This window comes from Carettochelys insculpta, chromosome 2 (genome assembly GCF_033958435.1).
Source record: "Carettochelys insculpta isolate YL-2023 chromosome 2, ASM3395843v1, whole genome shotgun sequence".
Classification (NCBI taxonomy): domain Eukaryota; kingdom Metazoa; phylum Chordata; order Testudines; family Carettochelyidae; genus Carettochelys; species Carettochelys insculpta.
In genome coordinates this window covers 140,068,593-140,140,681 of record NC_134138.1, presented here as the reverse complement: position 1 = coordinate 140,140,681, position 72,089 = coordinate 140,068,593, and positions in this window count along the sequence as shown.

Below are 72,089 nucleotides of genomic sequence, written 5' to 3'. Positions count from 1 at the left end.
TCATACCAGAATGGGGAGAGGCATAACTCTGCCAGCTGAAGAGCTCACTTCTGCTGACAAACTCTTGGCAGAGTGTTTTAGCCGTGTCATCGCTTGGTGAGTTTTGTCAACAGAAGCCCCATTTTGTGAACAGAACTTGCATGCATAGACATGGTCTCTGATCACTACAATATGTATATACCTCCTATTTTGCTTTAAAACTATAATAGTGGGATAAACCAGTAAAATCGTCTCTCCAGAAGGTTTCTTTTCCTGCAATGTAGTTTATGTCAAAACTATGTATGGAGGATGTGACTTTACTCCATATCCAAAGAGGACTAAATGGTTGTGCTGCATATTAATGCTTTAACAAAGCTGAGTTAATTGAATACTATTTATTGTTTTTCATTACAGCCTTTTTTTCTGAAAGAGTGAGGTAACTCCTGTGGAAGTATAACATTGTATAAGTATAACGTTGTATGAGGGGACATGCTGGATACATTGTATATGAGAGGACATGCCAAAACATGTTACAAAGTATCTGAGGGAGCACACGTAGGGACAGTTAGCTTTTGAATGGAGAAGCAATTAAGATGGAGCCAGCACGTCTAAGAAGCAGGCATCAGAATGGAAGGTGTGAAGGGCAATTGGTTAACTTAACTGGAAGCTGTTAAAGGAGATTGTTAAGGGTGGCAGGTAATTGAAGATACGTGACTGGTCTCAGGGATCTCGAAGGGTGGTGACTAAAATCTTTTTCTTCTTTTGTCTGTAACTTGTCTGTAACTTGTTCTCCAAAAAACTGTATAAATTAAGAGACACAAGCCCCACTCGGGGGGCTCACTTCTAAATGTATTAGCAGAGCGGCTTTGCTAATAAAACAGAGTGGTCTGATAAATTGTGAGTCTGAGTTAAACTTTGACACTCCGAATCATAATGTGTGATTATTCTGTGAAACATGACAATGTGATGTACATATTTGACTTTTCCACCATTTAAGCAATAAGAAGTTCCAGGGTGTACTGTTGAAGAATAATATCAACATACCTCACCTGCACTGAGATTAGTATGCATGCTGATATTATATGACAGTGGGCACCCTGGAGTGTTCATGGGAGTATAAAATGTCAAATTAAACGTTGGAAAGGGTTTCTTAAGTCTGTGATCTTTGTCTGTTTCTGAACAGTTTTTATACGTGGTAGGAGTCAAATGTGAGAAGTACTTTTTGAATAATTCAAATGTGTCAGACCGCTTTCATTGTTTTGCTTACATTTCTGTGTGTTCATTGTTATCTAGCGAGAAGTGTCTTGGTAGTACTTTAGGTATTGTTTTCTTACACTTTTCTGCGTGGGATCAGAAAGACACACGCTTGGCATTTTCTGGTGTTTTACAGTGTCACAACTGTCATGCTTTAGCTTTAGATTCTAAGTCAATCATTTTTTCCCAAATGTGTGAATCAATATAGGCAGCTTGTTAATATGGCAATGTGATGTGCTAGGAGGCTCATCCAGAACATGTCACAGGAAAGCTTGCTACGTACGTTGGCATTTGAAATATGCCACCACATGGTATGGGAGATACCACTCAATACACTCTTTTCTTCTCAAGGAATATGGATGAAGATTGCATTTAAGGAGTATAGCAAATACAAAAAAAAAGTTTAATATAATGGCAAGGTACAAATATAGCACTGTGATAATGGTTATTGTGCAACACATTTTGTCTATAGTTTAAAAATGAAGTTAACTGATAACTTAGATGCATTGGTTGATACTCTCATCTAGGAAAGCTGAGCACTAAGGATTCATGAGGGATGTGCTCAGAAATATGATGAAAATTTTTGTGCCATAGATACATGTTATGCAGTTGCCAACATCTGTGATGCTACTGAAAAAAGCTATAGTTGGACTGTTTTTTTATAGGAACAAGTTAAATGGACTAACAAATACAAAAGTGTACAGAACAATAAACCATAGAGTAGACTTCCTGATGTGCAAGACTAGTTGTTTAAGCTCCGAGATGCTGCTTCTTTCTCTTTGGTCATTACTACATGGCACCACACAAGCACAGTATGTAAGACCCCTATACTACATGACCCTCTCACCTTTTCTGGGAAGGTCCTGTGTGCCGCAATCTAGCATCAGAGACTATGCCTCCTAAGAAGCATTGAGTAAAGAAGAGGGAAAACCAATCTCTTCCAGAAGTGCTCAGTGCAGCTGGTGGGCTCCAGTTTGATAGAGAGCAGCCAGACTGCAGATGGGGAACTCTGTCCAGACCAGGAGCTGCTGCTTGGAAGCTGAAGTCAGGGAGGGCTTTGATGAAATACAACCACCTATTAGGAGACTCAAACCTGCAGACTTCAGGAGCTCAGAGAAGGAGCCTCTACAGCTTGAGCTAAAAGCCAGGTGTCTCCCAGCTTAGGCTGTAGAGGACACTTATTTCTTCTCCATGAAGTGGTTTAGGTATCACACAGGTGTGTCAGTTACATGAGCGGGACACTTCAGAGGCAGTTGATAGTTTCCTGGAGAAAGACCTGTGAGTACTTGTGACTGCTGTTTGGGAGGGTGCATAGAAGAGAGACTCAATTGGATCTGAGGAGCGGCAGCGTGATCCTCCCTGTGAATCAGGGTCCAGACTTGCTGGTGTTTGGTGGGGCCAGCTCTAGTTTTCAGAGGGTTTGTTGTCTTGGCTGGACTGACACACACAACTTGCACAATGATTTTTCCACACCAGCTGCAGATTGTTTATTTTGTTTTTTAATATGGAGATATATCTATCTCATGGAGCTGGAAGGGATCTGGAGAGGTTATTGAGTCAAGTCCCCTGCACTCACAGCAGGACCTATCATCATCCCTGACCATTTAAAAAAAAAAAAATCTACATGCTCCAGACCCTGAAGTGGGCCTCTTCAGGGCTGAGTTTATAATCATGGGTTTTGGAAGCCATTGTTCCCCCCACAGATTTAGCCTGCCCTAGAACCTTGGCAGGCCCCCTCAAGGGCTGAGCTCACAACCCTGGCTTTACAAAGGTCAAAGCTCTGAGATAGTCTCCCCCCAGCACATAGACAGAGGCTTGTGGCACAGTCTCTCCCAGCTGGAAGAAACCATGCCACAAGCATCTGTGAGCCTGCCAGGCTTTCCCAGCTGGGGGAGCCAGGGGCTGGAGGTGGGGGAAGGGGGTTAGGTTCAATTTGCAAGTTACATACAAATTGAAATAGGGCTTCTCCAGGGTTTACTGTATGCAGTGCCACCTCTGGTTAGAGGCATCAAAGCGTATCAAGTATCATGGAGTATTAAGTCAGTATTAGCTGTCACATCATCACTGTTTCCTGGTTTAGCTCAATGCTTTAATTTCTTGCATTGAAACATTTGTGCAAATCAGGCTCGGTGGTCACAAATTGCACATGCAGAAAATAACAAAAACTTGCTCAGTGTATCTCAGGAATTCTGTGACGGGGCAGGGAGAGATTCCAGTTCTCTGGGGAAACATGACAGCCTTTAGTCAATAAACTTTGCTTTTCTGCAATATCCCGCCTCACTCAGAATGCAACTTCCAGCACATACAACAAAAGAAACAGTAACCTTCCAGACAGCAGTCTACTTCACCACATAGCCTTAAGTTATCATCAGAGCTGGTCAGTTCCATTTATTGACTTGGAAACATGGTCATATAATTGGAGACTATATCAAAACACATACACACAAGGGAGTGCCAATTCAGTGTGATACACAACCTTAATACTGACAGTTATGAGCTTTGGAGTGTTTCACATTGCAATCTTAACAATATTTTAACATAGTTTGTATGTGTGTAATAGAGAGAAATGTTGTGTTTAAAGAAAAAGAACAATAGAAATTGATAACTACACAATATCATCAGAAGTGTAGCTCCACCACACAGACCTTTGTTTCTGGAGCTACTGAAATAACGAATAAAAAATATTGGTTTGTCATTCTCTTTGCAGAAGGAGATGAGACGCATACTCTGACAGTGAATTTAATAGATATTAGCTAATGGCAGAGAAATGGTGTCATGAATGGGAAGGGTAATACGCTTTTCTGGACATTCAAGCCATTCAGTTAACTGAAGTCTTTTCACAGTGGTTAACTCTTGAAAGCTAACCCTAATTGTCCTGTCTGTCAGGGTTAAATTCATAGATATTAGGCACTAGACAGTCTCTATGAATGCTAGGGAAACAGGAACTGCGATGGCAGGAGGCGAGGAGAGCCAATGGAAAAAGAGTATGGGCTTGTGAATGGGAAGCAGTGACCTTCCTGTTCCTGTTGTTGTGTGACCAGAGCAGAGCTGCATTAATATGGAATAAACCAGGGAACCAGGCACAAAGATTTCAGTGGCAATCATAGAATACTAGAACTGGAAGGTGCCTTGAGAGTTCAAGTCTGTCCCCTACCTAGGGAAGGACTAAAACTTGGAACTACAGGTATATAACTAGAACAGGGGCTATTTAGTCAGATACCATCAGGTCATTTTCTTTATTTTTGAGTTTTTTGGACTTGTCTATAGTCAGCACCTGAATACCTTCCTCCACCCAACACACCCCGGGAAGCAAGTCTCTATTTTAATAGTTTTTTTTTCTTTTAATTTTTAAGTTTCTCTGTAACAGCTAGAAAGCAAGTAATGGTTCACCAAGTGTGTTTCCTTTTTTGTTAGCAAAAAATAAATCTCCTTGATAAGACCATAATCTGATTCCTGTGTCTTAGAAGACAGTAGGTCCTGTGTGCGTGTGCCTAAGACTACAAGCCATACTACTAGAACAAATTACAATTTTCCAAGCTCTCTTGAGAGGGAAGGTTAAAAGCTTTGAGGACACAACACCGGAAGGTATTACCAAATGCATCTTCCTGAGTTCTCAAAGGTATTTTTTGCAGCTGGGTGGTGGCAGCAATAACACTCCAATTCCAGGGCATCTGTAACCTTCAGTAATTTTTAAATTGAAGCCTTTATTGGCAAGGCATTTTAAAGTCTCTTGAGGGCCTCCATGTTCTGCACTCAGAGTGCCAAAGTGGGGAACAGCCTTGACAGTGGGTGAGGTTCAGGAGGTAAGTGCGCTCTAATTGTTAAAGACTCTTCTGTCCATTTTCCTCAAGCTTTTGATTCCTTCTTTACACTCACCTCCAACGTATCCCAGCCCCAGTCCTGTCTTTTCCCCACTCATGATCCTAGTTCTAGTCTCCTCTCTCCTTTCCTTTATCCCGGTCTAGCATTTGTCCCCTCTGCATTCAAATCAGCTTCTTCATCTATGCTTCCTGAGTGCCAGCAGAGGGTCTTTGAGAGCACATGAGTGACACACTGCCTGCTCTCTGTTGTGGTGCCAGCCTGGAACAAACATTGCTGCAGAGAATTTCAGAGAAAAGGCTTCCACTACTTGCCATTTTTTTAACAAGGGCAGTGCAAGGCATATTTCCTTAGTCTCATTCTAAGGAGCAGCTGAATTACTTCATCTGAAATTTTCCAGAACAAATCAGTACGAAGTAGATAACCAGTGTGGAAAATGTCAATCAAAATGATTAAAAGTTTGGCAAAGTTCTAAGCAACTGAAAATGGTATCTTATAATGAGAACTATCAGGCAACCTTAATAGGCTGTATAGACCAGGCTTAGAAAATATGTTTATATTGCAAGTAACAGGTTCTGCCATTGTTCCCTTGAAGCTTCAAGCTTCCATCTTTCTTCTTAACATTAGGAGGAGAGACTTCCTGGATGATTTTAATCAACCTCTTGGTTTGCTGTTGTAGTCAAGACTCTTTCTTATTATAATGGAAGGAAGGGGTCTGGGTTGGGATCGCCAAATCGCCGAGGTAAATGCATGGTTGTGTACATGGTGTAGCAGTGAAGGATTTGGTTTCTTTGACCATGGGATTCTGTTTCAGGAACAAGGATTGCTAGGAACAGATGGGATCCACCTAACAAAAAGAGGAAAGAGCATCTTTGCAGGCAGGCTTGCAAACCTAGTGAGGAGGGCTTTAAACAAGGTTTGTTGGGCGGCCAGGAGTGACACAAGCCCTGAGGTAAATGCGGAAAGAGTATGGTACAACAAATTAGGATTGCTAGGTGAAGAGGAGAAAGTGGGCCAGTCAGCCGCTTCTCTAAGGTGCTTGTGCACAAACACAAGAAGGCTGGGAAACAAACAGGAGGAACCTGAGGCCCTGGCATAATCTAAGTATGAAGTTATTGGAATAATGGAGACTTGGTGGGGTGACTTGGAACAAAGTCATGGAAGGGTATAAACTGTTTAGGAAGGACAGGAAGGTAAAAAAGGGAGAAGGAGCTGTGCTCTATGTGAAGGAGCATTATGATTGCTCAGAGCTCCGGTATCAGGAGGGACAAAAGCCAGCTGAGTGTCTTTGGATTAAGCTTAGAGGCGGAAGCAATAGAGCTGATGTTGTAGCTGGTGTCTGCTCTAGACCGCCAGATCAGTTATATGAGGTAAATGAGCATTTCTTCAGACAGCTAAGAGAAGCTTCCAAATCACAGTCCCTCGTTCTCATCTGAGACTTAACTATCCAGACATTTGTTGGGAGACCAATACAGCAGCACACAGACTATCCAGGAAGTTTGTGGAGAATGTTGGAGATAACTTCCTGGTAAAAGTGCTGATGGAACTGACCAGGGGCTGCACACAACTTGACTTGCTGCTCACAAACAGGGAAGAGCTAGTAGGAGAAATAGAAGAGGGGGGCAGCCTGGGCTGCAGCAATCATGAGATGGTGAATTTCAGGATCCTTACAAAAGGAAGAAAGTTGAGCAGTAATATACAGACCCTTGATTTTAAAAGATCAGAGTTTGATGCTCTGAGGGTAATGATGGGCAGAATCCCCTGGGAAATGAAGATGAAGGTGAAAAGAGTTCAAGAGAACTGGCAATATTTTGAAGAAGTTTTGCTGAAGACACAGGAACAATCCTGCTGCATAGTAAGAAACACAAATATGGTAGGCAGCCAGCTTGGTTAACAGGGAAATCCGTGATAAGCTTAACTCAAAACGAATGCATATAAGAAATGGAAACATGGACAGATGACTAGGGAGTAACATAAATATATGGCTAGAAAATGTTGGGAAGTAATCAGGACAGCAAAGGCACACAATTCGAACTGCAGCTGGCAAGGGATGTGAAGGGTAATAAGAAGAGTTACTACAGGCATGTTACAATAAGTGGGTTGACAGAGACCAAAAACTACAAGATCTTTGTCAAATCTGCTTTTTGTTTTGATAGTGTATAGACTAGCACGGCTTCCTCTCTGTTACTGTTGGGTTATCAGTGAAGGTGTGGGGCCATTACTGAATTGGAGAGGTAACCTAGTGACAGATAGTGTAAGAAAAACTGAAGTATTCGATGCTTTTTTTGCCTCAGTCTTCACAGGCACGGACAGCTCCCACTTTACAGTGCTAGACAATGCAGTATGGGAAGGTGGAGAGCAGGCTTTGGTGGGGAAGGAAAAAGGTAAGAGCTACTTAGAAAAACTAGACGTACACAAATGCATGGGTCTGTATTTAATGCACCCAAGGGTACTGAGGGAATCGGCAGGGCCTTTGGCCATTACATTTGAAGACTCTTGGAGATCGGGAGAGATTCCAGATGACTGGAAAAAGGCAAATGTAGTGCCCATCTTTAAAAATGGAAAGAAGGGTGATCCAGGAAACTATAGACTGGTCAGCCTCACCTCAGTATCTGGGAAAACAATGGAAGGGATCCTGAAGAAATCCATTTTGGAGCACTTTGAAGAGAGAAAAGTGATTAAAAGTAGTCAATGTGGATTCCCCAAGGGCAAATCCTGCCTGACCAATCTGATTAGCTTCTATGATGAGGTAATTGCCTCTGTGCACGTGGGGAAGTCAGTGGATGTGATATACCTTGACTTCAGTAAAGCTTTTGATATACTCTCCCACAACATTCTTGCCCATAAATTAAGGAGTTATGGATTGGATCTATGGTCTGTAAAATGGATAGAAAGCTGGCTAGAGGGTCAGGCCCAAGGAGTAGTGGAAAATGGCTCAATATTTGGATGGCAGTCAGTTTCAAGTGGAGTGCCCCCAGGCTCGGTTCTGGGGCTGGTGTTGTTCAACATCTTTATTAATGACCTGGATGAGGGACTGGACTGCACCCTCAGCAAGTTTGCAGAAGACAGTAAATTATGGGGGGAAGAGTTAGATACATTGGAGGGTAGAGATAGGATTCAGAGTGATCTGCATAAATTGGAGGACTGGGCCAAAAGAAATCTGATGCAGTTCAACAAGGTCAAGGGTGGAGTCCTGCACTTGGGGTGGAAGAATCCCAAGCATTGTTATAGGCTGGGGACCAAGTGGCTAATCAGCAGTACAGTGGAAAGGGAATTAGAGATTATATTGAATGAAAGGCTGGATATGAGGAAACATTGTGCCATTGTGGCCAAGAAGGACAATGGCATATTAGAGTGCATTAGGAGGAGCATTTTGAGCAGATCTAGAGAGCTTGTTGTTCTCCTCTCTTTGACACTGGTGAGGCCACATCTGGAGTATTGCGTCCAGTTTTGCGCCCCCCCTCCAGTATAGAAAGAGTGTGGATGTGCTGAAGTAAGGTCAGTGGAGGGCAATGAAAATGACAAAGGGGCTGGAGCACATAACCTATGAGGATAGGCTGAGGGATTTGGGCTTTTTTAGTTTGCAGAAAAGAACACTGAGGGGTGATTTAATAGCAGCCTTCAACTTCCTAGAGGGGTGTTCTGAAAAGGATGGAGAGAAGCTGTTCTCAGTGGTGACAGACAGCAGAACAAGGGGTGATGATATGAAATTACAGAAGGACAGGAATAGTTTAGATATTAGGAAAAACTACTTCACCAGGAGGGTGGTGAAGCACTGTAATGCGTTGCCTAGGGATGTGGTGGAATCTCCATCCTTGAAGGTTTTTATGTCCTGGCTTGACATAGTCGTGGCTGAGATGATTTAATTGGGTGCGATCCTGCTTTGGGCAGGGGGCTGGACTTGATAACCTCTTCAGGTCCCTTCCGGTTCTGTGATTCTATGATTGTAAGATTCTATAATAGGGAATACCTGAAGGATACAGGAGGTTAATTCTCTGTCAGAATCCCACATTTTTTCACCCAATATTTCTGACTTTTCTAAGCCAGAAAAGGGAATTATGTGGTGAATCACCAAGTCCTATGTGTATTATGTATGTATGAAAACAAATCTCTCTTTGTTCAGTTTAGTAAAGGAATTATATTTAAAAAATCTGAAGGGGAATAACAATCAAAAATCAAAAAAGATATTTGTCCTTATTTGTCTGTATGTGCACATAACTTTTCCTTCAGTCTCTGTGCATGCATATGGTTTTATGCACTCATGTATACTAAATGAAGATACAATTGATGAGGTAGAAGGTAAACTGAGATATCTAAGGAATATTTATTTATTTGGTCTGTTAGTAGACAATGGAAAACATTATGAAATTATGCTAAATTATGCTCCCATTTAGTCATTTATAACTTTCTTAACTCCAGTGGATTTGCATGTGGATAACTGAGAACAGAATTTGAATCTTTCTGCTGACAGAGATTCCAGTTTCTTTTCCACCCAAACAAAGCATTTCACAAGTTGAACTGAAGCGACATGTTGGCCACTGCTATTGATATAGTATTATGGAATTCCAGTAAGAATGTATTACATTGAGTCATAGTATCGCAGTGACAGAAAATGTAGGTATTAATTTCATAAGAAAATAAATTTAGTTCAGAAGAGCATAGTCTTATCTAGACCATGAGTAAGCAGAAGAGAAAAAAAAAGATAATTGACTGTTAAAAAAGAATGAAGGTCAAATTCAAAGCTAATAATTACAGGGACAAGACCTCTTCAAATGATAATGGGAAAAAAGATAAACATGAAATTTCATTATTAAGTGATGTCTTAACATTGATTTAGTTTTCATCACAGTTACACATTTCAAAATGTCATATTTATACTCAAATAACCTTTCAAGGGAAACAAGGATCAGTATAGATATATAAATATTTTTCTAAATGGTCTCATGCATCAGTGACTTCTCTCCATCTCAGGTTCAATATTTTGTTCATTTAAATGACATGTAATGCACTATTTCAGTGGTTCCCAACCTTTTCACTAGTGTGGATGCCAAGTTGCCCCCTCCCAAACCCTTCACAGACCCCTATCAAAGCCAATTCCAACTTCTATGTACTCTTCATTAAATGGAAAAGGTAACCACAACATAGATCTTTCAGACAGCAATTAATATCATTATAGGAAGACATTTAATTTAAAAATAATTGATTGTAACTTTGCAATTTATTTGAAACTCGATTTCTATGATCATTTTTATTTATTTTCTATTTTTTTCATGGAAAAACCCCCTCCCTTGGGGTCTGCGGATCCCAGGTTAGGGAACTACTGCACAGTTTTTTCTTTAAAATATGAGGATTGCTTCCTAGCTGGTGAGAAAAAAGTGCAAAATATCATCAGCCACAAATGAAATCCACAAAATCATGAGTCAAGTATGGGCTATGTTGAAATAAATTAAGTTTCTTATACAAGCAGATACGATGGAAGTCCATGAAGAGAACAGGAGAAAATCAACTGTCAAGTGTTTAAAATACATATATTGTATTTAATATTAAAATATCTTTTGACCTCTGTGCAACTTGCTGAGCCTCTCCTATTGACCTACTACGGGAAGGTCATGGAGTAATTTAGTGCTAATTTCCAAGACAATTGTTCAAAATATTCCATGCTGATATTTTCCTGCATCAGTTTTCATCTGCACTACGGGACACAATGATTAAAATGCCATGAAATAGTGTAGAAGAGTGAAAAAAAGCACTGGGGAAAGCAATAAGTAGTATATTCTTTTTCTGTTAATATGCTATTCAGTTGCTTATTAAACTGCAAACCAGGCATTTTGTCTGCTGAGAAGATTCTGTCTTACTCTAAAAACTGGTGGTATTTAGGCTACAGAGTGCAGGTGTACTAAGTCAGATGGAGAGAACTTTCTCATGAGCTTACTGTTGCCCCCACAACCAGCAGTAACCCTCCTAGCTCTGGGGGGGATACTTATCTTATCTTTTTGAAATAGGTTTTTTATCCCTTCTGTATGGGTCTTTCCTGTTTGAAATTGCAACTAATCAGGTTGTGAAATTTGAATTTTCTTTAAGAGCTTGCTCATGCCCTCTCCATGTAGGTGCCTGTGCTTGCCACATACCCCAGTTCCAGAAGTTTTTCATTATAGGTCCATAGAAAACTGGCTCAAGTACCCTCTGGAGTAGCATGCACGTGCATTGGAATAAGGGCACTTCTGGCTGCCCACCTCCCTCAGTTCCTTCTTACACCAGTGTGCATGCCAGAATGCTCTTCTACTCAAGCATGTGGTTCTTTGACGTTTTTGTGTAATTAGTTGCTAGTCTCAAAAGGATGGCTGTGTTACAACACAAACAAAACAAACAAACAAAAATGCAGCCGTCCTGTAGCACTGTAAAGACTAACAAATTCATTAGGTAATGAACTTTTGTGGGTAAAACCCACTTTAGATTTTCAAATTTGAAGTAGATAATTAGAATCCAGGATTTATGTAGCACAGGAAGGGGAAGTAGGAGGAGAAAAGGAAGGTGGGGAGGTGTCACCTATCACTGATAGTATCAGTGGAGGAAGTAAATTAAGTGAAGGGGTGACATTCCTGGTAATAACAAAGGTAGAGAATTACTCTGCATCTACACATACCCAATTTTTCAGAAGAAAGCCGGATTCTTCCAGAAGATCTGTGGAACATCTACACACGCAAGGCTGTCTCCCAGAAGGAATGCAGAAGAACTCATAGCTTGTTCTAGATCCCCAACTCTGGTCCGGGATCAGGAATAGCACATTCTTCGGGAAGATTCTTCCAGAAGAAAGCAAGTGTAGACACTCATGGACTCCTTCTTCTGGAAAAAGTGGTCTGCCATGGCAGCTCCCTGCTGGAGCCTGGACACACTCTAGCAAGCCCCTGTTGTCTCTGCGGTGCATGGTTCCAGCAGTTTTTAAAGCTGCAAGGACCCAGAAACCCCAGAGCAGGAAGCACAAGCCGTGGAGGCAGGCAGCACAAGCAGGGCTGCTGCACTTAGCCTCCTGACACCCCTGCAGCAATGCCCAGCAGCCTGATGGCCAGCAGCCAGCCCACTTGCACCCTCCAGGGACACATATGGGGGCAGCCCAGATGGAGAGCAACCGAGGAAGAGGAGGGCCCCGGCATGGACTGAGCCAGAGCTGCAGGACCCCCTTGCTCTCGGGTGTGATAAGGAGGTGCTCAGGGATGCCTTGGGGCACTGAAGGAAGGCTCCCATCTGTGTCCACCTGGCCAAGGCTTGGGCTGCCCCTGGCCACCCTGCATGGACCACAGAGCAGGTCTGGTGCAAGGTTAAAGAGCTCAGGCAGGTCTATATGGAGGGTCAGGGACAGCACCCACTGCTCCGGTGCCACCCCAGTGAGGTGTCCCTACTACAGGGAGCTACGGGACATCCTGAAGGGAGATGACACCTCCCCACCCTGCCACCTTGTTGACACAGTGGCAACAGAGACCCCTGCCACACCGGAGGGGGAGAACAAGGGATCCTCCGAGGAAGCTGGAGAGGAGGGTGAGCCCACGAACCAGGCCCAGGGCCTGAGGAGTCTGTGGTCATCGATGTACCTTGGCCTCAAGCAGCCAGATGACCTTCAGCCAGCTATCGCCAACCTATTCAAGGTCACCTCAGGTAAGCGCAGCAAGGTGCATTCCCCAGTGGGGCACACGCAGACCCCCATATCACGCCCCCTGATGCCCCACTCTGGAGTGCACAGGCACGCTGCAAGTCACACCTCACACCCCAGCTGAGACCCCCACCTCCTGCAAGTGTGTGCTGTGGGGAACCCAAAGTGCACAGCTGCACCCAGCCCACCCACTCTCTGTGCCCACTAGCATCCCACCTCTCCCGCTGGCCCATTCCCATGTGGGGCCCTCCAAAGGTGGCAGCAGCCCCAAGGGGAGGGGCTTCCCAGAACACTGTTCCAGAACCTTCGACCTCTGCTCTGGGGGGAGGTGCCTGGGGGGAACTGTGGAACTGCCACATTGGGCCTGGCTTGGGTCCTTACCCACTTTCTTTCTCCCCCACCTTTGTCTTGCCACAGCTCCATCAGGGGAGGTGCCGAGGTCTGCCTGCACCACCCAGGCTGGAGGTGCTGCAAGTTCCAAAGCCAGGCAATGACCCTCATGAGCAGCTGCAGCCCAGCAGCCATGGAGGTCCCATTGGTAGGGTCATGCAGAGGAGGCAGTGGTGTACACAGTCGCCCTCTGCCACCGAAACAGACTGAAGGAGTGGCACCTGGCCCTGGAGGAGGAGGAGCTCCACTGGCACCAGGACACGTGTGGGGAGATGGTGCGACTGCTTGTGGAGCTCCCCCCTGCTGCTGCTACTCCTGCCCTCCCTGCCACCCCTCATGCCCCCGCCCCCGAGGCCCTAGCTGCTCTCCTTCCCTGGGAACTTCCTGCAGTGGCCCTCTGAGACCCTCCCCCCTTCTGAGGCTAGGTGAGAGGTCACCCACCATGAACACCCCATGCTACATGCTCCATCGGTACCACAACAGGAACTGCACACATGGGGCGGGAGGGGCAGCTGTGGGCACTAGAGCTCACAGCCCTCCACCCCATCCCTGAGTAGGGACCCCTCCCATCCCCACCCAGGTTGTTATAACCCCACTGCCCAGACACCCACCTGTACATAGTTGACACCTGTTCTGCTTCAAGCAAGGTTATATTTTATTAGTATTCTCTGTTACGTTCCAAACTATTGTAACTGTTTACTGTTTAATAGAGTTCAGTTTTGAACCACCCCTACCCCCACCCCCACCCTCATGTCCCTGTTTATTGAAGTCAGAGGGCTGGAGGAGGACCCTTGTTTAGGGCTCGAATCAAAGGTCCCCATGGGTGAAAGCCTCCTTGAGGATCTCCGGGGTGCAGACCCCCTCCTGGTGGAGCTGCCAGTTGGAGGCCGCAGCAGGCTGTTCATACCCCTGCAGAGGTTTGGCCATCCAGCCCTAGTGATGTGTCCCCTCATATGCCTCCATGAGGTTGTGGAGCATGCAGCTCCACATGAGCTGTGCGACATTCTCCATCCCCACATGGAGGTGCATGAGGAGGCATCCGAATCTTCCCTTCAGACGCTCAAAGGCACACACTGCGGGGTTCTGGGTGAGTCTGAGCTGGGCACTAAAGAGCTTCTGGGATGGGGTCAGGTGTCCCTTGTACGGGCACATCAACAATGGCTGCAAAGGGTATGCTGAGTTGGTGATGAGGCACAGTGTGGATGACTTCTTCCCTCTGTGTGATGTACATGCTCGCCTCCATCCGGTGGCACAGGGAGGAGTTTCTGAAGATGCAGGCGTCATATACCCAGCCAGGCGAGCCCACACAGACATTGGTGAAGGGGCCGCGAGTGTCTACCACTGCCTGGAGCATGATGAAGTGGTACCCCTTGTGGTTCACATATCACCTGGCATGGTGATTCAGAGCCCTGATGGGAATATGGGTGCTGTCCATTACCCCAAAGCAGCGGGAGAACCCAAGCTCAGTGAAGCCTGCCATGACCATGCTGAGGTCCGCAAAGTGCATAAGCTGGAGCAAGAGCATGTTGTTGATGGCCCTCACAACCTGCAGGGGACAGAGAGCATGCACACTCATGGGTGTGCATGGGGGTACCCTGGCCCCCTCTCCAACCCACCCACCCCCTCCCTACAACTCCCCTAGCAGAGTGCCCCTCCAGGAGCACACCTGGGTATAGGTGGGGTGTCAGAGTAACCCATGGTGAGGTCTCCCTGCTTCCCTGGTCCGGGCCTTCTCCCCTGAGTCTCCAGGGTCCCCATTGCCTGACACCTCCCTCCCCGAGCCAAGCTGGGGCCTGGTGTGTGGCTTACCTTGAGTATGACAGCCCCAACGGTGGACTTGCACACCTCGAATTGCTGCATGACAGAGTGGTAGGTATCTGGGGTGGTCAGCTTCCAGATGACAATGACCAGGTGTTTCCCTACTGAGAGGGCTGGCCACATCCACATATCCTGGCAATGAAGCAGGGGAGCGAGCCGGGCACAGATCTCTAGGAATGTGCCCTTCAGCATGCATGGGTTCTGCTGCCATCGGTTGTCATCCCACTGGGCTATCACCACCTTGTCCCACCTGTTGCCGCTGGCAGCATGGGTCCAGTGAGGGAGGATGGCCTGTTGGGGCCCTGTCAGGTGTTGGGGTGGGTTGGGACCCTGAGAGACCATGCTGTGTTCCTGCAGGAGGCCAAGGAGGGTGGCCAGGAGACTCCCCAGCACGCTTTGTCAGGGTGACCCTGCACTGCTGCAGCTCCTCAGGGTCTGTGCCTGGCATGTGGACTGGTGCAGGAGCAGCAAGAGTGTGAGCTGTGTTGTGAGCAGCATGACAAGCCTCTGCAGCTTATGCAGGGAGGAGCTGTTGGGGAGTGGCCCTTTAATAGGCTGTGTGGCGGGTGCCCTGGAAGGGCTTTCCAGCCATTGACCCTGCCTGTGTTGTTTCCTGCCCTGTTCTTCCAGAAGAGCGTCTGCACATGTGCGCACTCAATCTTCCAGAGGAATGGGCAGCTCCTTCAGGAGATGATTTGTGTGTAGATGCTCTCTTCCGGAAAGCAATCTTCTGTAGGCTTGTGCATATGTAGACACAACCGTAAAGTGTAAGATAATTGCAATCAGTTAAATCTGAGGTTAAATTTGTCAAACTTGTAAATTGTATTCCAATGCAGATGTCTCCCTCTGTAATCTTCTGGTAAAATCCTTTTGTGGAAGAATTGCTACATTCTAATCCTTTATACAATGTCCAGGGAGGCTACAATTCTTAATAGTTAGCAACAACCCTCATGGATTTAGCTCAGGGACAGGACATGCCCCAATCCCTGGGCTTAAATCAGCAATCCACATCTAAGCTAGTTAAATTGCCTGGGGAGTCCCATGTTCATGAAAAGTGCTGTATTTGAAAGGGATTAAAACCCTGATTTGTGTATGGGAGAGAAAGCAAGAGATTAGACTTTCAGCGCTTCTTGTGGAATTAGTGCTGGCACCAGACTCAGACTGGATGTTGAATACATTAACATCAATGTGGAGTACATCCCCATCACTGATTTCCTCTTGGTGCTGATCCCTGGCCGCAGAACCATCTCATAAGTAAAAGAAACACATAAGAACAGGGTGCTCCCTGAGCACTTGGAAAACCATGAACAAGGCTCAGGCAGAACTCAAACTGACTCTGGCTATCTTGCCATCCCAGGTGGTGTCCTTGCTGGAAAGACCTAGTTCTCTCCATGATCTGACTTCCACTCTGAAAGGTGCATCAGCCACAGAACGCCACACAGTGCCTATACTCCAGAAACCTTCAAAGTATCAGAGGATATCTCCTCCTTCCTGGTGCTGATGACTCTGCAGGAAGACAGGCTAAAGGATCCCGCCTTCCCATCCACTACCAGGGGAATTGCCATTCCATTTCTTGCCTTGTTTGCTCACTTGGATCACCTTACCTATGGACTGCTGGATCCTCAGTATGATGGCAGCAATTTGTTCTATTCCTCCTTCCTATACTCCTGCATCCCTTTTCAAAGACCCTTCTTATGAGAACAACAAGAAGTCCTGTGGCACCTTATAGACTAACAGATATTTTGGAGCGTAAACTTTCATGGGCAAAGACCCGCTTCATCAGATGCATGAGATAATGTCCTTCTCATGAGTAATTGCTCACACAGGAGATACAAGCTTTCCTGAGGCTGGGGACCACGGTGGAAATTTCCACAGAAAGTACAGGGAAAATATTTTTCCATCCCAAATGCCAAAGGAGATCCACACCACAATATGAGCCTGTGCAACTTCAAGTATCTCAGGAAATAGTTCCTCATGGACTCCTTGGCCTCCATCATTCCCTCTCTAGATACTGCTGTGGCACGCTTGACTTAGTTTCACATCTATTTCATGGCCACAAGAGACTCATACATATTTTGGATAGCCAGGTCACATTTAGCCTAGCAGTAGGGCCGAGTGCTTACAAAGCACCTGACAATGGTGGCAGCTTACCTCAGTCAGTGCAGGAATCATATTTATCTCTATTAGGATTACTGGCTTGTCACAGGTTGCTTAAGAAAGCAGTGTGAATGCAGTATCAAAGTGTTATGAATAGCTTTTGATGCCCTCATCCTGATAAATGAACAAAAATCAGCACTGGTCCTCATTCAGAGGATACAGTTCATCAGGACAGTCCTCAACTCTAACCAAGCCATGACATTCAGGGCAATGTCACATCTGATTGCTTGAATGATTGCACACCTGCTCACTACAGCTCAGGTTTGTCTGAGATTCTTAGGGCACATGGCTCCATGTACCTATGTAGTCCAGCATGCAAGTCTATCTCTAAGATCCCTTTAAATGTGTCTGTTGTCCATCTATTCTGCAACCAGACACACCACTGGATAGGCTTATATCATCCCGCCCCAGGTACACCTCTGCCTCCAATGGTGGTGCAATCTAAATCCAGTGATGGAGGGTTGCCTTTGTGACTCCACAGCTTACAATGTTCCTTGTTTACGGTGTACCTGATCTCAGCTGAGAAGAGCTCCTCTGCGCCCCAGGGAACCAAGGGCTATGTTTAGAGAGGAGCTGTCACTTTACGTAGCTCAGAGAGCTTAGGGCCATCTGCCTGACATGGAAGCATTCCTCCCCCATCTACCTGGTCAGGGGATGGAGCTGCCGACTGACAAAACAGACTCCATGTCCTACATGAACAAAATGAGAAGCCTAATTGTCAGTCCTGTATCAGGAAGCCTTCCACCTGTGAGACTTATGCCTCTGGCATGCCATCCACTTAGAAGCCTCCTACCTCCCTACAATTCAGAATATACTGGTCGAGTGCCTCTGCAAATATCTTTCTCTCACCACAAATTGTCCCTCCACTTGGAATTCACCCAGGTAGTCCTCCAGAGGTGGAGAAGTACCAAGTGGACCTGTTTGCCATCACACAGAGCAGAAAATGCCACCAGTTCTGCTTGCTACAGGGCCTGAATTGTGGCTCACAGACCGATAATTTTCTTGTGTCATGGTCAGAGGGTCTCATGTATGCCTTTCTGCTAATTCTGCTAATCAGCAAAAACATTTTGCAAAATCAGAAAGGACAACATATGTGGCGTCAATAAGATCACCTGCAACAACCTGTGACCATGTCACCTGATACTAGAACACACCTTGTTTCCTGTAATTTTCCAAACTTTGTTGCCAGCATTAGTTTAGCACTCTCATGGACTTGGCAATGGCAGACACTTCTTGACTGTCCAGACTTCCTGTCTCAGAAACTTGGTCGGATACTGATCCTGAACCTCACCTACCTCTACTTCATGGCATGGATATTGCACAGCTAAGTACAGTTCCTTCCCCCAGTTCAGTGTTGGATGGTTTAGTAGCAATCTTAGTTGAGATGCTTGGGGAGAACTAACTACCTCAGTTAGTAGTTGGGGTACCACTCAACTACTTGCTCCCTACCCTTAAATAGGATTTGCATGAAGTTCAAGTCCTTTGTTCCAAGTTTGATCCCCTTTCCAGCTTCTCATAGAAAGTTACAGGAATCAAGGTGGGTTCCAGTATCAGGTGACATGGTCTCAGGTTGTTGCAGAGCCAGTAGCCATATTTTTTAGGTTGATTCTCGCACTTACAGGAAAACTAAGTTCATTGTCTCTTGAATATGTAATGCCCTGCAACACAGTCCCCCTGTAACACTGCACCATCTTCACCACTCTACACCAATGGGACAGGCAACACTTAAGCTGTTTGGAACAGAAATTCAGCAGCGAGAGATGGTTTTGTAGAATCTACAAGCCTAGATACTCTGTGCTCCAGCCAAAATAGAGTACTGATATATCTCTCAAAGGGCTCATCTACACTAGCTCCCTCCTTTGAAGCAGGCAGGTAAACAAGCCTGATCAGTGAATAGCAACAGGGTTCTGCCTTGCATGTGCAGCACCTCATTAGCATAATTCTTGCAGCACAACCTTGAAAGTTGCTAACTTTGAAGCTCTGGCAAGCACTCTACCCATAGGTACTCTGAGGTACCCACACAACTTCTAAGTGTCCTTACTCCCAAAACATTTTGGGAGTAAGGGAACTTTGGAGCTGTGCAGGGACTTCGAAATGCCCATGGCTAACTTCGAAGTACCCACAGTGAAAATTATGATAGTGAGGTGCTGCATAGGCAGCACAGCACCTCATTGCTATTCACTGATCATACTTGTTTACATGCCCCCTTTGAAGGAGGTGGGTAGTGTAGATGAGCTGAAAGTGAAGTCTAATGCAAATTAAATGATGCCATCGTTATGATTAAGTGCTTTTCCTAGTTGTGGAAGGGTTAAAACACAAAGAAGGCAAATAGAGATGTTCAATTGACAGATTTTTTTGTTTTGTCTAGGACTGAGAATAATTATTCCCTGTGGTGTTTAAAAAAATATGCACAGAATGATTCCAGAGGGACTGAGGTTCTCAAATTACTGACTCTGCTGTAGTGTGTAACTGCTACCAGGAAAAAAAAAGACATTTTAGTAGTAAGCTTAGAGAAGATTACTCCATAAATTTTAAAAATAGTTGTAATAAAAAATCTGAGAGTACCAAAACATCAAATCATTCTTCTTGTCTCCAGATCGCATAAAAAGAGCGTGTTGTAGAGTAGAGCACAAAGTGGAAGGAATATGCTACAGCTCTCCTAACATTAAGACCTGGAGGTTCAAGAAAGTTAGACTCAGACACAGGTAAGAAACTATGCTGATGGAACTCTAGTATAATCTGTTGGTGAGACAAAATGGGACTGCTGTCCTTTCAAGAGCAACATAAGCATGCAAATCTTAAAACCCCTTGATAGTCTTAGATATATGCACATTTTATACATATTAATAGGAAGTCACAACTAAAAATTGTCTTTATCCAAGATCTACATGCCTTTCCAATCACTCACCTATCTCAGAAGACTGAACCATTTAGTGAGTCCCAGTAATATTACACATAGAAAACAGTATGTCAAGAGAAATAATAGATGTTTTTATACCAAAGGCAAATATAGTGCCCATCTTTAAAAAAGGGAAGAAGGATGATCCAGGGAACTATAGGCCAGTCAGTCTTACATCAGTCCCTGGGAAAAAAAAAATCATGGAGGGGCTCCTCAAGGAAGTCATTTTGAGGCACTTGGAGAAGGGGAATGTGATGAGGAATAGGGTTGGCACGGGAATAGGGTTGGCACGGGAAACGTTATTATATTCTGATCTCATAGAGACATTGTTTTGTAAATGAATGCTTATTGATGTTCTCATAAGGTTCAATATTGAATTTAGCATTGTTAGTGAATCCTCCTTAATTTTCAGTATTGTTTTGTTAATGAGATCCTGTTCATGTTCTATACGACCGAATAACTCTACCTTCCTGTAATTTACTTTTTGTTAATAATCTATTGGTACTTGACCTCCTGCTCAATAGGGAATTACCAGAGCGGAATGGCATAAGACCAGTAAGACTTCAGTTTGAGCTGGGGGAGTGGATAAGGGAATTACGAGAAACTCTCCCCTGGTTTGTTGGGAGGGGGTGAACAAAGGAGGAGAGAGGTATAAGTATTGCACACTGCTTGTTGCAAGGTGTTCAGGCTTTGAGGAGAGATCCCCCTGTACCTTACTTGGCATGCCAAATAAAGATTCTTCTTCCACTCTCGGTGTGTTATTGGGCCAGCGTTGCATACCGGGCACGAACTGCCACTGTGCCACCTTAAGAAGGAGGCAACAGTCAACATGAGGTTCAATAAGGACAAGTGCAGGACTGGCTCAGTAGTAGTTTTGCAGAAAAGGACCTGGGAGTTGTAGTGGACGAGAAGATGGACATGAGTCAACAGTGTGCCATTGTAGCCAAGGAGGCTAATGGCATATTCGGTTGCACCAAGAGGAGCGTTGCCAGTAAATCCAGAGAAGTGATTATTCCTCTTTATTCGGCTTTGGTGAGGCCACATCTGGAGTACTGTGTCCAGTTCTGGGCCCCCAATTATAGGAAGGATGTGGATACACTGGAGAAGGTCCAGCGGAGGGCTACCAAAATAATTAGGGGGCTGGAGCACATGACCTATGAAGAAAGGTTGAGGGAATTGGGACTGTTTACTCTGCAGAAGAGAAGACTGAGGGGGAGACTTGATAACAGCCTTCAACTTACTGAAGGGAGGTTGCAAAGAGGCTGGAGAGAGGCTGCTCACAGTGGTCACGGATGGCAGAACATGGAACAATGGTCTCAAGTTGCAGTTGGGAAGGTCCAGGTTGAACATTAGGAAAAACTTTTTCACTAGGAGGGTGGTGAATCATTGGAATGGTCTACCCAGGGAAGTAGTGGAGTCTCCATCCCTGGAGGTGTTTTAGTGCGGCCTTGACAAAGCCCTAGCTGGGCTGATCTGATGGGTTTGGTCCTGCCTAGGGCAGGGGCTGGACTTGATGGCTTTTTTTGGTCTCTTCCAGCTGTATTGTTCTATGATTCTATGAAAATAAGTATGAGTGGTGCTGAATATAACCTGCTGCAGTGCAACACTTTTCAAAATAGGTAACGTAATTTTTATTTCTTTTTAAATGTTGGTAAAAAAAACTTCCTTACAGCTTTAATTCTTACAGACACTGGTGTTTGAATTTCTATTTGGCTTATCAACCAGTTGATCTTTCTAGTGTCTGAATGCCCAGACCTACAATCAATATTCTGCAGTTTAGGCTTTAGCATCATCTCCTTTGTCTTAGGTGCCATTATTTTACTTTTTGCCTTAACCAGTGAAAGTAGTAAGGGAGATTGAAGAATGTTATACCTCATGGTCTTTATTAGAAACTAACCTGCTGGCACAGGAAGTCTATGGCTACATAGCATCCCTGTTTCAAAATCAGATATTTCAAAACAGCATTCTTTGAAATATCTCATTTCAGAAAAACACAACCAGACACAAAGTCTACATCTACACTAGCATGTTTGTTTGAATAGTTTTCAAAAGTAGTGCCCCTTTTGAAAGATCCCATGGAGCATCTACACACAAAACGCTTTCTTTCTAAAATAATTTCAAAAGAATGTGGTGCTCCTTTAGAAACTGCTCTCCCATTCCCATTTCAGGAAAAGCCCCTTCTTTCCAAATCTTCTTTCAAAAGAGGGGGTGTGTAGATGGTCTGTGGGCCACTCTTTTGAAAGAGCAATCCTCCATGGCACTGGCCAGCTGGCATGCAGATGTGCCTCTGCCGGCACAAGAGAGATTCTATGGTCGGTGTACCTGGCTGCCTTTAAAATGCAGAGATCCAGAAATCCCGTGGCAGGAAGCTGAGAGTGTGTTGGCTGCAGGAACCCCAAGAGACTCCAGCAGCATGCTCACCCATTGACACCAGAGCCCAGCAAGGCACCCCACCAGCCCCATGTCCAGCTCACAGCACTCCTGTGCCGCACAGGGGTCCTCTACTAACCCATCAGAGGGATCCCAGGAAGCCAGTCAGGGGCTTAAGAAGAGGCCCTCCTCCTGGAGCAAGGGGGAGATTAAGGACTTGCTGGGACTGTGCAGGGACAAGAAGGTGCTCCTCCACATCAGTGGCCAGCACCAGAATGCACAGCCTTTGTCCAGCTGTCAGCTGGACTCATGACCTGGGGCCACTGCTCTTCCCCTGACAGCTGCCCAGGTTAGGTCAAAGGTAAAGGAGCTGCAGCAGGCCCACACACGGGCCTGGGAAGGGGCCAGCCACTGAGGGGCAATGCTCACAGGCTGCCCCCACTACAAGGCCCTCATTTGGCTACTGGGGCTGAAGGATGCAGCCAAGCTGGAGGCCGTGCTGGACATGATGGTGCCCGAGGCAGAGCCCCAGATGGTGCTGGTGACCAGTCAGGATCCACAGGCAGGAGCTGGAGCCATGAGCCAGAGGTATCCTGAGACAAGGAGGAGGCCCGGGTGATAGCCATAACCTCTGGCTCCTCAAGTCAGGCCACCTCCATCAGGGCCAACAGCAAAGTCCTCAAGGGACCCTCAAGTAGGTAACTTTTAATTCAGACACCCTGGGCTGGGGATGGGGCCACCCTGGCACAGATGGCAGTGGGTCACCCACGTGCTTGCTAGCCCCATCTTCACGCATCCCAGCCAGCCACGGCCCCTGGGCCATGGAGTGGCCTGCATGTGGCACTAAGCACCACAACCCACAAATACAGGGAGTGGGAGCAGAGGGTGACTGCACCCGGAGTGTGGCCCACCCATGCAGGGAATCTCAGCCACTGCCTCTGCAGCCTATCATGGCACAAGTTGCTCATGCTTACTTTCCACAATATTGTGGAGAGTGCAGCATGCCCCCACAACTGCAGGCACATTCTGGAGGCTGACCTACAGCCACATGAGGAGGCAGCAAAAGCATCCCTTCAAGTGGCTTAAAGCCCACTACACCATGCCCTGGGCCCAGTTCAAACACTTGTTGAACTGCTTCTGGGTGGGGTTGATTCATCCCACGTAGGGCTGCTTGAGCCCCTGGTGCAGGGGGTAACTGGCATCAACCATAATGCAGAGAGCTGTGGTGGTGTTCTTAATGGAGAGATCCTGCGGAGGGATATAGGTCCCCTCCTGCATCCTGTGGCTGACTCAGGAGTTCCAGAAAACCCAGGTGTCATGGGCTCGCCTGGACTATCCCATGCAGACATCCATGAGCTGGCCCTGGATGTCCATGAGGGCCTGGAGTATGACTGAGTGGTACCCCTTTTTACTGACACATTGCCCCATGATGTGGTCCGAGGGCTGGATGGGGATAGGAGTAGCTGGCCCATGCCCCATGCCAGAAGGTGTACCAGGACAGGGTGCAGGTCAGGAAAGCCCTCAGGGCTGCCTTCGTCAAGGGGCCCCCCAATGACACCTCAGTTATTTCAAAATAACTGCTGTTATTTTGGAATAACTAGTGTAGCTGTAGTTGAACAAAACCAAAAAAAAACAAAAACCACACACACACACACTACACACCTAGTTGGTATGCTTCTCCCCACCAAAAGAGAAAGCCAGGCTACGTCTACACGAGCCCCAAACTTCGAAATGGCCACACAAATGGCCATTTTGAAGTTTACTAATGAAGCGCTGAAGTGCATATTCAGTGCTTCATTAGCATGCGGGCAGCTGCGGCACTTCGACATTGACACGGCTTGCCACCGCGCATCTCGTCCAGACGGGGTTCCTTTTGAAAGGACCCTGCCTACTTCGAAGTCCCCTTATTCCCATGAGCTGATGGGAATAAGGGGACTTCGAAGCAGGAGGGGTCCTTTTGAAAAGGAGCCCCGTCTGGACGAGACGCGCAGTGGCAAGCCGTGTCAATTTCGAAGCGCTGCGGCCGCCCGCATGCTAATGAAGCACTGAATATGCACTTCAGCGCTTCATTAGTAAACTTTGAAATGGCCATTTGTGTGGCCATTTTGAAGTTTGGGGCTCATGTAGACACGGCCCCAGTCTCTCTTCCTGATGCATTTCTGTCTGCTACCATTTCTGATAAGTGATATGCATGATTAGGACTAAATAGAATTTCCTTTAGACTGTCTTCCAGTTTACTAGTGCAATTCAAGTTCCTTGAAAATTGTGACCCAATGTTACATTACATGCATTTTGAAACCTCAGAATGGCACTGAAATGGAAGAGATAGAAAAAAGTGGGATATAGTGGAGGGTGCATTGCCACAATCAAAATGAGAGAGAGAGAGAATGACACCTTGGGGGAAAAATGACCAGCCACCAAAGTGATGCTTATTAAAGATAATAAGAGAGGAGCTATCAGAATGTTGGACTGGAGGAGGGAGGTGTAAGGATCCTCAGACCATATTAATTTATTTAAAATAAACTGTTGAAGCTGTAGAAGTTTGTACAAAATTGATATAATTCTCCATGGTTGAATTTGTCCCTACATACTATTACTATTATGTTCTGTGTTCTGAGTCTCATCAGCAAGTTCTCCTTCCCTGGATAAGGTATACAACTATTGGAGCCATGTTTTTCAGCCCTTGTTGCTGTGTGTGTGTTTGTGCGTACATGTTTAGACATATGTATTTAAAGGCAGCTATGGAAGTTCGTTAATCAGGACAGACCACCTATTAAGATATATTAATGCAATTATCCAAAATAAAGATTTGATTCTCCTTTGGTTGATAAACCTTTGTTAAATGGAAGCATAATATAATTGTTACTATCTATAAAGACAAAATGAAAAGTAGTGTGGTGTGACATACCTTGTGTATCAGCACAGTTTTATGATGTTTGTGTTACCCCAAGTGAATTCTTTCACATCATCTGAATCAAGTTAAAAAAACAAAACAAAATAAAACTTTAAACTATTTGACACCACCACACATCCTATACATGCCATATAGTACAGGAAAAAAAAGATAATTCAGGAATATTTCAAAGATGTTTCATATTTTCTGACTTATTTTTTAGTTCTGTATCCTTCCACATGAAAAGCTTCATCCCTAAGTTACGAGTCCAAATGTTCAGAGCTTAGGGATAGCCATGAAAACTTACAAATGTGTCCTAAAATAACTTTAATATTCTGATGAGTGGAGATGGGCAATGGGTGTAGTATATCAGAATGTTCCAAAGCTAGGGGGCGAAAAAAGTTTCATGTTTCTAGCATTGCAAAATTCTGACATATCAGACTTTAAATCTGTCACTGGTCCAGGACTGAAGCTTGTCCATGCTGGACCATTGTCCAGTGCAACTATTCAGAAGAATTCCTTATCTAGGATGAAATCAGGAACTCTTGCTCTGAAAGGCGGATATTTTTAAGGTAGCGGTTTGAAGCTTATAGGCAGTTTATAGTTAAAATTAGTCCTGTGGAGAAGGATTTGTAACTAAAGAGCAGGTGAGGCAGTGGATGTTGCAGGAGGTAATAGTTATGTATTTTTCCATAATCACCACATAACAGGAAGTACGTGTGACTGTGCACATACATTAAAAGTATGAAGAGGGAAAACTGCCCTGAGTGGCTATTTGAGGGACCCATAAAATTGGTGATCACATGCAGATGTGATTTCCATGCATTAGAGGCTACTGTGAGAGAAGATAGAGAAGTCAGATGATTTTCAGGGTATTGAGTGTCAGACAAAAGAAGCATCTTCAGGAGTGGGAGTGAAGATACAGAATCTCGCATATTTCCTCCAGTGCTCTTTTTCTGTCTCTCCCTTTCTTTGACTTTCTGTGAAGCCCGGTGTTCCTCCAGGGAAATTTTCCACTCACATGGAGAAACATTGCTCAAGGTTATTTCCAAAAGAAGTTATCCAGTGAAGAATCTTAAAATGTATTACTTTCACTAGGAGAGCCATTGAATAGCTATGCATATTTCCAAGTGTGCAGTTGCTGTTTGTAGCAGAGATCTGTTTCTTGGAATAATTCATGTTTTCTTTGGGTCTCTACCACTTGTTCAAAACTTGCATTTTAAAATCATCTTGGAAGCTCAGTAAGAATGGTGATTGTTTTTATTGATGGTAGATGGTTAGAAGACTGAAAATAGATCTCATGAAACCAAAAATCCCACTGAAATCAGGGATGTTGTGACGTTGCCATGACTTCCCTCACATATCAGCCGAAGTTCACAGGCAGTTCACGAATCTGAGCTGATGGTGATTGCACCTGCCCAATATGTGCCTCCTCCTCAGCTTCCTGTATGACTACATATATCCCTAAGTGTGTGTCTACGCTAGCTCCCTGCTTTGAAGGGAGCATAGTAAATAGGGTGTTGGGAGATTATTAATGAAGTGCTGCACTGCATATGCAGCACTTCATTAGGCTAATTCTGCCCTATGGCAATTTCAAAGTGTTAAAACTTTGAAGTGCTGGCTCGCGTGTAGCCGCAGCTAACTCACAGGTACTTTGAAGTGCCTGGGCAACACAAGAGCTGGCACTTCAAAGTTTAACACTTTGAAGTTGCTGCGAGGGAGAATTAGCTGAAAGAAGTGCTGCATATGCACTGCAGCACTTCATTAATAATTTCCCAACACCCTACTTACCATGCTCCCTTGGTAATAGGGAGCTAATGTAGACACAGCCTAAGTCCCTAAAACATCTGTATATTTACTGCTTGGTGTTTTCAGGGAACATCTACCTCTCACAGCTGGCTTTGACTTAGTTGAGGTGTCCCCTTCTCCTTTGCTCAGGGTGACAACTCACCTCAGAAAGGTCTTTGGGGTGGGCAGCGTATTTGGGGTATTTACATCCTTCAGTCTTCACAATAATCTGGTAGCAAGTTACCACTGTACTCTCCAAAGAGAGTGAACACACTCCCTGTCCTGCTGTAGTGGCAAAATGTTGAAGTGCTGGTGCAAAACACCCCTAGTCCTTATATTAATAGCTAGGGAACCTTACAATCCAAATATTTAGTTGCTAGGAAACAAGTGAGGATCTCCAGCAACTATACTAGAAATTGTGGCATTTCTCAGGCTCAGTGTTGGAAATTCTGATTGTTTTACAGAGGATCTGTGCAGGATGAGTTAAGTGATGGACATGTCTTCTTCCCACCAGCAAAAATCCTTGTTAAGGTTGGAGAGACAATGATCCATGTGGGGAAATCCCCCAACGACTACTCAGGAAGATACCCTTTAGGTATTTCCAAAAACCTGAGAGGAGCTGTTCAGCTCCTATAACCTAGTGTATGGGGGTAAACTGCCTTAATGCTCCAAAGACAAACAGAGGTAAGGAGGGGTGCTTGGAATGAGTGTTCTCTTTGACAGTTTGTTTTTTGCAGTACCTGAGCCTTCCAGTTAAACCCATTGGGACTACTTGTTTCCATTGGGAACAAGATAGTACGGTGGACATGATCTCATGTCATTATAAGCACGTGTTGTGTTGTGGTAGATGATTTGAGCAGAAGATACCTGCACAATTTTATATATATATATATGCTCACATCTTTGCATTTCTACTTCATGCATCTAATGACGTGGGCTCCAGTCCATGGTAGTTTATGCCCAAATAAATGTGTTAGATTGCAAGGTGCCACAGCACTCTGCATTGGTTGTACCTTCAAGCGGTTCCCATATAGGAGGGACAGGTATTTCAAGTGCAATTTACCTTATGAGAATTAACTCTTTACTGCTTCTCTGCTAAGGTTGGCATAAGGAGTCTGCTATTTTTCTCCACCTGTCTGGTTTTCTGGGCTTGAAGGGTGGAACCTCTTCTGTTTCGCTGCTGTGCTTATGTGCTGAACTCTGTTGATGACTCTAAATGTTGAGTTTTAAAGGCATATTATTGGGCTCAGCTAGGGGCCAAGGTACTATGAGTCTTTCACCAGTTTGTAAATGGAGTCATGGGTGTACTATTTTTCTCTTTCTAGCTATAAAGTTCACATCCTGCTGCTAGGACAGAGACAGATGGAGAAGCCTCAGGTGGATCATACGGAAGGGATTCATTCCCTTTTGCCTCAGTCCTGGTGTCGAGGATTGATGTTTGCCTTTCCTCCTTGAAAATATCCAGGAGTTTTCTTTGGAAATCCATAAGCCCGGATAGTTATGTAGTTGGGTGTCATAGAATATGGAATTTCAGTTTTTACTTCAGTTTCACTGTAGTTTTTACAAGTGTCACAAATCAACAGAATATTGCAGCTAGACAATGTTGTACAATGTATGCCTTTTTCCATGTGCACTTCAGTATAGCTATCTGTAATGGCAGCTACACCTTTATGGACAAGCTTAGTGTAGTTTAAATTTTATTATTCTTTTATTCTTAATGTATAAATATTTATTTTATCTAATATGTAAAATAGTAGTAAAGCTGGGTACAGTGGTTTTCCAAAAACCTGCAGAAGGTTATGTGATCCAGTAGATGGTGCTCTTTGCATTTCTTCTGAATTTAGCCCGATATAGTTGCAATTTATATCCAATTCATCCTTTGATGGGTTATATATTATTGAGGATACCTTTGCAATATGAGCTGTTAATGCAGCCTTGCTCCTAAGGCTTTTGCATTTACAAATAATTTGCATAACATTTCCACATGAGAGATTAGAAAAAGTACTATTTCACCAGTAATCTCACATTAATGTAACTTGATATATTGAAATAATCACAGTTATCTTCTGCCATGAAAAGACTCAAATATGAATATATATATATATTAGATTAAAAAGACTTTAACTTTCTTGTTAGTGTATTAAAATAAAAATACACTATGAAATGTTAGCAAACCACAAATATAATTTACTACATGAGAGAGAATTGCATCCTGTATACAGAACTATTTAGCAAGGGTATTTGCAAATTTAGTTGATATTTTAATTTTTCACTTTATGTAGTATGGATATAATTGTGTAGACATATTTATATATAAAAACATATGCAAAATACTCATAAAGTATGCATTTAATATGTATAAAGTGAAGCATCAGACTTAGCATGTGAAAATAATATTTATTTGCAGCATTGTAGCCATGTCGTCCCCAGGATATGAAAGTGACCAAGTGGGTGAGTTAATATCTTATATTGGCCCAACTGTGTGGGTGAAAAAGACATGTTTTCAAGCTATACAAAGCTCTTTTTGCTCAGAGTTGAAGAAGAATTCTTTGTAACCTAGAAACTTGTCACTTTCACCAATAAGCTAGTGAAATGAATATTGTAATTCCTGGGTAGAAACTAATATTTGAATGTTATAAACCACTTACCATATTCTTAGTTGCATGTTCTGACTGAGCTTTTTTAATTAGCCTGTTTGTTGTTGCTCATGTAACACTGCATTTTTGTAGTTCCAACCACTGTATGCCTGATGATACTTCTCACTGAAAACCATTGTGAAATATCTAAGCATTATCTGAATTTTATTATTTGGGAAACTGAAGAGCATGAAAGGCATATGTCTTTTGCAAAAGGTCACACAGCGAGTTAGGGACCACATCAAATCTCAAAAGCACAACTTATAATTTCCTAAAATCACTCGATGAGAAACATACAGGAACATACAGCAAATTGCACATCAGCTAAGATATCAGTGCAGGTTTAAAAAGGCAATCCTCCTCATTCCCTGCTGCGCTCCTCCAGTACCTGGGTACCCTCCACCCTGGAGGTCTTCAAGGCAGCTCAAGACATCACTTTGCCAGCACCACCTGAGTCTCAATGTAAAGGGAAGCAGTCATTCACTTTTTAAATTGGATGGCTGTTAATCTGCACCTTCAAGCTGCAAAGGTGGAAGATGCCTCAGACCCGTTCTTCAGGGCACAGCATCCTGTTGCCCTGTCTGGGGTCACCCCACTATTATATGATAGAGTTGCCAAGATAGCCAGAGCCATAGAATCATAGAACAATAGAGCTGGAAGAGACCTAAAAAAGCCATGGAGTCCAGCCCCCTGCCCTAAGCAGGACCAAACCCATCAGATCAGCCCAGCCAGGGCTTTGTCAAGGCGAGACTTAAACACTACTTCTTCACTCCCACCAATTTTGAAAAGGGCAGAACAGAAATAATTCATCCTTGCAGAGGGCCATAAGTATGTGTATACTCACTCTGCACTGAACTACTTTTGTTCGAAACAGTGACCCACCTGTACCCTGAAAAATAAAGACCCTGAATACCTGGACCTGTTCAGAGATAAGCTTTATTCTTTGGCAGTTTTCAGCTAGTGGTGGCAAACCATCAGAAGATGCCCCCAGGGGAACCATACCTTTCGAACCAGAACCTGTCTGCTTGTGTTTGCCCCATCTTCAGTCCTTTCTTCTCTTTCTCTCCTGTTCCTCCCTTTGGGTTAGCCAAAGCCCCGAGGGTATTCACAAAGGCTATCCTTACACTGATCCGAAGTGCAAGCAGCAGTATGCAAATGGGCCGTCTCAAAAATGGAGTTAGATGCTTATTTGCATATTCGTTCACCAGCAGAGGCTGCTGCCAGGTTCTGCTGGCAACTCTGCCCCACCTTAGCAGCCTATTACGCCAGATTTTTTCCAGGCATTCTCCAGATACAGAGTAGTCTGCACATGACAGAAACTGTCATATAAATATAAAGGAGCTCAGGGCCATTTGGAAGGCATGCAGAGTTATGGATATTTAAACAAATATGATTTGTAACATATATATCATATTTGTATAGCTTAACTGGGACACTTACACATTTCTTTAAAGCAAGCAGACATATGTAAGTAGTATATGTTCTATGATCTCCAGAGATGGATTCCCAAGTATATACTGCCGGGGTGGGCAATAAGTGGCCCATGGGCTGGGTGCAGTTCACCAGGGTTAGGCCCTGGAGAGCCACTGGCACTTTATTTACCTATGTGTCCTCAGGTACAGCCTCCTGCAATTCCCATTGGCCCAGGATCACAGTTTCTGGCCAATAGGCGCTCCAGTTAACATTGCTTCCCACAGTTGGGGGAATCCCCAGAGATCTAGGCCTTAGTTATCAAAATGGTTTAAGCAAAAGAAAGATAAAAAAAAATCTCTTAGCAGCTCCCTCCATGATAGGGGCTTTTCTTCTTCAGAGAAGCCCTGGGAGTATCAGTGTCTTCTTCAGAATTCATTGGGCTCCAGTACAAGCCTCCATTCTATTTACCTTCAATGCAGTGGCTCTGTGCCCTGCTTTTGTGAGGACTGGGGAGCTGTAGGCTATGAATGGTCTCTCCTTGTTGGAGAAGCTCAACTGACTGTGCCTTTCATGGGGTTTCCCCGTCCATATGCAGTGCCCACATGCATGTGGATGCTCCTCAGGTTTGCCGAGAACAGGCCAATTTTGCTGGAAAAACTCTCTCATGTAGACATAGGCTTAGAGCTGATATTTTTGAGGTGTCTCCAGTGTCTCCATGATTTGGAACAAAAACTTCGTATTTGTCAGAGGTTTACCATTGTCATAAAGATGTGTCTTTTTAGCTTAACCAATTTATAAGACTTCAAAATTATTATAATACTTTTTGTGTGCAAAGCATAATTCGTCAGATTTTCTTCAGTTGCAGTTGAGTACTCGTGTCTCTTTTAAATTTAGCCCAGTTGTCTCCTGTTGTGCATCCAAAAATGAAGCTCACATACTTAGCTCTAGGTGGCAGCTGAGGAAGTATTGAGATTTTCCTTACTTTAAGTTGTTGGGTCTGCTGTCACAGTAGCCCCTGGCAGGCCCCACACATAAAGGCTGTGTCTACACTTGCATTCCTCTTTCAAAAGAGGCATGCAAATGAGGGAAATTAAAAATGCAGATGAGGTGCAGATTTACATATCTGGCATCTCATATGCATATTCTTATTTCAAAATAGCTTCTTTCAAAAGAAGACGACCAATGTAGACACGGCTCTTTTGAAAGTAAACCCCACCTTCGAACGAATCCTTCTCATAAAAAAGGGATGGAGGATTCTTTCTGAGAAGGGGTTTACTTTGAAAAGAGCCGTGTCTAAACTGGTTTTCTTCTTTCGAAAGAAGCTATTTCGAAATAAGAATATGCAAATGAGGTGTCAGATATGTAAATCTGCACCTCGTTTGCATTTTCAATTTCCCTCGTTTGCATGCCTCATTTGAAAGAGGAATGGAAGTGTAGACACAGCCAAAGTTTTATTGTAGCCCCTTGAGTTACCAGGCAGTTGTATTCCCACATACCCTCGCATAACTCAAATGTTGTGTATGTTCTTCCCTGGCAGAATGCACATTCTGCAGCCAGGGAAGCAGCAGGAGCACCTTAGCTCCTTTTGAATGGTACGTCCTGTGGTTGTGGGGGCAGTTCATCAGGATTAAGCCTGGTGGTGGGTTGAGGCCATGGGATGGGGGCAGGGCAGTTAAGCCTGGGCTGAGTTAGGGCTGCTGGAAGACGGTGGGTGGAGTTGAGCCAGAGCCACATGCGGGGAGAAGGGGGTGAGCCAGAGCTGGAGCTGTGTGCGGGGGTTTTGACCCAGTGTGGATGGGGTGAAGCAGGGTGGCGAGCTGGAGCTGAAGCCATGCTCGAGAGGAAGCTGGGTCATGGGAGATTTGAACCAGGGCTGGGTGGGTTGAACTCGGATGGGGGCATGTCGAGCTGGAGCCAGGCATGAGGGGTGGTGAGCTGGAGCCACACCTGAGGGAGGGGAGTGAGCTGGGTTGCAGGGGTGTTGAAGCAGGGGAAGAAGGGGGTTGAACTAGGGCCGTGCGGGCCAGCGGATTTGACCAAGAGCCAGGGAGGGCAGGAGTTTGAGCTGCACTTAACTCACATTAATGTAAGTTAAGCACAACTTGAAATCATGCATTTTGAGGGTTTTCTCTACCCAGAATCCATCCTTCAGTATGGAGCATGTTCAATTGCTCTTTGTGGAGAAATTTGCATGTCCTCAGTAAATAGTTGTTAGAATCGTGCAGCTAAATTCTTTAAAGTTTCTGTCTATACTGAGTATGTTTATACTGAGCATGGCCATTTCTGCCTTTGACTACATACAGTATCTCCAAAAGGCAACTGAACATGTTCCTGTCCAGAGGATAAATTTGGAATAAAACTTCACCTGCATGCATTTCTGCCAGGTGTCAGGAGCTCTTGTGGAAGCAGACCCAGTAATTAAAAGTAAGGAAACTCTCTTGCCTGTGCTCAGTGCCCCCTCTGCTGGTTCCCAGACCTAAATATGTGAGCCTCATTTCTGGATGCTCAACAACAGACAGCTGGGCTAGATTTGAAATAGACCTGAGCGCTCAACTGTAATTGAAGACATTTAGAGGACTTATGCTTAGAACATAAAAAGCACCATAATAATGCTAAGCACTCTGAAATTTCATGACCCAGATATCTCAAGTTGGCCACCCAAGGTTAGTGAGTATCTTACAATTTTGTCTGCAAACTCTGTGACGCAATTGCCTGTCATAAGATGGGAAAATACCAACAAATCGCACAAAGCTATTGTGACAATAAATTCATTAATATTTTTAAGTAATTAAATACTATAATGGCAGTGCCATACAAATGCTCATGAGGAAAATAATTTTGTATTCAGTTCTCATATATATTAAATAAAACCTGGAGACTGACATTTAAGATGTTGGATAAAAAGAAATGTTAAAGCAGTATGCATCCACTGAATGTCAAGTGTCCTGTGTGTTGGGGGAACATAGTTAACTATTCATATAATTAAAAGCTACATCGTAATACATATGCATAAAAGAGCCAAATTAAGGTCACACAATCGGTCTTAATTCTAGCATTCACTAGATTCTGGATGTTTAATTTTGGAAATTTAATCCTTTTAATGCAATTTCTTGTGTACACTTCTATAGGTCAGCATAATAGCCCCCCATAGATGAGGACTGTATTTAAATAATAATAAAAAACGTATGCTGTAAATACCAAAGTTCTCATTCATGATTCAGCCATACTTTTGGCATTATTGTAGTTTCTAATTTCAGCATAGTGAATCAGGCAATGAACTTTGAACAGGAAATAAAATATAGAAGACGGTAATAGAGCTCACAGTTAGGGAGTGAGAAATCACTGGGATATTAACAGTTAAAATGCTATTAAATACAGATCCAAAATCAATAAAATCATTAAAGATTTTAAAATGCACTAAAAATTTGCATTCTGCAAATGCTTCATTTATAAATACTCGCTTGTTTGAATATTCTGAGCAGATATTTTTTAGTCTGAAAAAAGGGATAACATTTCTTTACCTCTAAATTGATGCAAAATGCGAGGACGTGAATCAATGAGATATGTTCTGCCTGGTATGTTTTGACACAGTGTAGTACAATTTCCACTGCCTAACTTGACATTTGAGTTAACCACAGTGTACATTAAAGACCACTCTTTGTTTCTAGCTAAATAACTTTTATTATCTTGAAGTGATGTACAGAGATCAAAAGCACTTTACGCTAGATCATACCATTGATTTTAAGCACAATTCTGCACTGAATTCAATAAGGACTTCTGCTAAAAATTGATGGCAAGGTATGGGTCATCATTATTAGCTTACCTATTGCTATAGAATTTAATGTGAAGTGACAATTTAACATGGTAGAGTATCGTCTCTTCATTAAACAGAAATACAGATTAGGTTGCTCTGAAGGAAGGTTGATACAGTTACTTCACTTGTGTTCGCTTTCATTTCTTTATTTTTCCTGCTTGCTGCTGTGGTTATTTTGGAGTTTAAGATTTGCTTGACATATAAAGAGGCCTCCATTGATATGTAGACTCAGAAATAACAAATATTCATTGTATCTGAACCATAATTTTTTTCTACTAAAAAGAACTGGATTTTAATGCTCACTTTTCACTGGTGGGTCTCAAAGCCACCTTCCCAAGAAGTTAAGCTTCACTCTACCTGTCTACAAATGGAAAAAGTGGAGAAGAGAGAAAAAATGATTTTCCCAAAGTCACTCAGTAGATTAGTAGCAGTGAAAAAATAAAAACTAATTTTTCTGACTGCCAGTCAACCTCCCTCTCCACTGTGCCACTCTGTCTCCCCGTGCTAGAATGTGTACCCCTCACAGACAATGAGAGTTAATGTGAGTTTAGCACCAAAAGGATGATACTGAGCTAGCGGGGGAAGAGGGGTTAACTATAAAGAATTGAAGTGAAGACTGAAAAATAAATAAAGGGAAGAAAAACTTCAGTCTCTCTTTTGATTGTAGAGAGCAGAGAAAGAGGGAAGCTCTTCAGCAGCTGGCCTAGTGAACGTTCTGATAGAACTAGCTAGCGCCGCGATACACAGTTCTCCAGAAGGCTCGTGCACAGCCCTGAAGTAACAAGGGAGAATTTGCTTAATGAGTGAGAATCCAAACTCAAGATCAGTAGTGCTCAGCTAGAGTAGGTGGAGATACCAGGTAAGTGGAACACTTCTGGCAGACTTCTCAAAAGAGAATAAAGCAGTCAAGTAGCACTTTAAAGACTAACAAAATAATGTGTCTTTAACGTGCTACTTTACTGCTTTTTTGTTTTGATATATAGACTAGCACAGCTCCCTCTCTGTTACTTCTCAAAAGAGGTGTAACAGGATTGTGATGGCACAGGAACATAACCTGAGGCAGAAACCAGACCTCCAGGGAGATGTTTCTCATTTATAATATCCTAGAAAAGAGCTGTCAAGAAATCCTGATGATAAAAGACTAGGCTAGAAAAAAGTCCAGGGAGGCAGCACCAAAGATTCAGACACAGCAGATTTTGGTGTCCCTGGATTTCAGAAAAGCTGAGTGTTATAGAACAGGCTAGGTTCCCTTAACCACCACTGGAGGATCCAGAGACATGTGGGGCCATTACGGAAGAGGCTAGGATGACTGAGTGAAGGGATATGAGGACCAAAGGAACCAGAGCTGAGGTCTGAAATCAGTAGAATTAATCCAGACTTACACTGATGCCATTTAGAGCAGATTTTTGTCAAGATGACTCAGGTTACCTCTTTCCCGTGAGTTGGGAGACAAAGGGCATGAGATGCTGCAGAGAAGCATCTGCTTGGGTATGTTTTTTGGGGGAAAAGAAAACTTTAATCCAATCCTACCAGAAGAAAAGAGATCTTGTTCAAAAAGTTCACTGCATGATTGAGGTACTGTTCTGCTGTTTTAAATTACAGCAATAGATTTCCATTATAGGTATATCAGTTTCCAGTGGATTTCCAGTTCTGTATCACGTTGTGGTTGTTTCTTTCTTGTAGTCAAATGTCACTCAAAGGCTACATCTACACGTGTATGCTACATTGAAATAGCTTATTTCGATGTAGCGACATTGAAATAGGCTATTTTGATGAATAATGTCTACACATCCTCCAGGGCTGGTGCCTTCGACGTTCAGCGTCGACGTTGGGCAGCACCACATCGAAGTAGGCGCTGCGGGGGAGCGTCTACACGCCAAAGTAGCACACATCGAAATAAGGGTGCCAGGAACAGCTGCAGACAGGGTCACAGGACGGACTAGCACTTCCGGGGCAACAGTTAGCCGCTCCCTTAAAGGGCCCCTCCCAGACACACTCAGGCTGCACAGTGTGCGGTATGCAGAGCCATAGGCACGCACAACTCGGCGACGCAGTTATGGACCCCCAGCAGCAGCAGCAGCAGCAGCAGCAGCAGCCAGAGGTCCACCCAGACGCCCCTGCAGGAGCAGTGCTCGCCATCCTCAATGCCGTGCAGGAGGCAGCTGATCACATTCTAGCCACAGAAGAGGAGCTGCCCCCAGGGGAGGAGGAAGCAACCCCAGACCCCGCAGCCCCCCCCCCCCACCGCACACGCTGCCGGCTGTGGAGCTACCCCACGAGCACTGACTGGTGGAAGCGGCTGGTGCTCGGAGAGTGGGATAACGACCGCTGGCGCCAGAACTTTCGTATGAGCCGGCAGACATTTCTGGAGCTGTGCCAGTGGCTCACCCCCGCACTGAGGCACCAGAACACCGCCATGCAGTGTGCCCTGAGCGTGGAGAAACGGGTCGGCATCGCTGTCTGGAAGCTGACCACTCCAGACAGCTACCGATCTGTGGGGCAGCAGTTTGGCGTCAGCAAGGCCACCGTCAGGGCTGTCGTCATGGAGGTAAGAGGACCCACGGGGAGGGGGAGGCAGCCCTGGGGGTGGAGAGGAGCCCTGGGAGGGGAGGGGAGCATTTGCAGGGTAGGGGAGGTGAGCCCTGGCAGGGGAGGGCCACACACACCCTGCACACCCCTCACTGGTGCTCTCCCATGTCCTTCCCCTGCAGGTCGTCCGCACCATCAACGCCCTGCTCCTCCACAGGCTCATGCGGCTTGGGGACCCGGATGCCGCCATCACGGGCTTTGCCACCCTGGGCTTCCCCAATTGCTTCAGGGTTCTGGATGGGACCCATATCCCCATCCGTGCCCCGGAGCACAGTGGAGGACACTTCTTAAACATGAAGGGCTACCATTCAGTGGTCCTGCAGGCCTTGGTGGACAGCTGGGGCCGCTTCCTGGACATATATGTTGGCTGGCCTGGCAGCACCCACAACGCCCGAGTATTCTGGAATTCGGGCCTGTGACGCCAGCTGGAGGCGGGGACCTACATCCCCCAGCAGGAGATCCCTGTGGGGGACACCACCATGCCCCTCTGTGTCATTGCAGACGCGGCCTACCCCCTCCGGCCCTGGCTCATGCACCCTTACACGGGTCATCTGTCAGCCAGCCAGGAGCGCTTCAACATGCGCCTGAACCAGGTGCACCAGGCGGTTGAGCGCACATTTGGCCACCTCAAAGGGCGCTGGAGGTGTCTCCTCACCCGCCTTGATGCGGGCCTCACCAACATCCCCCAGATTGTGGGAGTGTGCAGGGCCCTCCACAACCTGGTCGAGAGCAAGGGGGGGCATTCTTTCAGGGCTGGGCTGTGGAGGCTGGCAGGGCCGACGTGCAGCCACCCACTGCCCCCAGTCGCCAGGTGGCCCCCGAGGGGATCTGGGTCCGGGAGGCCCTGCAGGCCCACTTCAAACAGGCCGCAGGGTGAATGCTGGCAGGCCCCCCACTGCACCCCCCCATCCTCCACAACACTCCCTGCCCCTATGCCCACACCACAGAGCACCCAAGAGCACACCCCCCCACTTTTCTTGCAAATAAAAATAGACCTGTTGTTCATGAAACTACCAAATGTTGAACTCTTATTATTATTATATTATTTACAACAAATATAAATATTATATATATTATAATGATGATCAAGTGAAAAAAAGGGGAAGACAAGGAAGGGGAGAACTATTTACATGGGGGGGCAGGTATCATAAAATAACAGGGGTCTAATACAAACTATATACAAAACACAAGTAAAAGGGGATATGTACAAAGGAGGGGGGCACGTCCTGGGCCCCGCACCCCCTAATGTCCAGCGCTGGGGATGGGCAGCCGTGACCCGAGCCTCGGCCTCAGCCCTGGCTGGGGCTGGCTGGAGTCTGGGCGGACTGACAGATATGGCCGGCAGGTGTCAGCAGGCCCCAGATCCCCCTTGGCAGAAAGCCCCTCGGTGGTGGACGGCGGTGCGACAGCGGGTGGAGCAGCAGGTGGAGCAGTGGGTGGAGTGGCGGGTGGAGCATGCAGGGCGGCCAGAGCAGCGGCTGGCGCGGCATGGGGGGCCAGGTAGTTGGCTATGCGCTCGAAAGTGCGCATAAAGGCCCCCCATGCCTCCTGGTGCCAGGCCAGCGCCCGCTCCTGAAGATGGAGCTGCTGCTCCTCCACCCGTAGGCACTGCTCCGAGACCTCCAGCTGCCGCTGGAGCATCACCAGCAGCTGGGGGTCCGTCGTCGTCCGTGGGTGGTGCTGGGTCCGCTGTCGTCCCCACCCTGGGGCTGGTTGGTGCTCCGCCGAGGGGCTGGCCTGGAGTGATGGCCCTGGTGGGCTCTCTGGGACCACTGACACCTCGCCGGCACTCTCCGGTCCCTCTGATGGTGCAGCTGCGGAACACGGGGTGGGGAAGAAGAGTGGAGACAGCTGTTAGTGTGGCCCCCAAGCTGTGGCCCTTGTCCCCCCACCCCTCTGCTGCTGGTTTCCCATCCCCGCCCCTGGGAGATGCTGCTGCTGCTGATGGGTGTCCCACTGCCTCCCCCCCGGGGGACCCTTGGTTCTGCTCCCCCCATCCCCAGGGATGGGGCATGGCACTGTCATGCTGTGGGGGCAGGGGATGATGCACTCTTCTGAGAGACATGCCACTGCTGTCCTTGGGGCCATGGTCATCTGGGCATGTGGAGGGCCCTGGTCATGTCTCTTGTCCCCACCCCTTAACCCCAGGGGTGTGCACCGGGGGGGTACATACCTGATGGTCCACTCCCACGGTCGGGGGACACCCAGTGGGTGGACGCCCTGCTGGAGCTCCGGGACTGTAGTGCGATTCGGAGCCCCCCATCGCTGCAGGAGGATCCCCCCTCCTCCTCCTCCTCCGGTGTCCCAGGGGTGGGCTCCTGGGGGGGCCCCTGGGGTGCGGGGCTTGCCTCCTGGGCAGACTACGCCTCCGGGGCCTTCTGGGGCTCATCGGCCAAGGTGTCAAGAGTGGCCGGAGGGAAGGAGGTGTGCCAGGGGCCCAGGATTTCCCTGAGCTCCCTGTAAAAGGGGCAAGTGATGGGGGCGGCCCCAGGTCAGTTGGCCGCATCCCAGGCCCGGGCGTAACCCTGCCACAGCTCCTTAACCTTACTCCTGACATGGACAGGAGTGCGGGCAGGGTGACCCTGGGTGGCCAGGCCCTCGGCCAGCTGAGCGAACGCATCCACGTTCTGCCTCTTGCTCCGCATTACCTGGAGCACCTCCTCCTTGCTCCAGAGCCCCAGCAGGTCCCGAAGCTCGGCCTCCATCCAGGAGGGGCCCCGCTGCCTCTTCCTGGGCTGGCTGCCAGCCTGGGAGCCCTGGCTCCCCTTGGGGGGGTGCCCTGGGGTCGCTTGGGGGGCTGGCGGGCGGCCATCGCAGCGGGGGGGGTGTCTCTGGGCTGCTGTGAGACGTGCAGGCTGGCCGCTTGGCTGTGGTGCCACCTGCACGCTCTCTCAGCTTCCTGCACAGGAAGGCAGGGGGCGGGGAGCTTTAAGGGGCTGTTGAACGCGGCAACCATCGAGCTCAGGGGCTGGAGAGAGCGTCTCTCTCAACCCCTCAGCTGATGGCCGCCATGGCAGACCCCGCTATTTCAATGTTGCAGGACGCGCATCGGCTACACGGGCCCTACTTCGACGTTCAACGTCTAAGTAGGGCACTATTCCCATCTCCTGATGGGGATAGCGACTTCGACGTCTCGCTGCCTTACGTCGATGTCAACTTTGAAATAGTGCCCGCCTCGTGTAGTCGTGGTGGGCGCTACTTTGAAGTTGTCACAGCTACTTCGAAGTAGCCTGCACATGCAGACGTGGCTAAAATGTGATTGCAGTGGCTCAGAAACTGACACCAGAAGATACCATAGGTTGTTTTCTAAGTGAATGTTGCAATAATATAGTTTGGGGTCAGCAACCTTTCAGAGGCAGCATGGTGAAATTTGACCTTTTGACTGCTATGTATGGTCTAAGAGCCAGTTATCCTTTCTAAAGTCACTATTAGTTCTACTTACAACTTCATTAATAGATGAATTAAGATGCAGAGCTTTACCTTTTAGGTAATGGTTCGTAGCATTAGTTTTTTTTTTTTCTTTTTAAATCCCACAGGCAACATGGCTTTGAGCAAGCTCCCAGCCTCCTCAGTGAGGAGGGATAGGGTTGAGCTCCTGCCTTGCAATGCTGATGAAAATCATTTCATGCACCATCTTGACACCTGTGCCAGGGGCTGCTGAGCTGTGATATAAGTCTAGATGTTGGTGAAATATTCACAGTGAAACCGGACTTTATGAGAAAAATGGATGTCTTGAAATATTGTTTTCAGCATTAAACCTAGTCCACTTTTGAACAATTCATTGAGTTTCACAACACTTACGAGAGAATTTAGGCTTAATATCAAGCAAACTTTGACCTCTGGTTTCACATTAGACTAAGAACCTTAGGATTGAGGCTTGTTTAGGGCATCTTTAAAAGCTGCAGACTTGAAGCAATATTCAGGGTATGCAGATGCAGATGAATCAAACATGAATGAAAGATTTGAACAAATCGCTATGAACTGAAATCACTAAGACTGACACAGGTGCAAGCAGCCTCCTGTAGAGAGTGAAGGACTGTACTTCCATTTCTATAAAGCTGTGCCAACTCAGAATCTAGAAGAATTTCATACTTGAACTGGGAACTTCTTCTATAAGGCGTTCTGAGGCATGGCCCAGCTCTGCCCTTATTTTCCACCTCCCATGTCCACTGGAGTCGTTGAACCATCTTCCGCAAATGAGTGCTGTGGATGGGAAAGGGCACTTCCTATTACAGTTTACTGTTTCTTTAGACTGGGGAGTCCCCCTCACTTCCTATTCTCTGTTGGACAGCCTAGTGGTTATGATGTAGAGGCAAGTTCACCATCTCTAATAGTCTCTAACTGTAAAAGCATAAAAGAGGAAGAGGGACAGAAAATCCTCTCTCATAAAAAGAGGATTTGGGTCAGGAGCATGTGGGTCATGATAGCATCTTTTGTGCTACACTCCACTTGTATTTCCTATTGGTATGTGAAATCCCACTCTAGCAGCTGGGCGACCTGACACTAGGGAATTCCTGTGCAGAGAGTTGTTCCTTCAGATTGTATTTTGTGTAATATTATGCCTGTCATCCATCTATAAGTAGTTTGTAAACAAGCTCTCAGATCTTAATCAGGAGGCAACCTAAACCTATTATAAATTTCAGTGTTTTGCCTTATGAAGGAGTAATAATTCATAGGTGCCTTTGGATGATACACTGAAGTGCCGCATTGTTCTGCAAAGCTCCACCTAAATGGGAAAACAGAAGTCCTGATATTCACCAAGACCTTGAGAATGCCACCTACTCTCCACCCACTGCAAATTCTGAGTCCTGCAAGACTTTCTGGAAATATTCATTTAGCCTCATGCAGTCACGTTATGGTCAGAAGGAGGCTTGGAAAGCAGCTGGGCTAACCAGGACTTAAAACATTAGCACCTTGTGCCAGATCCTAAACACAAGGTTCCTGGATTTGACATTCTGTAGGCATCTGATTAACTCTTAACTGAACTGAACTTATTGTGGCAGATGCAGATATCTAATGTACGAATGTTTATTCAAGGAGTGTCTGATGCGTGAGTGTGGGTCCCCATGACAGACCATCAAACATATCGCTGCCCATGCCTAGTTCATGAATACAAAAAGGAAATTCTGCTGCTCCTGATGTAGCCATTTGACTCATTCAGCTTAAGGTGTGCTTCCCTACACGAAGCATATTCTAAAACAAGAAAAATATCCTTGCTTGCAAAGAGGACCATACCCATAATACTGTCTTTAGTACATTATTTGAGTAATAGTTTTCATTAATTTAATTACACTGAGTTAGATAAAACAAAATTTTAAAGGGGATTTGTTTTGTTTTTATTTTTCAGGAGGTAGGTAGATTGTGTGTTTTAACATATAAGTTCCATTTTTCTAAAGAGTTTATTCAAACTGGTGTTTTAAAATAGTATATATAAACTGTAGCAGGGGATATTACTATATATTCAATTTGGATAAAAGTTATGGCAGTGAAAGAGGATATAAAGATAAATCTGTAGGGAAACATTTCTTTCTGCCTGCAAATGTCCAGGGGGAAATAACTCAACATTGATGTTATGACACATAATCAGGAAAATAATAAAATGACTTCTTAAAGTCACAGAATAATAAATTTCCTCTTATACATTTACTCCTTAGAAAGTAGGAAAATGTTCATTTCTCTCTGTTCTGTCTCATGAGCCTTCTTTTTGTTGTGTAAGATCAAATGCTTCAGTATACAACACGAATAAATCAACATTATCAAATGAAAATAGAGGTTCAGACTAATACTTTTCATTGTGTTCCTTTGTGGGCCTGGTTCAAATCCATTAAAATCAGTGGAAAAATTCATTGACTTCACTGTGTTTTTGTTCAGGCCCTTTAACACCTTCTCCAAAGAGAGCAGCAGTTCTGTTTCCTCAAAGAATATGAGTAGGTTGTCTTTTGGACAGGGTGATTTCCTATCTGAATGGTACATACAATTCCATGCATGGGGAAGGATTAGGATCATTCTTGTTTGTTATAATCTTAAAAAACATAAAATAATGGACAAATAATTATTGTAAGTGGTGAGTGGTGCTCATCCAAGCAAAAGGGCAAGATGTAAATAGTAGTTTAGGGTACAATAGCAAAATATGTATTTTATACAGTAATGGAAAAAAGCCAAAATTCAAGATGACCAAGATTTACAGTAAATCATTTGTCCTGCAATTCCGGAAGATGGTGTTTTACAATTGTGCAGTTTGGATACGTGTGGGTTGTTGGTCAGAGAAAAAGATTTTTCTGGTTTTTTTTTAAATATAAATGGACATTGAAGTGGATTGGGTTGACAGCAAATGTTAACAGCACTTTGTCTTTGAGGTTGTTAAAAAGTTTGTCTTTTTCATTCTGCTGCTGACCTCCTCTTGATTTTTCAAAAGTTTGGAAATTTAATATGATACTGATTACAGCTATTGGTTTAGAACACAGTTCCTTAACACTTGTGTCATAGAGTATTTCTGTGGTGCACTGAAGCACCTCAGCTGGCCTATATGAGTCAGCTTGGGCTTGCAGGACTTGGGCCATGGAACTGTAAAATTGCAGGGTAAATGTTTGCCCTCCTGCTGGAGCCCAGGTTCTGAAGAAGATGGAAGGTAGGAGCTTGAAAACAGAGGTTACCAATGCCATTTATATTGCACAGGTCTCCAGCACTTATCCTCATCAATCTAGGTATGCAGCATATCACTTTGTCCTGCTATTGGTCTCCTTTAACATATGCAAGATTTCCCTCATTTTGTTCTTGGGGAATAGTCTAGCTACTGCAAGGTCTCTGTAAATTCCCAAATCAATGAGGGTCTCAGGCAGCACGGCAGGAAATGATGGCATAGATCACTTCGTGGGTATTAGAGCCAACCTCAGTTACCAGGATGTACAGTTTATTCAAACAACTTCAGTATTCTCCTAGGTGCATTCTTAACCCCCAGCCCCCAAGGGTATGGATCCCTCACTCCCCGTCAGTACTTGGCTGAGCCCAGGGAAGCTAATGATTCAATTGGCAGATCAAATTTGGTGATGAACCCGGATTGTGTGCCATCTTAGGAAGGTTGTGCATATGCTAAGAATCATTACCACAGATGCCTCAAGGGATGTTGAGCTTCCAACAGTAGGCAACTCACCTACAGGCAGAACACCAAGCTTTGCAAGCCATAGTGGTCCAACTTTAGGACAGTTCCCAGGATTGCAACCCTTTTGAACCCAAATCCATGCTACCTTTAGCTGAGCAATGTGATGAAGACATGAGAAAATTACAAGGTTTTGTGAACCAATACAGGCTTTGCTTCCTGCAACAAACCCATGCCTACCACACAGCCCATGCAAAGATAGCGATGTTCATGAGCCTTTAAGTGGTAGGGCCATGGACTGTGTCTCCTGTGCAAGAGCAGCAGCATCTCTTGTTCTCTAGAGGATGCCTTCCTTAATAGATTCACACCAATTGTCAATGACCCACACTGAGTTCAAACTGCAGAGGTATCCCTAAAGAGATTTTGCAAGGCCTCCAGATCATCTGCAATGTACCCAGTCTGCAGCCTGGTGGTGGATATGGCTCGGAATGAAGTGTCTACACGCGTAAAGAATTAATTCAAAATTGATTTTGAGGGAACACAGCCCACATTTCAAAGTCTTTCTTCCATTCCCATATTCGGAAAAGTGCCTTATTTCAAAGTCAAATTTTGAAAGAGGATGTGTGCAGATGTTCCACAGTCCGGCCTGTCCAAAGAGTGGATCTACCATGGCACTGGCTGGCAGGAGCGCAGAGACACCCTGGCCAGCTCAAACAGGGCTTTATGGTTACTGCAGGTTGTGTTTAAAGATGTAGGGACCTAGAAACCCTGTGGCAGGAAACGGAGAGTGTGCTGCCAGCAGGGAGAGCATGAAATCCTTACAGCATCCCCCTCCACAGCTGCTGATGGGTCCCCAAGCTCCTGCATACCAGCCATGGCCAGCAGCCAGGAGCCCTGTACCTGCCAGGGGCCCCACATAGAGGCAAGCCAGGGCTCCCAGGAGCCAAGCCAGGGCCCCAGATAAGTGGTCCCTACTGGACAGAGGCTGAATTGAAGGACCTCCTCAGACTTTGGAGGGAACAGGAGGTCCTCTTGCAAACCAGAGTCCAGTGCCGGGATGCTGCCACATTTGTGCAGCTCTCCAATGGCCTCACTGCCCGGAGTCACCCCACCCACGCTCCAGACTAAGTGCAGTCTAAAGTAAAAGAACTCACGCAGGCATACTGCCACACCCAAGATGTGGCTAGCTGAGTGGGGGCAATGTCCACCCTGTGCTCCTCCCATGATGAGCTGGACTCAGCCTGAAGCAGGTGGTGCCCCTGGAGCACATCATGGACACGCCCGACACACATCCAGACATGGAGCAGGAGCCAGAGCTTCACAGTGAAGGGGAGATGGGATCCTTGAGAGCCACCATCCCCCACCCAAGGGACCAGGAGACCGAGGCTGGCAGTGATAATGAGGGATCCAGTGATGGGACCCTCGTCGTTGCCATCCCCTCTGGGTTATCCGTCCAGCTGGGCTTCTCCTGGCTATATGGAGGGAGAAGAAGGTAGGTACCAGTTTCTCTGGATGCCTCGGATCCTGGGGAGGGGAAGCCCATCTCTGCTACAGCTGGCACTCACACATATGGCACCCAGCACCTCCCTGCCTGCACAGCCCCCACATTCTGCATGGTCAGAGATGGAATGGGGGCACTGACTGAACCCAGAACAAGGCATACCATGCAGGGACCTCTCCTTAACCTTAATCCCATGGGGCCTCTGGGCCATCTGACATGTGGGGCTAGGGGTGTGCATGGGACCAGGGGCTCCAGCCCCCCGTTGTCAGGATGCAGGACTTATGGGACACCCTCTTGTTCCCTTCAGTCTCCCCAGGTCTGGCATCTGGGCCCAGCCAAAACCCATCTGCAACCAGAGCATGGGTGCGTGGACCCATAGCTGAGCCAGCCACTGTCGTCAGTGGGGGAGGAGAAGGCAGCCACCAACACAGCTGCCCTGCAGGACAGGATGGCTGTGCTGTGGGATTGGCTGGCAATGGAGCAGGAGGTGTGGATGCAGCCTCAGACTGCCTACACACCCTCACCCTGGCCATGGCAACCCGCCTCATCCAGCCTCCCCATCCCTTGCCAGCTCACCCCCCCGCAGCCCCCCCTGCAGTTCCTGACCTCGCTGCCCTGCTCCTGCCTGCCCTCCCACCTGCTGCCCTGGTGGCACTTGGCCAGGACCTGGTGGCCAGTTGCAGCCACGGTGAGCTGGACCCTCCACCCCTGCCCTCTCCCTCTTTCTGACCCTGAGCCCATTGTACACCTGCAGCCCTACCTCCCTGCAGTCCCAGCCACATCCCACCCCCAACGGGGACCCTGGATGCCGGGTAGTAGGGGTTCCCGCATCCAGCGTGGCTCCCAGCCCTCCACCCCAGTGTACAAGTGAGGGTCCCCACCCCACCCCACCCCACCCCTGAATCCTTCTGGCTACGTCTACACGTGCAGCCAACATCGAAATAGCTTATTTTGATGTTGCGACATCGAAATAGTCTATTTCGATGAATAACGTCTACACATCCTCCAGGGCCAGCAACGTCGATGTTCAACTTCGACATTGCTCAGCCCAACATCGAAATAGGCGCAGCGAGGGAACGTCTACACGTCAAAGTAGCACACATCGAAATAGGGATGCCAGGCACAGCTGCAGACAGGGTCACAGGGCGGACTCAACAGCAAGCCGCTCCCTTAAAGGGCCCCTCCCAGACACAGTTGCACTAAACAACACAAGATACACAGAGCTGACAACTGGTTGCAGACCCTGTGCCTGCAGCATAGATCCCCAGCTGCCGCAGAAGCAGCCAGAAGCCCTGGGCTAAGGGCTGCTGCCCACGGTGACCATAGAGCCCCGCAGGGGCTGGAGAGAGAGCATCTCTCAACCCCCCAGCTGATGGCCGCCATGGAGGACCCAGCAATTTTGACGTTGCGGGACGCGGATCGTCTACACGGTCCCTACTTCGATGTTGAACGTCGAAGTAGGGCGCTATTCCTATCTCCTCATGAGGTTAGCGACTTCGACGTCTCGCCGCTTAACGTCGAAGTTAACGTCGAAATAGCGCCCGACGCGTGTAGACGCGACGGGCGCTATTTCGAAGTTGGTGCCGCTACTTCGAAGTAGCGTGCACGTGTAGACGCAGCTTCTGTAAGTTTGGTTTCCCCCACTCCAGGGTAAATACTTCTCCACCATTCGCCCTTGTAAATAGTTTAAGTTTCATGTTGTACTGTTTTATATTGCTTTTATTATTGTAGTTTACTAAAGGGTTTATGATTCAGCACCATTCCCATGTCCCCGGTGTATGATGGGGGAGTGGTGAGGGGTAGGCATGTGGGAGGGGGTTTGTGGGGGGTGAGTGGTGAGGGGTGGGGTGCGGGAATCATTTGCGGAGAGGATGACTGGAGTGGAAGGTCACTATGGCCCCCCGTACGAAGGCATCAAGCAGGGTCTCCCTGACCCGCACCCCCTCCTGTTGCATCTGGAGACACGGGTCGGGGTGGCTGTTCATACCTGATGCTGATCTTGTCAGCCCACCCCTGGATGAAAGGCTCCTGTTTACATTCCACAATATTGTGGAGAGTGCAGAAGCCTGCCACCACCATGGGCACATTGGAGAGTCTAACCTCTAACCTCATGAGCAGGCATTGAAAGTGCCTTTTCAGGCACCCAGAAGCTCACTCCATGTGTCCCTGGCCTGGTTCAGGCATGTGCTGAAAAGGTCCTGGATCGGGCTTGTGCATCATGTGTGGGGCCACATGAACCATGGGTGCAGGGGGTAGGTGGAGTCAGCCATGATGTGGGGGGGGCTTGGTCATGTGATACAAAGTGGTACCCCTTTTGGTTGATAAGATCACCCACACTGTGGGCCAGAGTCCGGATGGCAATATGCATCTGATCCAGTGGGCTGAAACAGTTGGGGAAGCCCAACTCCATGAGTCCCAGGAGGGCAACATTCAGGTCTCTGACAGACACGAACTGGTGAAAGAGAAGGGTGTTTATTGCCCTGATAACCTTCATGGGGTGGAAGGCAGACACGTCTTTGAGTCTGTGGATGGGTGCTCCCTGGGCTTTACTGGGTTTCCCTTGGCCATTGGCCCCATCCCCTCCTCCTTGGTGTGTGTATGACTTAAGCCTGGCTTATCTCCAGAAGGATGGCCCTGACAATGGCCTTGCTCATCTTGAACTGGTGGCTGACTGACCAGTCACCATCTGGAGTGGCCAGCTTCCAGACTGAAATTGCTACCGTCCTCTGCAGAGGGAGGATGGGGCTGCATCCTGATGACCTGGCGCTGGAGGTCTGAAGCAAGCCAGTGACAGAGCTCCTGAAAGGTCTGCTTTGTCATCCTGAAATTTTGGTTCCTCTAATCTTTTCCCAGTTCCTCAGCACAAGGTGATCTCACCAGTCAGTGCTGTGGGGGATAGCACTACCATCACCAGATTGTCAGAGTGAGGGGGCGCAGACGTAGCCCCTGCCAGACTGCCTTCAGGATGGGGCCTGTGCAGTTGGATCTCTGATGTTGCTTGACAATAGCCACAAGCAGGGCAGCCAGCAAGTTGATGAAGGCCTGGAGGAATTCCCCCTGGTGGAACTGCTAGGGCATCAAGGTGTCTGTGCTAGAGGTGAGGTCCCTGCACAGGGTCTGCTGTGCTGTGAACAGCCTGGCAGCTCTCAGCAAGTGCAGCGTGAGGGTGTTGGGAGGGGACTTTTAAAGCAACAGCTGGCTGAAGCCCCTGGAAGGGCATGGCAGCCATGCAACCCCCGTCCGCTGTGTTACCTGGCCAGTTATTTTGAAAGAGCACTTGTGGCTGTATAGACATTCCCTTTCAAAATGCTGAAGCGATCTTGTGAAATACTGGATTGTGACCTTGATCTGCATTGTGTGTGTGGACATGCAATTTCAAAAGGCGATCTTTTGAAAGGTAGATTTTGAAAGGGTGCATTTCAAAATTGCACTGTAGTGCAGATGTAGCCTCAGTGAGGAAATAAAATATGATCTTGTACAGCTAGAGAATTACACAAAATTTGTTAATTGTCAGAAGACATTCTGAAATGGGAGAAAAAATAGTTAGGGCTTAATTAGCTAGTGTTCTGTGGCTCCTTAACAATGACTCCACTTGATTTGTGCATTTATTTGCAGTAATTGTGAGCAAAATGCATGAGAATGTTGTATGTGCAGGTTTTGCATGTACCACTAACATTTTCATCCCAAGGGTTCATTTTTAATTTAATATTAAAGAGTAATTGAATTCTAATTTAGGATTGACATTCCTTCCTTTTGTCCCATAGGAACACATACTGTTGTACCAGCTAATCTGATATCCTGCATTTGATATTTGTCACCACTACAGGATTCAAAGGAAGGTGTAAAAGCACTATAATGAACAATTATATAATAACATCCTTATGGGAAACTTTTTTTATAACCTCAATAGTAAGTAGTTGTGTTTTGTCTTTAAGCATGAAGGCTGATCTCTCTCATACATTTTTATCTAGCTAGTATAATTGCAGACGATACTGTTAATTTTATGCTATTGTTGCTATTCATTTGATTATTATTTTATGTAATGTGTGTGTAACAATTGTACTTCCTGATATTTTTAAAGAGAAGCTGGAATGAGAAAGCTGGATGTGAAATTGTTTAATTTTTGTGATCCTGAACTCAGATCTCTGAACCAGACTGGAAGTTTTGATTCAGCGCTTATTCCAAGACTGAGAGCCTGCTTATCAGTCAAGATGTCACAGAAATTTTCCAATTACAGTGTGAGAGACTCCAAGAGAGCTGACACTGTCATTGGACTCTAGTTTTGATTAGGCCTTCAGCTTGAATCCTAAGATTGTAACAGTTCCATCAAGATGAGTCCATTATTTAAAAATGTATATGTAAATTCAGATATAATCTTCTCCAGAGACCAGTAATATTTAGGTCTGTGATTTGATTTTAGCTCATAAATTACCTATGAAATCCTGATTTTGCTTTCCAGAAATTTAAGAAGTGTTAATATTTGTGGTTTGTTTTGCTCTCATTTCTACTCAAGATATTAATAAATGGTGCATTGATGTTTATCTGGTTGCAATGTGTACTCCCAAATAGGGAGAAATATGGATATGAAAAGATGTAATATATGTTTATTAAATTGTTTTAGATAGTAGTAGTAGTAGTAGGCATCCTTCAGTCTACACAGACTATGGATTGCGCCCTTCGTAATTTCAATTGGGATCATCATTTTCAGCATCGACTGTGACTGTGAAGGCCCACACAAGAGTGACAGTCCTTGCTGCATCTGTTGCATGTGTAGTGGGTGTCTGGCAGGTCCTCACTGAGCTTTCTGTGGGCTCGCTTCTCCTCTGCTAGCTCTCTGATCCTCATCTCACCCTTCTGAAGGCCCTTGTGTAGTTCCTGCCTCCATCTGCTGCGATCATCTGCCAGCTCCTCCCAGCTGTCCGGCTTGATGTCTACCTCCCTGAGGTCCCTCTTGCAAACATATTTGTAGCGCAATTGGGGGTGCCTGGGAGGTCTTTTGCCAGAGGCTAGCTCACCATACACGATGTCTTTTGGGGTTCTTCCATCATTCATCCTGTGGACGTGGCCAAGCCAGTGGAGCCGTCGCTGCCTGAGGAGGGTGTGCATGGCTGGGATTCCAGATTGCTCAAGAACAGCAGTGTTGGACACTTTGTCCTTCCACGATATTCCAAGAATGTACCTGAGGCAGTGCAAGTAGAAGATGTTCAGCCTCTTTTCCTGGTGGGCATACAGGGTCCAAGACTCGCTGCCGTAAAGGAGGGTGCTGAGGATGCAGGCTCTGTACACTTGCATTTTGGTGTGGGTGTACAACTTGATGTTATTCCACATTCTCTTGCTGAGTCTGGACAGAGTTGTGGCTGCTTTTCTGATCTTCTTATTTAGCTCTGTCTCTAATGACAGGGTGTCATTGATGGTGGACCCGAGGTAAACGAACTCATGGACGACCTCTAATGTGTAGTTGTCAGTGCTGGTTGATGGAGGTTCAGCAACGTCCTGACCAAGTACATTTGTCTTCTTTAGGCTGATGGAAAGCCCAAATTCTTTGCATGCTTTGGAGAACTGATCCAGCAGTTTCTGAAGCTGGTCTTCTGTGTGTGACACTACAGCAGCGTCATCTGCGAACAGCATATCTCTGATGAGGACTTCCCACACCTTAGACTTAGCTTTCAGCCTTACAATATTAAACAGTTTCCCATCAGATCTTGTGTGCAAAAAGATGCCCTCTGTAGAGGATCCAAAGGCGTGCTTCAGGAGGACTGCAAAGAAGATCCCAAACAATGTCGGAGCAAGGACGCATCCTTGTTTGATGCTGCTCCCGATGCTGAAAACATGTGATAATGTGCCATCATATTGGATGGTTCCTCTCATGTCTTTGTGGAAAGACTGGATCATCTTGAGTAACCGTGGCGGACAGCCTATCTTGTGGAGCAGTTTGAACAGTACATCCCTGCTTACCAAGTTGAAGGTCTTGGTCAGGTCGATGAAGGCAATATAGAGTGGCTTCCTCTGCTACCTGCATTTCTCCTGCAGCTGCCTCAGAGAGAAGACCATGACAATGGTAGATCTCTCTGCGCGGAATCCGCATTGTGATTCAGGATACACCCTCTCAGCAATCTTCTGGAGTCTGCCGAGGATGACGCAAGCAAACAGTTTACCAGTGATGCTTAGGAGGGAGATTCCACGGTAATCTTGTCTTTTACTTCTGGTGTGGTATACAGGGTTGGAGCGTAAGCGCTGATCAGGTGGACAGGACCAGCTCACGTTTGAAGTATGACCTGAAGGAGTCTTTTTGATCTGCCCATGACTAATTCCACCATTTGTAGAATGGCGTTTCTGATGGCAAAGCCAACACCATGCTCCCTGTGTTCTTCTTGGGCTTCACCCTGCCAGAAAAAGGTGTAGTCCTTTTCCTTTAGAGATCCCAAATCTGCGAGTCACGTCTCTTGCAGAGCAGCAATGTCAACTTGGAGCCTCTTCAGTTCCTCATTGATGACAGCGGTCTTTCGGGTGTTGCTGATGTCCTGAAGATCTTCAGTCAAACCGGTCAGCATGGTTCGCACATTCCAGCAAGCAAGCTGAAAACTTCGATGGTTTCCTTTTCTTGTTGATTTTCTTATTGGTTTTCCTGGTGCTCAAATTTCAGGTCACTTGTCAGGTTTGGGAACCTTAAGCCTCACGCACCCAGTGAGGCAGGTGAACTGTGGTGGGACAGTACCCTACTGGCTGGGGGCTGCCCAGCTTGAGGCGGGCGGTGACTGTCCAGTGAGATGCGATGATCTCTCCCACTGTCGAAGGCAACCCCTGGTGCTCGTTCTCTATGCCAATCGAGCAAGAGCTTATAACCGGTATCTGTTACCTCCCGTGTTGGTTCAACGCTGTTAAGCGCTGCTGGAGTACCTCTCCAGGCGTGAGTCTGGGCAATTTTTTTTTTTTTTTTAGGACCCTGGGCTGCTCAGATGCCAGTGACCCCTCTCGGCTTTACTGATGTAGTACAAAGGAGAGGATAACCTCTACGTCTGGTACCAGCTCAGCTGCAGGGGTTGCTGGATCAATGCCAGAAGTTGGCACAGAACCTCCTTAGGACTCGCCTCCGGATTTTCTCTCAGGGTTTACTCCCTTAGCCTTGCTTCTTCCCAGGATAGCCCAAAAGGCAGTGGGGCATTGCTGTTAATTGTTTTAGATAAGATTACAGAAAGCTATAGGCAGGGAGAAGTTTTCATGAAAACGAGTGTATGAAATAGAAAAGGAAAGTCTGTCAAGGACACCATCCTTTGAGAATTTGTGGGAACTGGGATACTGGACAACTGTTCATTTTGCAATCTATAACTGCAATAGTGTGTTTCTTAATAAGATAAGTGTTGCAAATTTCAGTCCTTGAAAAACAAAGGCAAATCACAAATTGTAAAAACTATGAGGCGCTTTTAATGATAAAAACTGAAAGCAGACTTACTGAGAGCAGGTATGTGGCCAAGCAAACAAGGTACAAATGTTGTTAGAGTAAGCCAAGCAACGTATGTCTGACCAGCCAAGTCAACAGTCCAACAGCTTTTATTGTCAGTAGCATTTAAATTTTTTTCTGTGTTATACTTGCCAGTTTTAGGTAGCTTATTACAAACCGTGGAGTCTATTTTTTATTAATCTTCCATTATTGAAGTTTTATGAGAAGTACTCATCGTTATTCCTTATTATTAATTTCTATCTACTGTCAATCCATATTTCCATGGCAATATTTCCAGCTCATCTGAATATATATTTTTTCTGAAATGTATTTGAATTATTTCCAATAGGGAAATAAATTGGAGTTTTACTATGTTAAATCTCTCACAAGGCTAAGCCAAACAGTGAAAATCTGGAAATAAAAAGCAAGCTACTATATGCTTTCATTTTCAGATTTTGTAAGGTAGAAGTGTTTAGCCTATCATCCTTGAGTTTTTTTGGAAAATATAATGTGCATGAACAATGTAATTCAACAGTCTCCAGAAACATCAAATGCATGTACTTTCCTAAAAAAGAGTAATTTTCTGTTTTAGAGGTGCCTTGCAGCAGTTTTAATAATTACTATTACTACCGAATCCTGCAGTCTGAATATGGTAAATAAGATAGAAGAAAACAAAAAGGAAAAGATAAAGGTGCATGTCATACATTTTTTTAAATCAACCCCCATGAAATGGGGGACAATTTTAAGACCATAATTACAAGTAGGTAAGAGTGGTTCAGAAATAATGACGGTACCTCCAAGGTAATGAAAACTTGTGGGAATGAATTATTTGATGCCTAGCAACAAGCAATGTTTAGGGAATAACTCTTTAGTCGTATCAATATCTATTTTCACATGTCAGTATGAGTACATTCCACTAAATATATTAATAATACACAAATATTTTAAACACAAATGATAAATATTATAACTCCAGAAAGGATCCAAATATTAAAAAAACCAAAAAACAACAAAAGAAAAACTTCAAAAAGCAAATATAATTAAAATGAGGAAATCTGCGCTTCCAAAGTGAATAGTGCAGTGATGGAATAAATGCAAAAAAAAAAAAAATTATTTTCTTAAAGCCTAATTGATTCTCCCAAGAACTCCATCTAGAAGGCATAATGTTATCAATATCTATTGATGTCTATCTGAATAAAGCTACATCCAAAGGTCTAGAGACTGGACAGTCAAATCAATCCACTTCAAATATAATCTCATATTTACATATGAGAAATTGCATTACACTCTCTTTCTACTGTATTATACTGTGAATTCATGTCCAGTTTACTGTCCATAGCTTCTTTCATAGTTATTGCTTTCCAAGTTTTTTCTGCTTTGTCCCACCTTGATCACTTGGCATTTATTGGTACCAAGCCGGTGTCATTTATCTCTTGCAATCTTTCAGCAAGTTTTTTTTTTAAATAGAGTTTTCTTATCCTAGTCATTTTGAGGTAGTTAATATAAGAATCTATCTTGATTTTGTTTCCTTCCAACTTATATGAGTTATAGTGAATGCTGCCGATAATATTTTGCTTTAAATAAATTAATGTGCAAGTAACGGTTGGTTAAGCGCAAATGCTTTCCTGAAATGTTGCAGTTACTCTAACAGCTAATAGCATGATGGTCTTGTTCTTAATTCTGAGATGTTTTCCTTGCTGCACTTCTCACATACAAGAGACATCAATGCGTCTGATTATCCAGGCTGTGTTGATAGTTACACTGCTGATGCTGATAATTCTTTGAATTAGGTATTTAAAGGGGTTTTTGTATGATTTGTAATAGGTTGTCTGTCCTAAAATATACTATATTGTTTTCTGCAGTCAAATAAGTAGCATGGTTAACTATTTTAGGATGCGAGCATATTTCCGAAAGCTTTCAAACCATGTTTAAGACAGACATGTATGCTCCTAAGAATATACCCATGTATAGGATCATATTCTGCTCTTGGTGAACTTGGTGTGATTTTTGGTGTCTCCAATGAAGTAAATGAAATTATACCAGGGAGCAGCTGTGGGAAATGTATGGATTTTAATGTATCACATTCAATAACACAGATAATGATATATAGTATGGGGAGATACCCACACCATATGTGAGATTTTAGACCCTTGTTATCTACAAGCTTCATCATAATCAAATCAAATCACTTGAAATGTCAGATAAGATTTTCTGCCTCAAAAAGATGGGGAGTATGTTTAAAATTTCTGCAAATTGGACAAGTCATTTAAGAGATCTGATGATTAAAAATGAAACATTCTTATTTCCTTAATTGAAATCAAATATGCCTTGTCCAAGAAGCACCATATTTTTAAATGCATTGGTGGAAACTGATCTCTTTGGCTGGATTTGAGTGGTTTTTTAATGGAATTACATAGTTATTAAATTGAGTTTCTACATGCATTGTAGTCTCAGCTGAGTATAGATAAGTGTCAGTTATAAATGACACTGCTTTGAATAATCAGTCAGAAAGGCTTTCTGATTGGCTAAATAAAAGATATATTAAGCCTCCAGAACAACAAAACACTTAGATTCATGTTTAGGTCAACCACAATACTTAAAAATTATTTATGTGAATCCAACTTTAAAGTTTATTTTACTTTATGTGATTTAAAAAAAAATTAAACAATCCCAGATAGGGAGTGAGCTGCGGCTATCTTTAAGCACTTTTTGCTTTGAATGAAAAGTGTATCTCGTTCCTACTAATGGACCCTAAATCAATACACTCTTGCCTTTTGTTATTTCATGTATACAGGAATGCTCACCACCAACAAAGTATCCATCACCTTATCAATCATTTCACAAGACTTATCTCACTAAGAATTAGTGCAAGATTAATTTAAAGAAATTTTAATAATCTCTTTTTAAATATATGGTTGGGAGATGTACATTTCCCAATGAGATAAAGCCATTTGGTGTTGTTAGAAATGTACCTATAGAAGAAACTATATTTTGATGAGATACAGAGGTCTTTTTAAAGCTACAGGAAAAACCACTGAGGAAATATTACAATCATTCTAGTTCATAAGCAATATTTTTTGTATAAGAAGTCTGTGGTTATCACACTGAATTTTCCTCAATCCTCTCCCAAGGCTGAAAATGAAGTAAAATTAAAGGTTAGTGAACTTTGCTTTGTTTCTTCAACCTGAGAGAACCTTTAGCTATTTAAATGTTATTTGCTGCACTCTTGCTTTGATCCCTTAATGTTTTGTGCAGTTCAAATAACAGATGAGTTTTTTGTGTATTTTGATTCTATAACTTAGCCCTGGTGTGATATGACCAGTCTTCTTCAAGGAATGTTATCAGCTCCAGCACCTTACATTATAAACACATTCACACTGTTCTGTACCTTAGATTTAGCAGAATACACTTATCACTCTAATGCATCCTACACATATGTGGCCATCTTTTTATTTATTTGTTTATTTATTTATTTATTTATTTTCTTTCCATCTCTCTTTCCCCTTCCTTGGTAGTTTGTCTCTGTGATATATATATATCACATTAGATACACTCTACACTGTAATGTAAGAAGTTGGAATACCTTTATTCTGTTCATAAATGTCCTGAAGATGCTCACCTAATCATTAGTCTAAACTGATCCAGTAGGACTAATGCTGATGCAGCAGCTATATCTTCAAACTCTTTTGTTTAAGTGACACTTTTGTGCCATATACTTAATAAATAATCATAATAACTAATAATAATTAATAACAGTCTCAAATATTAACTAAGCAGCTCATCCCAAATTAAGGTTAGTTGGTGGACAGTTTCAAGTGGAGTACCCCAGGGGTCATTTCTGGGGATGGTATTATTCAACATCTTTATTAATGACCTAGATAAGGGGATGGATTGGACTCTCAGCGAATTTGTGGATGATGTTAAGATAGGGGGATGGGTAGATACGTTGGAGGGTAAGGATAGGGTCCAGAATGGCGTAAATAAATTAGAGGATTGTTTCAAAAGTAAGCTGGTGAAGTTCAACAAGGACAAGTGCAGAGTCTTGCACTTGGGACAGAAGAATCCCAAGCATTGTTACAGACTGGGCACTGACTGTTTGAATTGTAGTACAGCAGAAAAGGACTTGGGGATTACAGTGGATGAGAGGTTGGGTGTGAGTCAAGAGTGTGCCTTTGTAGCCAAGAAGGCTACTGGTATGTTAGAGTGCATTAAGAAGAGCATTTCCAGCAGATCTAGAGAAGTTATTATATCTCTCTATTCGGCACTGGTGGGTCCATATCTGGATTACTGCATCCAGTTCAGGCCCCCCCGCCCCCGGTATGGAAAGGATGTGGATACATTGGAGCATTTCTAGCAGATGGCAATGCAAATTATTAGGAGGCTGGAACACTTGGTCTATGAGGAGAAGCTGAGGGACTTGGGCTTATTTTGTTTGCAGAAGAGAAGAGTGAGGGGTGATTTGATAGCAGCCTTCATCTTCCTGAACGGGGGCTCTAAAGAGGTTGGAGAGATGCTTTTTTCAGCAGTTACTGATGACAGAACAAGGAGCAATGATTTAAAGTTACAGAAGGAGATGTGTAGGTTGTATGTTAGGAAAACCCATTTCACCAGGAGAGTGGTGAAGCACTGGAATGTGTTGGCTTGGGAGGTGGTGGAATCTTCATCCTTTGAAGTTTTTAAGTCCCAGCTTGACAAAGTCCTGGGTGGGGTAATTTAGTTAGAGTTGATCCTGCTTTAGGCTGGGGGCTGTATTTGATGACCTCTTGAGTTCCCTTACAGCCCTTGGAATCTATGATTCTATGATTTCTGACTCTTGCAGAAGGAAAAAATAGGATAGAAAAATCCCTTAATCTTTCCTAATCTTTTTTTCTATGGCACTTTTCCCTCAGCCTTTTGTAAACACTTATACATTGTTTTAATTAGATTATACACCTGATCTTTAATTTTATGGTATTTATGTGCTCAGCTAACTTTACTTAATTATGCTTCAACAACATTCCTATGCTATTAGATACAGCAGGTAAACTGTATTATATACATATATTATACCTGGGCAAATAGAGTTATAGCGTGGTTTAACACCAAAGTGTTTCTTTTTAAACCACTTAAATAAAATTAGACAATTGAAACCATATTTAGTGGCCTAAACATGTAGATTTGTTTTCAAAAATGTTGAGCATTCACAGCTTTCAATCACTTTCACTGTGGTCATATGTGCTCATCACTTCAGACTGTGAACATGTCAAAATGATGTACTCAATAGTCTAAAGGCAAGCTAAATAATAAAATTAATGAGTACTGAGACCTCCAATGACAGCTAGATCATACAGCTAAAGTGTTTTTAACATAAAACACAGTAGGAAGAGATCCTGAAATACTTCCATTATTCTGGTAAAAGTTCCAGTAAAATCATAGGGTTTTTGCCTGTGTAAATTATGATCAAGCTTCATGGGGTTTTTTCTGATCATATTTAATTTTTTTTTGTTCTAAGTCATTCTTCACCGTGCTAAAGTATTGGGTAACACCAGTACATTAGAAAATGCAGAGTAAAAAGGCTAACATTTGTCTATTTAGGGACATGTAATTGTGTAATATATGCAGGATTATATAGATCTGATGCAAAACAGTTATAGGATCAGAAAGAAAAGAAAGAAGAACAGTGAAGTGATAATCAAAAAGTATGTGGCAAAATTGGTTCTAGGCCACAAAGTGGCTGATTACTTTTAGAAGAAAGCATGAACTAAAACAACATGAAAGCTTATGCTTCAAAATATCAATTAGTCTATAAGGTGCCAGAGGACTTCTTGTTGGTTTTGGAGATACAGACTAACATGGCTACCCCTCCGATATGAATTAAAACGTCAGTGTGACTACAAAAAGTCTATATGTGAATTCATTCCATGCACTATCTGCTCTGTTGTCACACCTCTTTGGACAATTACTTAAAAGCACACACAAAATGTCTATGAAGTCCACTTTACCAGGCTTTTTGTAGTGTTTTTTCATGCACAATTGTTATTACTTGAAATTAACTCCCCAAAGTGACGTGGGAACTAATTAAGATCTTCCCAGTTTAATAGATTCTTGTTTTTAATTCTCTTTTTTGTATTTCCTGTGTGCAATTAAAATATATCCTTGGGGGAGCAATTTACAGTATGACTAGACTACAGAGATTTGTAGACAAAACAGCTGATTTGTCAACAAAACCCTCAGAGCGCCCAGATTGCCAAGCACATTCGGTCATTGGTAGGTCAACAGAATGCAGCACTTTTGTCAACTGCCATACCCCACTTGTCACAAGAAAGAATGCTGCTGTCGACAGACATCTGTTGACAAAATGGCAGTCTGGATGTTCTAGGATGACAGGAGGGCTTCTGTAGACAGTAAAGGCCTCGGGGGCACTACGCAACCCTGTCTGCTGTGGCTCTGGGTAGCTATTTGCCAGCAGAGTGGCCAGGCAGTCTGGCTGCTCTCTGTTGACATAGCAGATTGCTCTTTTGATCTGCTCTGCAGCGTGGATGCAATCTGTCCACAGAAGTTTTGTAGCAAGATATCTTCCGACACAAACTTCTGCTGACAAACACCTGTTATCTAGACATAGCCTTAGTGAATTAGGCTAAGAGGAATTCAAATAATTATATCATCTCTTTCTGTGTATTTAAAATTTCTCTCTGTGAAATGAACTGTAGTTTGTGCATAATGAAATACACTGCATGGTGTATTCATATTTTTGGGTCAGTTGATTTAATGTAAGGAGGGAGGCTCATACCTTTACACTTGATACATGCATATGGGCAAATACAACTTAAATGTAAATCAATGTAAATCAGTTGGGAGCAGGGTCAGGACTATGGTGTGATCTGCACATAAAATATTCTTTTAAGCTGTAATGTTTTAAATACTATGGAAAGTACAACAAATAGGGGTCTTGCATAATTCAAGGATCATAATTCATGGTTCTTGTTAGTGCAGTCTTGGTCAGTCACCTCGGGTATATTTGATAAACCTGTACTTAGTGATCTTTAAGAAATGTTCACAGATTTTTGAACCATTTAAGTTAAACCTCCCTGAAAATTGCTTGAAACTGTAGGGATCACAGATTAGACCACCCCCGGATCATGTTACTTAAGTTACAACACTATTTTAGAATGATCATTTTTAGCTGAATAGGTTAACTGGATAAATATTAAATATTTAAATATATTGGATACAACCTTAAGAGAAGTTTTCCCAATGTACAGATTTATATTGTTTGCTATATGAAATGCTGCAAACTTGACTAAATTTAATATATCTTCTCATTCATAGAAAATATTCTGGAACAGCAGCTAAATTAAATGCATATGCAACTTGATCTATAAATTTGTATTGAATTTCAAACTTGGAATCCTTAAGAATGTTACAATTTATCTGTTTGAGCATGGATGTATATAATTCTGTCATTGATTTATGATCTCAAATTTCTCCAAGTTGAGGATATGTGCAGATGATTACTTTTTAGACACATAGCATGCATTTGATGTATCACATTTCAGAACCGCTGCTCTATTTTTGCTCAGAGTGCTGTACATTTCTCTCACTCAAATTTGTTTTTTTCCTTATTATCCAGGTAACACAAATCTGATCACAGTCCATCCATCCATGTGTTTAAAAAATAGAAAGAAAAAAAATAAAATTATTTCTTTTCTAGCTGATCTGACAAGAAAAAAAGGAAGGCCAAAGGCAGTGGTAGTAGAAGTGTGAGGATAGACTCCTTAGAGGAAACCTAAGGCAGAAATGTGAGGTTTGACATTAGTTTTGAATGACTAGTTAGTGACCATTCATTTTTGTCTGGCAGTAGGTTCTCTTCTCAAAAGACAACTCCTTTTAAAGTTATTTCCTCCTGCCTACAGATCTGTATTTTTCTGTGGAAAAAAGCTTTGTATGATAAAGGAGAGGTAGGGTCAGTACCCCATTTAGAATGATGAAACTCAGTACAGAAGCCTTGAACTGGCCTTTGTGTTTGGGGAGTGACTGCAGAGAGCAGCTAACCAGAGATATTGCGTTTTGCACCTACTGTAGATTCTAAAGGACATTGGATTTTATTCTTGTAGGTTGGGAATTAGAATCTCAAGTTTGTGAATGAGCTCATGGGAATAAGGGGACTTCGAAGAAGGTGGCGTCCTTTCAAAAAGGATCCCCTTCTGGACGCGCCGCGTGGCGGCAAGGCTCGTCAATTTCAAAGCGCCGCTGCCGCCCGCATGCTAATGAAGCGCTGAATATGCATTTCAGCGCTTCATTAGTAAACTTCGAAATGGCTATTTGCATGGCCATTTCGAAGTTTGGGGCACGTGTAGACACAGCCAATATGTTGATTATTATGACTAGATGAGTGTTCCTATGGCTGTTCACAGATGGAAGTCTGTATTTTTTGATACTTTGTCTGTTTGGGGCACTAAGCCTGAGCCCCATGTCTGTGGAGGAACACTAATATTCTGAGCCCAAAGGCCTTCTGTGGTGTTGCTTGCTGTTTGAAATTACAGACTAATCTGTCATGATCAACAGACTTTATAAATGAATTCTGTTGATTGGCTTACATTTAATATGACCTGAATCTCATCTCTGTTCCAAGTAGACATACCTCAAAACTATAGTAACATATTTGGTATTGTTTCTAGCCCTCATTGGCTGGTTCAGCTGAAAAGAAAGACTGAAATAACTGTGTAAACTGAACTAACTTTCCCTTTATTCCTAAATAAAAAGGTCTTTTCAGCGAAACAATAGAAGTACATTGATGGGAAACTGAGGAAGCTTGTATAGTATACTGCTGTATGTAGCATACTCCTACTAATACTGCTATTAGCCTCCAAGGCATTTTTTACACAGGCCACTTTCTTTGAAAGTGGCATGGTAATACACGACCTGAAATATGCTAATGTGGTGCGGATGCAATTTCCCTGTGCCTTATTAGCATACGGTCACGTGATTTGGAGTCCGGAAGACCATTCTTCCAGACTGCAAAAAGCTGTTTAGAAGCGTGGCCCCAGGGGAGCTTCTGGAAGGAAGTCCTTCTTCCAGAGGCCCCTTCTTCCCAAAAATTTTTGGGAAGAAGGGGCCTCCAGAAGAACAACTTCCTTCCAGAAGAGCCCCCCCAGGGGCCATGCTTCTAAACGGCATTTTGGAGTCCGGAAGAACAGTCTTCCGGACTCTAAATCACGTGACCTTACACTAATGAGGCATGGGGAACTTACATCTGCACCTCATTAGCATTTTTTGGGACATGTATTACCATGTCAATTTTGAAGAAAGTGGCCTGTGTAGAAACAGCCCAGATCTGTTGTTCTGGCATCCTTTACAAGCAGTGTAGTTCCTTTAAAAATCTGAAGAAGTTGTTAAACATAGTAATATGTCATTTTATTGTTTTTAGAAGGTGTTCATCTTTCATAGTAGTATTTGGTCATGTACTTCATTTAGTCATTCTTTACAGATTTCTCTGTTAAATTTCCATCTTTTTCACAAATAGTGTGTCTAAAGAGAGGTTAGCCTTCAGCGCACAGTGGATAAATAGTATTTTGAATAAATGTTTTAAAGAGAAAATATCTTTGCTGCATATTTTATACACACTCAATTTAGTCATTGTACAGATTCTTACTAGAGCTCTCTAGCTTTCTTTAAAATAAAATTTTGCTTCGTACGTGATAGTTATAGATAATGAAAACAGACTGAAAAAGAACTACAGTGTATCACATCACATACATTAAAAATGTTACGTATGTTAATGTAGAACTTTATTCAATCATCCAAAGTATTAGAATAATGTCTCAATATTGCTAAAAAACACCTTAGATAATTTTATATGTAAGACTCATTTTCTGTCCTTAAAAAAAAAGATCAAGGACATTAAGTCTCAAACCTGTTCTGTGGTTGTGAATAGAGCTAGTCTTTTTTTAAACATCTGTTTTAACTGGAAAACCCAGTTTTGTCAGAATCAGAGCATTTTGTAATCTATCAATTTCAAGGAACATTTAAAAGGAAAAAGTTGAAACATTGTTTTTTTATTTTTTAATTTCAAAGCCAAAATATTTTGTTTCAGCTTTTTGTGAATATGTGACTTTCATATTAAAATATTAAATTTAATAGTATATTAAATGTTACAAGATATACATAATGTTTCAAGCTATGGTGTTTTGACATTATCAATGCAAAGCAGTCTAGTGGCACCAAATTGAATTTCAGGGACGCTGATTTTTCTGAAGGAAATCCTGAAATTTCAGTGTTTTGATCAGACAGAATAAAGCATTTTTAAATTGTGTAATTTTCCAGAAAACAAAAATCTGGTTTTCCAACCAGCTCTAGTTTTGAGTAATTGTGAATTTCAGAAATTTCACGGTGAAGCTTACATTCCAACCTTTAGCCTGCATCAGTTTTCAACTTTCACAGATTTGTACTGTTCAGACATATAGTAACTGTATCTTTTTGTTTTATTTTGTTCTGGTGTGTTTTGTTAACAACCTTTATTTTCATTAGATTTTCAGTATTGCATGTATCTTTACTGGCTATGGAGTTGAAGGTTATCATTTCTCAGCATTTTATTGCTATTGTTTCTGGAGAGTATTATTTTTCACCAAACAATTGCATAAGATTGATTACATACATAAAACATTTAATTGTTTTAAAATATATATATGCGATAACACAAAATTTAACATAATGTCATACAGACAGAGGTTCCTAAATATAATACATATGTAATAATTTTCAACTAACGTTGGAAGCACGTTTATTGATTCTTCAAAGTGAAAATGACTTTTTTGGGAAGAAAACAAACTTCGATTGGAATAGTCAGCTTAATATTAACAAGTATTTTTAATTTATTCTTATTACCATTTTTTTCAAATTTACAAGTCATGAAAACATTGACACATGCAGAAATCAATATTTAATTTTGTAGCAGCCTTCCAGGATTGAACAGTTAACTGCAGGATTGAGGTTAACAGAATGTCAATTGCTTGATAGAAATATCATAGAATCCCTTATGCATAATGAGTACAGAACAAATTCCGGCCCACAAATTACTGGAAAATTAATCAAATTCTCAGTATCTTAAAAAAAAAACAAGCTACTGTGAGTGATACCACCCGATAGCAAAAAATGAATGTAATCACAGCTTTGCTTGGAATACACATAACCAGGTGTAATGGTTAAAATAGAGAGGGTGAAAATAACAATCTTACAAGGTAGTAAAATGTTAATTTTGCTCAGGATGAGATAATAAAATATCTAACAAAGCTTGCTAGGAGAGACCAAAATGTAACTCGAAAGTTGCATACACAGAGCAAGTAGAGAACATGAAGTTTATCTCATCCTGGCTGTGTCTACACTTGCATTCTTCTTTTGAAAGAGGTATTCAAATAAGGTACATTGAAAATGCAAATGAGGCATATCTGGCACCTCATTTGCATATTCTTATTTCAAAATAGCTTCTTTCAAAAGAAGAAGACCAGTGCAGACACTGCTCTTTTGAAAGTAAACCCCACCTTCAAAAGAATTATTTTTTCCTTGTTTTAGGGAAAAGATTCTTTCAATTTACCCCATTTGCATACCTCATTTGAAAGAGAAATGCAAGTGTAGACACAGCCCCTATGTTTACATTATAGCTTTTATGATTAAAGGCCTGATGCAAAGTCTAATAGAGTCCATTAAAGTATTCCTAGTTACATACTTGGGCTTTGAATTAATAGAGTCCAGATCCAGAAGGGCCCATTGTAGTGAAGAACTCCATCCTCCTGTGTGGCATAGGCCAGGGGTCTGCAACTTATAGCTCCAGAGCCACATGTGGCTTTTTAAGGATTTCTTTGTGGCTCACTATGCTATAGTTGCAAAATAAAAATAAATAAATAAATAAATAAATAAATAAAAACCCTTCTGATTTTGTTTGATAAATGATGAATGTCTAAAAGACCAAAAATGAACAACTCATATCTAAATAACAAATGATATATGATCTCAAAACTTTGGATAAAACCTCCTTTAATATGTGTGGCATTGTGAGATATGATACAGTGTCTGTGTTTTGATTGTGTAGGTACTAAAGTCTTGATTTCGAAAAGGAAGAGGAAAGTTTCAACATTCCTGCTGTGAAGGGCAACGTGCATTTTAAGAAACAAAATTGAAATTAAATGTGGAAAAAATGGCATTATTAAAGAGGGGGTGGAAACAAAAAGGAAAAACGAAGATGAAAACAGAGAATTTCAAACCAAATGGACCCAGTCCTTCACATTTATATTGAGTTTGTCTGGGCTCCACTTGCCTGCATCTACATCAGCAAGTTCTTTTGAAAGATTTTTTGAAAGAAGGGGTCTGTTTCAAAAGATCCAGTGGAGCATCTACACACAAAAAGTATTCTTTCTAAAGTAAATCAAAAGAATGTGACACTCCTTTCAAACTTGCTCTTCCTTTCCCATTTCAGAAGAGCACCCCCTTTTGAAAGCTTTTTTCTAAAAGAAATGTGTGCAGATGCTCTGCAAATACTTTTTTTTCAAAAGAGCAGTCCTCATGGGGCCTGATTTTTCAATCCCTGGCCTGTTCTTTTGAAAGCTCAGTGGCTGTGTGGACGCTCTCTCTCAAAAGAACAGATGACTATTTTAATCCACTTTTTTGCGTGTGGATGCACTCTTTCAAAAGAAGTTCTTTCAGAAGAGGCGTTCTGGAAGGGCTTCTTTTGAAAGATTTCTGTAGTGTAGACGTGGACTTTATGGCTGTTTCTAGGCATGCCACTTTCCTCCAAAAGTGGCATGCCAATAAACAGCTTGAAATATGCAAATGAGGCATGGATGCAAATTTCTGGTGCCTCATTAGCATAAGGTCACGTGATTTGGAGTCCGGAAGATGTTCTTCCGGACTCCAAAACAACATGTAGAAGCACGGCCCCGCCATCAGGGTCTTCCAGAAGGCCCTTTCAGAGGCCCTTTCTTCCCAGAAATTTTCAGGACTTCCTTCCAGAAGACCTTCTTCCGGGCTCCAAATCACATGACCTTATGCTAATGAGGTGCTGACAATTTGCATCCCTGCCTCATTAGCATATTTCAGACTGTTTATTAGCATTCCACTTTTGGAGGAAAGTTGCATGTGTAGAAACAGCCTATGTCTCATTTGCAAGGAGAAATTCACAAACAACACAAAATGGAACCTTGAGAGAATACGTAAAAATTTTGTGAATATCCTGCAGTAAACTTGTATCATATTACAAATCATTGTGTGTGTGGTTCTTAAAATAGGGGTTCAAAAGCTATAGTTTGATATTATTTATTAAGGACCATTTTGTATTCACATGCATTGTGGCTCTTGAATTATTAATTTTTTTACTGAATTAGACAAAAAAATTGTCTCTTCTTGCTATTTTGGTTGCTGACCTCTACTATATGCTGTAGAAATTTCCAAAACAATTTCCTACAGCCTACTTTTTAGATTAACATTGTCTTGATTTTAAAAAAAATTACTAGAGATAGAAGCCATGGCTACGCTACCCGCCACCTTTCAGAAGGTGCATGTAAATGCCAGGGATCAGAATTGTTTAATAAGCCACTGATATGACTATTCAATGCTAATGAATAGCATAATGGCAGCATAATAGCATAATGGCAGCCAGTTTTGATTTGAAAGTGCTGTTTTCAAAAAACAAACCGGCCATGTAGATGCAGGTGCTTCAAAATAAACTCTAGACTTCAAGATTCCCTTATTCCCAAAGTGAATTGTGAATAAGGGAATTTCAAAGTTTTTGGTTTATTTTGAAGTGCTCACATCTAAGTGGCCATTTTAAATTTTGAAAGCAGAACTTTTGAGGTGCAACTGGCTGTCATTGTGCTAATGAGGCACTGAATATTCATACCACTGCCTCATTAAACAGTTCCAATCTCTGTGAAGCCACAGCTGGAGAATCAACAATGAAATTTGGTAATTTGTTATAATAGTTACTTTATCTTGTTCTTAAAGATTTATACCTCATTTCTAGTCTAAATGTCTGTTTCTACACAACACTTTCTTTGAAAGAGACATGCTAATAAATGGCCCAAAATATGCTAATGAGGCACATATGTAAATTCTCATCACCTCATTAGCATAAGGTCACATGATTTGGAGTCTGGAAGATGTTCTTTTGGACTCCAAAACAGCATGTAAAAGCGTGGGCCCCTGGGGCGGGGCTTCCAAAAGGTAGTCCTCTGTCCAGAGGCCCCTTCTTCCCAAAAATTTTCAGGAAGAAGGGGCCTCTGGAAGGAGGAGTTCCTTCCGGAAGACGCTCAGGGAGCCACACGTCTACATGCTGTTTTGGAGTCTGGAAGAGCGTCTTTCAGCCTCCAAATCATGTGACCTAATGCTAATGAGGTGCTGGGAATTTAGATATGTGCCTCATTAGCATATTTTGGACCGTTTATTGGCATGCCATGTGTAGAAACAGACAATGTGTCTAGTTTCAACTCCCAACCACTTGATTGTGTTCTACCTTTGTCTGCTAGATTATAGTCCTGCTGCCCCGCTTCTTTTTGTTAGACTCAATGAGCTCCATCTATTTAGCTTACGTTGGTCCTTAGCGTACTTGGGAATTGCTTTCATATTCCTTAGAATTCTTTTTGTATCCAGCATCCCTGGTTAGATTGTATGTTTCTGTGTCATCTATATGAGAATTTGGTTGTGTGTCTACAGAAAGAAGGATTCTTTAGAAGATGGGGTCTATTTGTGAAAGAGCCTCTTCTACACTGCTTTTTTTCTTTTGAAAGAATTTCTTCAAAAAAGAAAAGATGCAAATGAAGCATAAGATATGTAAATCAATGTTTCATCTGCATTTTCAACTTCCCTCATTTGCATTCCTCTTTCGAAAGAGGAATGCAATTGTAGACATAGCCAAAGTGATTGTCATGATGACAGAATGTGCTTAATTACCGGAAGTGACATGTTTTGATCTTTTAATAGACAATAAAATTAAGATAAAAAAGGCTCCTTCCACCTGTGAGAAATGAAACATTCAGAGAAAGCAACTACACAGATCTTGATAATAACAAGAAGACAGGATGAGAGTGCAAAATGTAGGTGCCAGATAATAATTGAAAGGTCTGGTTGCATTCACAAGAAACAGAATAGGATCAGAGGGTAGGAAAGCCAATTAGAGAATCAAAAGATAAGAAGCCAAGGTCTGAAGTAAAAGAGTGATAATCTTAGACTGAGAAAGAGAGGATTAGCATGTAGAGAGGATAATAACAGTTTGTAGTTGAAAAAAGGAACTCTAAAAAGTAAAAAAGTAAAATATAGAACATAAAGAGGGAAAGAAAGGAAAAATATATTTAACAAGCATGTTGAAAGAGAATCTGATGGATAAAGCAATTTTTATTTATTTATTTGTTTGTTTGTTTAATTATGGAGAATGAGATATGGGGTAACTAGTTTGATTTTTAAGCTCTCCATGGTATATTTTTTAATTATTTCATTCAGGACAAATAAGAGGAGAAAACTCACCCAAATGCGGACAGCCCCATGCAAGGCTTTCTGTTCTATGAAATACAGAGTAACTGTGCATGGGAGACTTTCTATACTCTTCCATCAGGGAAGAGACACTGAATAGGCTAGCAGGGAGTATTGGGAATAGGTCCAGGGCATGAAGTAGCAGTGAATGTTATTCTAAACATTTGCTTGGAATATCAGTTCCCTTTTGAACTCCTCTGGAGCCTTGTGTTTTGCCAGATTGCAAAAGTAATCTGTTTCCCCAAATCCAGTTGGTTTATGACAGAAAGCTTTTTTTTTTCCCCTCAGGCTTTTTGACGAATGATGACTATAAAATAAAGCTTATACAGGTTGCACCTCCATCATCCAGCATCCTTGGAATCTCAGTGGTCCCAGATGAGGTATTTTGGTGGACGTTTGAGGCATAAGGGACTGGTGACAGAGCTCCAGAAGAGGAGATATTTGTAACAAAAAATGTGTAAAAAGGGTAACATCCAGAATTCAGTCGCAGCGCAGCTGTGGTGCCATCACTGCTGCACTGATTTATACCTATTCCTCACCCACTGCTTCAGAGTATTTACTGCTAACAATAACTTTAAAAATAATAGGAGAGTTGCCAATAAGAAGTTAGTAGAAGTCACCACATGGTAGTTCCTGAGGCTTTCCCATATGCCGCCCTATTTTTGTGCCAGTGCTTGCCAGTAGTGAGTAATGTATCCTCTTTTTTTAACAAGAAAAGCATTGCCCATATGTATCTAGCACAGTAAATAACTATGTGTAAACTGCAGACAAATGATTACTTTTTTACTGGCAACTGTTTTCCTTATATTTAATAAATGTGGATCTCAAATGCTTAGAACACCCTGTTAGGTAGTCTGATTATCTCAAAGTTATGCATTTAGTCCAATTGTTCAAAGTTATATAATGTATCAGTGTTCAACACTAAATCCATAGGTAACCTCATCACCAACATTGTATATTTATTAACATCCTACACAATGTCCTGTATATATGCTCTTTAATGACATAGTTCCAACTGGGTAGTCCAACAGTTAGGGCATGTCTACATTTCCTCCCTACTTAGAAGGGAGGATAGTAAGAAGGGTGTTGGGAGTTTATGAATGAAGTGCTGCACTGCACGTGCAGCACTTCATTAAGCAAATTCCACCCCGCTGCAATTTTGAAGTGTTAAACTTTGAAGTGCTGGCCCACATCTAGCCATGGCCAACCCACCAGTACTTCGGAGTGAGGAATGAAGGGACTTCAAAGTTGCCCCAGCACTTTGAAACACTGGCGGGTTAGCCACGGCTGGGCGCAAGCTGGCACTTTGAAGTTTAACACTTTGAAGTTGCCGTGGGGGAGAATTTGTTTAATGAAGTGCTGCATATGCACTGCAGCACTGCATTAGTAAGCTCCCAATACCCTACTTACCATCCTTCCTTTGAAGTAGGGAGGTAATGTGGACACAGCCTTAGGGTCTTGCCCCATCTTGAAAAGCACCTTCTAGTCAACTTACTTCTTGCAACCAACAGCCAAAGTTTCAATTCCCAAATCACTTGAAAATTCTATTAGGTGGTCACAAAAAAGGGAGCTTCTGGTATCTCAGACTGCAAAGACTATGGGGAATGAACTTCTGAACTGTGAAAATTTGAAGTTCTCTGTTCACGTAGGTTGTAGTGAAGATGGATTGTTTAGAAGAAGTGCCCCTTCAGATTATAGAGAGATAAAGCAACAGCAAAGGTTATCTAATGTTAATGAAAATGCTAATAGTTTTCTGGGAACACAATAGCTTTTCCTCAATATTATCAATATATAATCCAGAGCTCAGCATGTGAAAAGAAACTAATAGTTTGCCTTACTAATGAAATTTGCAGTCTTTGCCTTTTTTCTTGTATTTCATGATGATGAGAAAGCTCTTTTTTCCCTAATTTTAACCATGAGTAAATTGATCCACACTAAATACTAAAATGAATATTTTATAAATATTGTAATTATTTTAGAGACCTGGCATTCAGACAGAGATAATAAAATTACATTATACTGTAGCCAGAATTCTTTTAAAGCCTCATATTTCAAAATTTACAACCAAAATCTGGCTTTTCTGTTACAGTTTCTAGGAGGTAATTTTAACTCTAGAAATGACAAAAAACATAAGAAACCATCTCTCTGTAAAGTGAGATCTTACTTTATCTGTTATTGCAAGATCACTGCTGTGTTGTATACCATAAGCAAAGATAAGTGTTCCTAAATCAAATTTAAATAGATTTGGTTTAGTGGGCCAGTGCAAATAAGCACAAACCTTGGAAAAATGACTTCAGGCACAAGTTAATTAAATGAAAGGATCACATCAGTCCTCAGGGTAACACCTGATGCTTTCTCTCTGAATTACTTCTTGAGCCAGCGTGTTCATATGGGAGGAACTATCATCTTTGGGGATTGCCCCTCCGTGTCCCAAGTAACACTCAGACAGCCAACAAAATCACTTGTTTACAATACATGCATGGCTTTATTTTCATTTAGTTTTCAAGAAATGTTATGGCTCCCTCTGACACCTAGGTTTGGCATTCTAAATCCTAGCCTGGGCATGTGAGATTATGAAGCTTCATGGAAACTTGATAAATACACCAAAATAGAGGCTCAACTGAGCCTATGTCTACAGTATGAGATAAATTTGATTTTATTAAATTCATTTTTGTAATGCTGGGTTTTATAAATTCAAATCTGAGTAGCCTCATCTGCCGACAAAGTCCCCACAGTCAAATGCTGCCATACTAAATCACCAAACATTGACTGTTGCAGAAATGTGTCATGGAGGAAGGATAGCTCAGGGGTTGGAGCATTAGCCTCCTAAATGCAGGGTTCTGAGCTCAGTCCTTGAGTTTGTGATCTGGGGCAAATGTTTTTTTTTTTTTTCCTAAAAAAAAACCCAGCTACTAGCAATGGTAATAGGTCCTGCTGTGAGTTCAGGGGGCTGGACTCGATCTCACAAGGTCCCTTCCAGTTCTATGAGATAGGTATGTCCCTGTCATCCTATCCCACAGTTCCCTCAAGCATGTTGCATTCTGGGTACTTTCACTGTTACAGTATGGCACAAGAATGCCCCATGTGTGGGTATATGA